The sequence below is a fragment of the Lygodium microphyllum genome, chromosome 12 (genome assembly GCF_053477565.2).
Source record: "Lygodium microphyllum isolate KBCC chromosome 12, Lygodium_microphyllum_v1.1.10, whole genome shotgun sequence".
NCBI lineage: Eukaryota > Viridiplantae > Streptophyta > Polypodiopsida > Schizaeales > Lygodiaceae > Lygodium > Lygodium microphyllum.
This window is the reverse complement of record NC_141146.1, coordinates 69,295,772-69,367,860: the sequence shown is the minus strand read 5'-3', so window position 1 is coordinate 69,367,860 and position 72,089 is coordinate 69,295,772. Positions and strand designations below refer to the sequence as shown.

At 41.5% G+C, this 72,089-nt stretch overlaps 1 protein-coding gene across 2 annotated transcripts in view; it reads right to left on the bottom strand.

Annotated features, from left to right (window-relative positions):
- LOC148027883 (rho GDP-dissociation inhibitor 1-like) overlaps nucleotides 1-459 on the bottom strand; it is a 4,841-nt gene extending 4,382 nt beyond the window's left edge. The window contains exon 1 of one of the 2 annotated variants that reach the window (XR_015692663.1): nucleotides 1-459. This exon is cut by the window's left edge and continues 813 nt beyond it. The gene's annotated coding sequence lies outside the window, so the exon portion shown is untranslated. The other variant, XM_087689587.1, reaches the window with a different exon arrangement.
- Nucleotides 460-72,089: the final 71,630 nt, after the last annotated feature.

Here is a 72,089-nt window from a genome sequence, read left to right as displayed (position 1 = left end):
GGATGCCCTTAGACAGAGGGAAAAAAGGGCAGGGACGATATGGGAAATTGAGCCAGAATTGAAGCGAATGATGAAGATCAGGTGTGGATTGAGAGGACCAAGAAGCCAGGCAGGAAGAAGAAGAAGAAGGTTGAAGGCCAGAGAGAGTGAGAGGAGAGGAGAGGAGAGGAGACAGAAGGCTTCTTCTCTCCTGATGATGAGAAGATCACCAAGGCTTCTCTCATTCATCGATCCGACCCCGACCCCTCACACGGTAATCAATTCAATTCACACCACCAAAGGCCTTGGGAGAGGAGGAATGCTTATAGACCGACCCACATTAAAGACAAAGGGCTAAGCAGACCTTAAACCCTCCTCTAATCACGCCTCCCTCTCCCCTAATCTCTCTCTCTCTCTCTCTCAGAGCCTCTCCTCTCCCACCACCAAGGCATGCCAGTCCCACCTTAGAAGAAAAGGGAGAGAGCATGTATGTAAAAAAAAAAACGCACGGAATGAGAGCAAATACTGATGCAAGATGTGTCAGTTTTTGCATTAATATCCCAAAGTGACATCTGCCCAGACACTTTTCTCCCAATACAAAAAATTTGTGGGTCGACACCCAATGTCCATGCCTTCAGACTTGGGATCACACTTCGCATACCTTACCCCTTATGACCCATACCTTACCCATTTTGAAAGCCTTTTTATCTATGGTCACACTTCATATACCTTACACCTCTTTGTGTCCCATACCTTACCCCTTTGAGATCACAAACCCCCCCCCCCCCCCACACAAAATCCTATTATCATGCCCATTGTCATGCTCTTTGTTTATGGACTTGCCATAAAGAAGAAGTTTAGGATCCCATAAGGACATGTGGGTCCATTTCCCAATTGCTTAACAACCTTCCTCTAATAAGGCACACCTTACATGCACCAATGAGATTCTTTGATATAATTATTCAAGACTTCTCCCAAATTCATTTTACTATAAAAAGACAAGGACTAAAAGGATTTTATTTTACTATAAAACGTTAAGGTCTAAAAGGAAGCCTCAAAAGGATGATGGTGATCCCATTATCCTAGTGATTGGTGTGATTGTTGTTGTTCTTCTTGTTGTTGATGTTGTTATTGCCCCCCCACACCCATGCTTTGAGACAGCCTGTCTCCCTTTGCCTATCCATCTTGAAGTGCCCAAAAATAGCCTAGATCCTCTCCCCAACTTGATGTTTTCTTAAGGACACGTATGAATTGGTTTATATGCTCTTAAAATACAACTCCTTCGAAGCTAGTTGACCTTGGAAGTTGGCTTCCTATCACAACCACCACTACCCACATTCTTATGTTGTAGCTTTTTCTAAAAGGTCATGTTAACTTTAGGCTGCACCTATTCAAAATAAAGGTGGTGTGCATGATGGGATTTTTGCATCCTCTTCCTTTGATTTTTTTCAACCATGGTAATTAGAACATATTTATTGTATTTACATTCCCTGCTCCCAAAAGGCAGGGTGTCACATACCAAAATGGCATCAAACCTTTTCTGCTAGTTTTTCGACAGCAAGTACCTTATAAACAAGACGTCTCTCTCATTATTATTTTATGAATATCCTTATCAGAGTATTGAGCTAACTTTTCGAGCTCACACTCTTGAAATGACTAATCATTGAAATGTTTGAGTTTACTCCCATGTCTCTCATACAAGTGGATTACATCTTTTTAAACAAGTTTGGCTTATCTCCTTCTTAATCTTCAATTTGATTTTCCTCAAACTTTCTTTCTTCCTTTTTTTTTCCCATTTTTGGTTTGGAGGGGGGATAGAGAGGCACACACATGGACAAATAAAGAGAGAGGCGAGAGAGAGAGAGAGAGAGAGAGAGAGAGAGAGAGAGAGAGAGAGAGAGAGAGAGAGAGAGAGAGAGAGAGAGAGAGAGAGAGAGAGAGAGAGAGAGAGAGTGTGTGTGTGTGTGTGTGTTTGTGCGTGCACACACACCTTAAACTCTCATTTCAAGAGGGGAGAGAGAGAGAGAGAGAATGCGTGCTTAAATGTGTGTGTGTGTGTGTGTGTATCTTGATCTCTTGTTTGGGGCAGGAGAGAGAGAGAGAGAGAGAGAGAGAGAGAGTGTGTGTGTGTGTGTGTGTGTGTGTGTGTGTGCGTGTGTGTGCATGAGCACGAGTGAGTGAGTGAGTGTGTGTGTGTGTGCGCGCGCGCACGTGCGCGAGCGCGAGCGCGAGCACGAGCATGAGTGAGTGAGTGAGTGAGTGAGTGAGTGAGTGAGTGAGTGAGTGAGTGAGTGAGTGAGTAGCGTGCGTGCATGCACGCAGTATGGGTAGTAGATGAGTATCATGAGTATAGCCATCCTTGGAAGATAAAACTTAGTCTTTCTCAAAACCCCCCCCCCCCCCCCCCCCCACCCCCTGAATATACAAAGAGACATGATGACTAAAAAGCGAGAGCATGGCACATAATTGGGTACACTTTCCCCCCATGGATTAATAGATCTCTCCTCGAACATGTACTAGCTGGTCTAACTAGCATTGCTAATCACGTGTTGCATGGTTTGCAAACTTACAAAGCTCATGAGGCTTCACCTCATTCATTTTGCGCTTTTGTGAGCAAAGGCTGCTTCCCTTTGCTCAGAAAAGAAGAGATCGCATGCTTCACACATAGAGTATGAGCCACTTCATTGCCTACTAACATGTAAAATGTTAGGAATGTGATTAGGCTATTTATTGAGATTGTTCATTGAGCATGCAGATAATCATATATATATGTGCACACTATACTAAGCAACACCTACATGCAAACATGCATTCACTCATGAGATGTTCCACACACACACACACACACACACACACACACACACACACACACACACACACACACACACACACACACACACACACACACACACACACACACACACACACACACACACACACACACACACACACACACACACACACACACACACACACACACACACACACACACACACACACACACACACACACACACACACACACACACACACACACACACACACACACACACACACACACACACACACACACACACACACACACACACACACACACACACACACAATACTTACTTTGGCAAAGCCAACTAAGATATATCATAGATATTGAACATAGGTTTCATGAGAATCAAACAATTCATACTTTTCTCTTTATGTTCATAAAACCTTCAAACAACACATTCTTTAGTGTCACTTTAGTAGCCCCTTAACATCAACTATGCTTTGTGTGAACATGCATCGTTGCAACCCTAGTTACGCTTAGTAGCTTCACATTTTTGGATAGTGCAAATTCTTCCCTTGTTGGTGAAACATGAAGGTGATGTGCCTTGCATCACACTTCATCTATTGATGCTAAATGTATAAGATTTGGCAACTTGAGTCACCATTTAGTTTCTTAGTGATATACACACATATAGAGGTCATAGCCACATATATATAGGATCGTACACAAACATGCACATACACACCTATCTTAAAATGAACCCAAAAAGAGAACAACAAAACATGACATGTAGAAATCTAATGCATACTCAAACATAGTTTATGTACAATACAAATAATAACACCATAAATAAATGCGAAACTTTTCTATTACAAGTCACCCAAATGTATAGATAGCATCATCATATGGAGTATAAAGCAACATAGGACAAACACCACTAGATATGCATGTGTGCATAGTGCAAAGGTGTCCAAAATTTGAGTTAATATTGAATTGCTTTGTTGATAGACCTAAAACTTGATGGAATCCTAGATGTGGGGAGTGTACATGGGGGCTATCTATGGGGAAGCAATATTGGCTAGGTCCAAGCTACCCAAGGCTTATTTGGTTTGATTGACATCTCATGTCTCTATTTGAGACATATCCATTCCCAATTTGGAGACACCAACTATTCCATCAATATCACCTACAAATCGTTCTTGTCCATCAATTAACATTGGAAGTGAGTCAAGTCCAAGTAGTCCGACGTTCCTTGAGGAAAATTGAGACATGGGACATGAGGGTTAGGACCGATGGCGATGTTATACAATTGGAGTATGGTGGAGGATATCCTCATCTTGTTTAATATCCTACTTTACTACTTCCAACCGTACTATGGTTGATCTTAATTTGGTCTTTTGTAATCATTTGATACATCACTTAGTGCCCATTGGTTACAGCTTTTGCTACCATGACTTCATCTTTATTTGGTGATTAGAAGATGTTGAAGTATATAGTAGTCAAAAACTTCAATGATTGTGTGCGCACACAGAGAGAGAGAGAGAGAGAGAGAGAGAGAGAGAGAGAGAGAGAGAACCTTTCATATTCTTCTTCTTGTTCGTTCCATATAAACTCTACCACTGTCATCATCAAACAAGCCTTTATCCTTGCTCAACGAGGCTACCACATGGTCCAATTACATACACACATACACACACACACAAACACACAAACACACACACAAAGATTGGTCATAGATGTCAAAAAAGACATTCTTTTCATGTGTAATGTGATGCTAGGATGTTATAGCATGTTTGAGAGAGAGAGAGAGAGATGCCATAGATGCCATTGCAAAAAAGAAACAATTGAAGGGAGCAAGCTCAAAGTGAAAGCATGTGAGTGGAAACAGTTTGAGGGTTGAAATAATACAAATTCTGATTGTTTTTTCTATGCATAGCATTTAGAAAACGGCCTATTTGGAAATAAGGGATCTAGTAGCACAAGGTTTGCCTTGGTACTAGATTCTCGCAATGAAGCATATATGTATTAGTTGGAATTCATGAAAAGACTGTTTTCATACCAGCACATAGGTTGATTTCGAAACATAACTATTTGTGCACGATGAGACATCCACTATTGCATTGATCATACATATGGTATCAACTCCTGGAAATGTATAGCAATTGTTTGAATTATAGTTGACCCACGCTTGAGAGGATGAGATTCCCCTTGCCGTAGGTTAGCCATTCATTTCTTGGGGGCAATTATTGGTGAGGAAACATGGTATCTCTTGTATCTTGCTGGAAAAAAAAGAGGGGAGTCTTGTGCGAATGTGTTTATATGTAAAAGCAGTGCATCGAGGGGTTAACCCCCAAGATGTAGGAGAGCTGCAGGGGGGCCACAACAATTAGCCGATGGGGTGCCTCCTATGTCTGTGATACATGGCACTTATTGCCAATATGTGTGGGATACCCCCTTTGAGGTGTTTTGGGGAAGGTGCCATTTGACTCTTATCCAGCTACAAACGCAATATTAGATTTATCTAGTGTGCATTTAGTTATTACAGATGCTCCTGGCCCGTGAGGTCGTGTGGTGGTGGAGTTGTTTGTTGTGTGCATGAGGTCCGGCTAGTGCCATAGCCAGTGCTAGTCTATTTTTGGTCCCATCAGTGGTGTGTCCACCGAGAGCCACCTCAAAGTGGTGGTTTCCGAATCTAGGGTCTCTTGGGACCTACTTGTTAGTTGATGTCCTTTGAAGAGATCCATCAAGCCGAACTCCAAAAACACAAGAGAGCCGAGAGGGCTAGACGGAGGGCCAAAATCAATAGGCGTTATTCTTCTAAAAGTAGTCCTAAACTTATTCAAGGGTGGGGTCTTAGTAACCTTAGTCTGAATCAAAGTCCGTCAGGAGGTGGAAGTTCTAGTACTTCCCCCCTCCCGATTTATCTACCCACTTCAAGTGGTGTGACAGCTTTGCATGTCCCGATTTCATTAGCAAATTCGATCATTGCCATGGCACAACCTATCGCAATCCCTACGAGAACGGTGGATTTGCCAGCCTTAGGTTCCCCCCTACCCATTTTTAATGGGTTAGTGGAAGAGGATGTGGAGCTTCATATAAGGGAGTTCCAAAAGCTGATGTTTAACTGCCGCATCCAAGACAAAGGGCATCTAATGATGCTCTTCAATATGACCCTAAAGGGAAGGGTAGCTATATGGTATCACAGCCTTGACGTCGAAACCATAACCACCGTGGATATATTTTATGAAGCCTTTCGAAGGGAGTTCGCCCCTGAGAGGGGTGGCCAATATTGGTTGCGCGTGTTGAATTTGACACGCCAAGAACGCCATGAAGATATACAAGTGTATGCCAAGAAGATCAAAGAGGTTTTGTGTAAATTGGATGCCTCTATCCCTATCCCACTTGCTGCCCAGTTACAATACTTCTTGCATGGTCTTGATTTTAACATCTAGGTGCAGCTGAGTAGTGTTACCTTGGCGGATATAGACACTGCCATTAGACGAGCGCAAGAAATAGAATCCCGACTACAAGCGCCTATGCTTCTCGAACCAATCCCAATATGGGTCTAGCGTCAGCAAATAATTCACAATTGATCAATGGAAATGGAAGCCAAGGGATAGGGATGGCCAACCCTAACGGGAGAGGGAACGTGATGCCGAATGTGTCTTTATTGCCAGCTCCACCTAGTGTGACTATGCATATGGCTAGTTAGATGCCTCCAAATGTGGGAGGCCAAGCAGCCAACCCTAACGTCATTCTTGTGGGTCAACAACCAATGCAACCAATGCCTAATCAAATTGTGCAGCCAAGGGACCGATGGGTAGATGATCAGGGCTATGAGTCGAGTTTGTCAAATGTCCTTAGCAAAGTTAAGGACATGATGAAGCACTACATAGATATGATCTCTAAACAATATCGGCAAATAGCCATTGACTTTAATTTCTTAAAGAAACAACAAAATCTGATAGGGAGTCGATGCCCCGAAGAGGGTGCACCCTTTAGATTCAGCTGCAAATGGTGTGGTGGGCAACATTATCCACGTAATTGCCCAAATGTCAAGTGCGACATTTGCGGAAAGTCCGATCATTTAGCAGCCACCTGTTGGAGCAAGATTAGTTCCCTCCAGCAAGGCAGTCAACCAGGGCCTGTTATTCATCATGCGCAAGGAAACAATTTTTAGCAGGATGATGGGCCAAAAGAAATACTCCAAAGGGGTAAGGCTACTGTCGAAGAATTGCCAAGCAGTAGTGGGTGAGCCTCATCGAGGCTGTGCAGGTTAATGGCACTGAAGCTTCTAGCCTGTGTGCCGTAACAAGAGGCCAAAGAAATAGAGAAGGTGACAAAGATAATGTAAAACCTGTCGATGGAAACCCTAGGTAGGATGATAAAGGAACGCAAGTTCTAAATCCTGATGAGGAAGGGGGACCTCTGAAGCCCGTAGAGAGTAAGGATGATGCCAAGAGAGATAAAGAGGTGTCAAGAAAGAAGGTGAGAGTTAAAAAAGAGGCAATAAAGTTGGTGCAGCGTCCTAAAGAGCGGATGGTTTGGCACGAGAAGCGAGCTTTAGCAAATTATCACGAATTTGATTTAGCCAGCTCCCTTTGTGATGTTAAACCAGACATGAATCTCTTATAGCTAATCAAACTATCGCCAAGAGTATGCAAAGAATTTAAAAAGAACTTGCGTATGGGTTATATCATAGAACCCTTAGGAATAGCATGGGTAGGGGATGACTGGTTTGAACATGCCGAAAAGCACTGCCCAAGGGTTGCAGCCTATGTTGATGGGATTCTAGTGGATAATGCTATCGTCGACACAAGATCCTCAGTTAATATTATGAGTCGTGAATTGATGGAGAGGTTGGGTCTTGTGGTTCAGAAAGATGCCTCCACAATCCTTAGAATGGCTTATGATAGTTTGAGACAATTGGAGGGCTGCATTACTAAAGTCCACGTGACAGTTGCCAACATAGAATGCCTATTGGACTTTAGGGTAATCCGATTTGCAAGGTGTCCGAGTTATTAAGTATTGCTTGGTCGACCTTGGATTTTGCAAGCAGACTGTCTAGTAAATATACCCACTGGTAGATTGATATTTGGTAGAGGTGCTAGATGTGTGGTAGTCGATGCATATCCTGAATCACCTCAAAGTGAGCGAGCTCCCCTGTCTTCTAAAGAGTTAGAGACAATGGAAGATGTGTCTGCAAGTGAGACATCATCGACCGATAAATCCAAAGAGGGATCTACCACAGAAGACGTCTATCAAGTAACGATGAACGAGCCATTAGAAGCTCAAGATAGAATAAGGTACGTAGATGCTATCAAGCTAGACCTTGGTACACCAGACAATGAGCGGTCAATAAAGCTAGGGTCCATGCTTAGTGCGGAGGAACGGGAGGATTATGTCACTCTGATCCAAGAGTTCCACGATATTTTCACTTGGAGTTATCATGAACTTAGGGGCATTCCACCTAGCCTTGTTGTCTATACAATTCCGTTGAAGGAAAGAAGTCGTCATGTGCGATAGAAAGTCAGGCGCATGCCGTTTGAGTTGTGGGATGATGGGCTGTTCAAGGAGTTACAAAAATTATGGAAAGTCACTACAAGGATTTAAGCCTATAGCGATGGCGGGTAGCGATGCAGGTAGCGGCGTCGCTTTGTGTCGCTATTTGCATCGCAATTTTTTGCGTCGCAAATAGCGACGCCCCACAGGGAAAAAAACAGGCCAAAATCGAGCGCAGGTTTATTTCGCGTTTTTGCGTCTACTGTTTTGAGAGCGAGAGTGAGAGAGAGAGTGACCGTCGTGAGAGAGGGAGAGGAAGAAGGCTTGCCGCAGTCGCTGCCGTCGTTCACGAAGGAGAGGAGGAGCCTTCATCACGAAGAGGAGCCGCCCCACAGTCGCCATATCTCATCGATGAGTCTATTCTCTTCTTCTTTTGCTTGTTTAGGGTTTAATTCTCTTTCTCTTTTGCTTGTTTAGGAGAGGAAATGAGAGAGAAAGAGAGGGAGAGGGAGAGGGAGAGGGAGAGGGAGAGGGAGGGAGAGAAACAGAAAGAGAGAGGGAGAGAAAGAGAAAGAGAAAGAGAAAGAGAAAGAGAGGGAGAGGGAGGGGGAGGAAATGAGAGAGGGAGAGAAAGAGAAAGAGAGGGAGAGGGAGAGGGAGGGAGAGTGCATTCTCTCTCTCCCTCTCCCTTTTGCTTTTGGAGAGTGTTAGGATATATTGTGAGAGGGAGAGGAATAGAGAGAGAAAGAGAGGGAGAGGGAGAGGGAGGGAGGGAGGGAGAGGGAGAGGGAGGAAATGGAAGAGGTTGTGGGCAAAACTCTCTATTCACTTTTTTGAAGTGTTCAAATTAACATAGGATGCATGCATAGATCATTCTTGTGTGTGCAAACTTGAGAGCTCTCTTCTCTCTCCTTGTATCCTATCTTCTTATGCTTCACATTGAGGGTGAGGGTGAGGGAGAGTGAGAGGAGAATTAAGTGAGGAACTAGAAGAGTGAAGCTTCTCTCCTATCTTGCATTATTCTCTTCTTCCCCTTCTTCTTCTACAATTTGGAGGGTGGGAGGTGGAGTTGAGATGAGGTTGGGATATCCCTCTTTCTTTTCTATGCTTCCTCTCTTTGTTGGAGTACTTGAGGAATGGATGGATTGCAAAATGGAGTGGCGTAACCAATTGAGGGAGCCATGCTTGGATTGTGAGGCTGAATTGATTTGAGATGATGATTTGATTGGTTGAGTATATTAGAGTAGATAGAAATCAACAACTCAAATTTTTATAAAAAAAACTCTCTAATCATTTGTAGTAGAGATTCGAATTGCATTGATTGATGATTGCTATGGAGGATTAGTTATGTCCAACGTTTATCAATTACATTAGGAAAGAAATTAGTTATGTCTACTATTATGTCTTATGATTGCTATGGAGGATTAGTTATGTCTAATGTTTATCAATTGTATTAGGAAAAAAATTAGTGAATTTTTTTTGCTTACGACATGAAATTAGTTCTCTAGATAAAACACCCTATGGGTTGCATTCAAATTGAACTCACAATGTAACTCATCCAAATGCAACTCATTGGAGAGTGTTAGGAGCATTTAAATGGAAGGACCTCTTGAGTGACAGCTAGTAGGAAGAGAGGGAGATATTTTCCAAATAAAACATTTAAGGAAGAAAATGAAATGAGAGAGGGAGAGGAAGAGAGAAAACGAAATGAGAGAGGGAGAGGAGAAAGAAAAAATGAGAGAGAGAGGAGAGAGAAAAGGAAATGAGAGAGGGCACTAAGGCTCAATACATAACCTAGAAACATATAAATACCACTGATAACACTATGACAGATATAAGTACTAGATCCAAGACAAAACATCAAACCATCCTACGGTAGGGGTACTGCATCCAATGAGTATCAAGAGAGCATGTACATGTCACAATTAGTCCTATTGTCTCACTATAATATATCTAACAAAAGGCTCCCATCCAATGATAAGAGGCATGAAGTGTCTTAAATTAATGCTTGATGTGAGAAGTGACAGTCAAACTCAATGAGACTAAGCTTCAATCTCAATCCAAGTGCATTCTAGAAGCATGGCCAAGTATATGGCATCAACCATAGACATTAGTGTAGCATGCAAAGTAATCAATAAGCATCAACAAGCAATAAGCATAAAGTTTCTCTGACAAAATAGCATTCAACCCTACTTATTACAGAAGTGAAAACCTCTATAAAATTGAGTAAATGAGTGCTCAAATTAGTCCTATAGCATGCCAAGACATTGACATAGCATCCCAAGTGATCTCACATCAAATAGACATCTCGAGAAGCATAAGTGACCTCCAATAAACAATGAGTGAAGGGTTTTTCCAAATTGTATTACAAGTCATTTAATTGTTTGTGATAGAAAACGAAGAAGGTCCTGTTGTTCAAGATCGCAAGGTGTATCTTAATCAGCGTGTCCCATGTCCTTGCTCTCAATGCAAGTTGGCAATTAGACGAAAACGCCGATTGTCTATAGAACACGTACGACGATTTGGCGAGTTTCAATCTGAGATCATTGATCAGGCGATTGTGGATTTTTAGCAAATGGTAATTTGAAGTTAATATCACTCATGCATTGTACTCACAAGCTAATTGAATACCATACACAATAAGATTAGGTCTTGCTGGCAAATTTTCTATTCATGGAGATGATGTCTCGTCCCAAGGGGGAGTGCACCCTTTGCGGCCAATTAGAAGAGTACGTGGACGTGCGATGGATGGAGTGCAGGAGCCAATCCACCACTCGCAAGGCCAATCTATACCGTCAATGCCAGAGGAGACAGGCAACCTTCCAGGCCTACCTACAATCTTGGAGCCTGCGATGGAGGCAATGATCGATGCATTGATTCCCATGGATGTCGAGACTTCTGATCCGCTTAGAGAGGAAGCATCCATACCATTATATGATGGGTGCCGAGTATCTCGGCTGAAGACACTGCTTGCACTCTTAAGTGTGCAAGCAAAATACGGGTGGAGCGATAGAGTGTGACCGAGTTGTTCAGATACCTTGTACATATGCTTTATTGATTTCTTTTTTCGGCACTATTACTACAAACATTTGTGCTTTTTCAAGGTGTTTTATGATTTTTTTTCAGGTTATTGAAATATCATATATTACCACCTGCAAATACCATGCCTAAGTCTCGTGATGATGCACGACATGTTTTACGGAAGCTTGGCATGGACTACAATAACATCCATGCATGTATCAACGATTGCTGTCTGTTTCGAGGAGAATAAAGACTATGGAGACATGCCCAAAGTGTGGTGCTCACAGGTATCGACAAGACTTGCAAGGGCAAACCATCCCTCAAAAAGTTCTCAGACACTTTCCGCTTATCCCCCACATAAACCACATGTTTCGTACGTCCGGCATGGTGTGCTTGACAACGTGGCATGCGCAGAATAGGTCCACGGATGGAGTTCAACGAATATCAGCAGATTTGTGCGCATGGAGCCACATTGACTCTACCTTCCCAAGCTTTTCCCAAGAGCCAAGGAATCTTCGGCTCGGTCTCGCAATGGATGGCGTGAACCCATTTGGTCTGCGCTCAACTTCTTACAGTGTGTGGCCTATAGTCCTTGTCAACTACAATATCCCTCCATGGCTTTCTACGAAAAAAGGACATCTCATCCTTAGCTTGCTCGTCCCAGGCCGCTACAAAGTAAAAAATATGGACGTGTATCTTCGTCCATTAGTTGATGAGCTTAAGATTTTGTGGGAGGAGGGGGTCACTATGCAAGATATGAGCAAGCGCGATGGTCAGCGGTTAGCCAATATTCGAGCCATTCTCATGTGGAGGATGCATGACTTTCCGGGATTGGGAGAGTGCTCAGGTGAGCAGGCCTCCATTCTCACTGGTAATATATATATTTTATCTCATTCAATCAAGTATTCACTAGGTCGTGGTGTTGGAACAGGTTTGGTTACCTAAGGTTATCATGCATGTCCATTGTGCGGGCCACAATTAGACTGTTGAAGGTCACGAACCATGAAGAAGATGGTATATCAAGGACACACTGCTTTCTTGCCAGAGGATCATGAACTCAGGGAAGGTTTTCTTGGACGACCTCCCACACGTATGAATGCGGTAAGCTGGTACGAGTTGAAAATGGTCCACGCGGAATCATATCCAAATGGAATGCGGTGGTTCTCAGTTTTCTACGAGTTGCCATATTGGACCCACTTACAGGTCAACCACTTGTTGGATCCCATGCATATTTTCAAGAATGTGGGCAGCTTATTATGGGACCACATCACAGGAAAGAGAGACACTATAGGGGCACGAATGGATTTGAAGGAGGTAGGTAAGATGGAGGTGCTTTGGCCGCAGTCGAGTGCTGATGGTTGTGTCCAGCTTCCTTGTGCTTCTTGGGTTTTGTCCACTAAATAAGAGCGCATTGTGAAGCAAGTAATCAAGTCTATCCGCACTCCGACGGGTATGATGCATTCTCTCAGGTCCGCATTTTCTAAAGACGACCAATTATTAGGGCTAAAATTCCATGACTGACATAAGATATGTCAGGTTTGTACTACGAATGGATTGCAATTAGCGTGGGCATTTTGCTATTTGGAATGTAGCCATTATTCATAATGCTTTCTCATTTGTGGCAGTTTGTACTACTGATTGCGATCGTAGGATGTCTTACTCTAGAAGTACACGAGGCCATTTGCAAGTTGTCGACTTTGGTGCAATGGATCTCACAGAAAGAGATTAAGACGTCCTCTATTGAATCTGCAAGACGGGGAGCAGTGGAGACAGTCTGTCTCTTTGAGAAATACCTGCCCACCAGCATGCTTACGATACAAATTCACCTTCTTGTGCATCTTGTGGATGAAGTGGAGATTGTTGGACCTGTCCATACGTGACAGATGCTCTTCTTGGAGCACTTCATGAAAACCCTGAAAGGATTTGTGCGACAACGAGCTCGGCCAAAAGGTAGCATGACCGAAGGTTGGTTGGTGTCTAAGGCACTAGTGCATATTTCACAATGGCTACCAACGGTGGAACTAGACAATGAAATGCTATGGTCACTGAAGGACAATGATAGACTGACTGGAGATGTGGTGGTTGGAAATGGGGTAGAAAAAAGAATGGATGCCTCAATGGAAGAGAAAGTGAATTGCTTTTGTATGTTACACCATGCCTCTATGGAGACGTGGCTCGCCAAGTACCAGATCTCTAGGCAAGATCGAGAGGAAGCGCGAGCTGAATTCCAACGTAGTACGCGTATCGACCGATTCGATATCCTGAAGGCATGGAGGAGATACCGCGGTTTATGTCAACGCGATGGTTGCATGGAGCTTTGACCGCAGCGTCTCGCGAAGGGACAGAGGTCTCAATGGAGGAGTGGGAATTCTCGAGGGGATGTAGTCCAAAGGTGATGAGGGGTTTAGAATCTGTCGTATCTAAATTTTATATGCGACATCTAATTTGAGTGTTTCAATGTACAGTAGAAAATATATAGTGCAGCGTGGTCGCACGGATGACATTTTCGCGTGGAGCGTATTGACAAAATGTGCTCCACAATGGACTGTGGTATCATGGCAAGGTTCGAGCAAGAGAGCCGGCGACGAGCAACGGATCCAAACACGGTTGTGGATGAGATGGAGTATTTTGGGAACTTGCAAAGTATTGTTACGGTGGATTACCGTAGCTTCTCCATGATACTATTTGATGTGCAGTGGTTCAAAGTGATACTTAGAGGAGTTGGAGCAACAGTTCGACGAGGTCCATCTGGGTTTCTCAAAATAGATTCCGAAAAAAATGGACAGATTTGCGCGACACCTTTGTGTTGCCGGCCCATTGTGAACAGGTACATGGACTCATTTGCTTGCTAATTGTATTATGATATGGTTTATGTCACAATGGTTTGAACTCTCTTGTATGTGTTTGTGAACATGTAATCTTCTATTCAAACCCCCAACAATCTCGATGGTAGTATGTTATACCTTCAACTCCCCGAAGTGCGAGAGTATATGATCAAAGCGATGTTCTGAGCATAGATGAAGATAATATGCAAATAGAGGGGTCGATATTGCAAGGGGTGGAGGCTGTCGAAAGCTTGGAGCCAGCATCGGCTAACAATGATGGAAATATAGGAGTCCAAGAATTCTTTGAGAACAAGGCGGACTCATTCTTTTGTGGTGACATGTCTATCGACCTTCCAGTGTATGTGGAGTTGTGGCAGGAGATTAACATGGGGTAGGATACTTCATACTTGGAGTATCCACTTACTCAATTCGTTGACCAATCGCTTATAAGGGTACATAAGATATGCATTTTAAGTGAGATTTTTTTAAAATGATTTATATTACTGTGTTTTGTATGATTTCTCTTGATTATTCTAACATCATTTTTTTTCTGTGCAGGTGATATTTTCAGGATGAGTCGAGGGATGAGCGATGAGGAGTTACAGGACATCTTCACACGCATGTCTCCAGACCAGATCGCCAGATTCAGAGAGATGACAGACCAGGAGCTGTCTCGATCTTTGTCAGGGCGCTTTGCTAGATCTACTTCAACGTGATCAGATGCTTCAGCTTCGAGTAGAGGATCTCGATGCTCACAACTTAGGCCAGAGGGAGGGAGTGCATCGGGATCATGGGGTGTCAAGATTGTGGAAGAGAAGGAAGGAGTCTCACTTGAAGCTTTCTTGCTTGCACAATGGGGGAATACACACAAGGGTGGAGGCTGAAAACAGTTTTCCTCTACTTAGTTGTGTAAGCCAAAAGAACTCAAGTACAAAGAAATAGAAGAACCCTATATATGGGTCTCAAACCAAACTCAACTAACTAAGGTGGCATACTAACTGAGCCACGAACTAGAGTAGATAAGGATAGCTATCATGTAGCTATTATTCATGGGCGGTGTACCAACCGTGTCTGCAACTGACAAGTCGGTGACATAAATACACAATGGTCACCCTGGCGTATCACGAGTGGAGCTCGATATCTCAACATGGGGATACTGTAGAGATATAGAGGTAGTGAGCTCGCGGTCGACATGGGATACAGGTGCGACTCCTCGCTCTTGTGGCTCATGTGGATGTTGTGGAGACAGGACGCGGTGTCTCCGTCTCGTCGTTTAGTTGGAGTTGCATCACTTCCATAATTTGTCACACCTGTGGGAATGTCTACTCCAGTTACTCTGGCTTTTGCGCAGCCGTCAGCAAGGTGGCACCCCTGTGGATGCCACTCTGAGAGAGATTACCCCCGTCGGTACACCAGATGCAGAGGGGTCTCTTGGATATGCCTAGGAGTGTGGACGCAGATGGGAGAGGACCCATCTTAGGCAGACTCCTAGGGGTTATGTATATCTAGTCGATAGTAGGTCAGGAGCCATCATCATGAATGATGAGGGGAGGAGGGTGATGGCTCGCATGAGAGAGTTGTGCCAACAAGTTTTTCGGCACAATGTCTTGGATCATTGGAAGAACATATCGGAGGGGAGTAAGGACTACATAGTAGCAGCCTTGCACGAGGAGTTTCCGGTTCCAGCCACAGTAGATAGATTCTCTACGGGCTGGATGATGGATTGCATGTGTGCATACATGTCACATAGATGATTTGACGCACACAAGGCAATCAAGAGTGGGGCTGCAAAGCCTGAGTGGTTAGATGCAGATGACTGGCGCCGACTGAGAGAGGAGGCTATAGATTCTCCAGGACGTTGGAGTCAGTAGCGCGAGGCGGCGAGGGCACGACTCGAGGCCGGAGTGGTCCATCATCTTGGGAGTGGCGGCCACAGGACATATTTGGAGGACGTTGTAAGTTTTTCTTTTGTTTTGCTTGTTTATTTTTTTGAAATATTATTTATACTAACAATCATGTTTCTAACAGTTAGCATTTTGTTTTCTTTGCAGCACTCCATTACAAATTGTGATTCGACTGGCCTTGAGACTCGATATGCAGAGAGGCACGGTCTCAGAGCATTGATCGACCGATTGTATAGATGCGACGGCCTTATAAGTCACTCATCTTTCTTGTCCATAGTTACCATGAGATATTTGAATGCATTATTGTATGGTGGACAGATGTGTTGTTTCTTTTTCTGCAGAGTCCGTTCGATGCTCCTTTGCGGCGGGACGAGCTTTTGGGGGACGAGGATGCGTAGCTCGCCCTTGGATCCCTGGAGCTTACACACCTTTATTTTTGAGTCGCCTGATCTATATAGACATTTTCTATGTATTAGTGACATCCTGTCATGATTGTACCAATCACTTTTTATGCGATCATGTATTTATTTCATGTATCGGTTTTATGATTTTAGTATACATTGTTTTTGTTTGCAAGCGCATTGTACACAGTAGTGCAGAAACTATTTTGTATGGCTCTCATAAAGCACATAGTGCTATATGTGGTAGGGCAGCTTGTTGCCCTGCCACAAATTTTTTTTCCGATTACCGTCGCTATTAGCGTCACAAATTTTACTGCTCACGTCGCTATTGGCGCTGATAGCGACGCCAATACCGACGCTAATAGCGATGGTTTGCGATGTGCATAGCGACGCCAATAGCGACACTAATTTGTGATGCTGATAGCGACGCCAATACCGACTGTTCTATGGCATCGTTAATAACGATGCTTTTTGTGACAACGGGGGCAAATTTTGTTGTTTGTATTTTCGTCGCTTTAAACGTCGGTATAAGGCCTATATCTTGTAGTGAGTGGGTTTGATCGTCCCTGTGCAGTACACTAAATGGTGTTTACCAGTTGTGATAAGAAGGAAGAAAAATAATCAAATCCGGCTATGTGTGGACTTTCAATAGTTGAACAAGCAAACAGCTAAGGATTACTACCCATTGCCCTTTATCGACCAGATTTTGGATCAATTGACAGGTAGGGAGATATATTCATTCATGGACTATTTTGCAGGCTATAATCAGATGGCGATTGCAAAAGAGAATAAGCTCAAAACGACGTTCATAAAAATCTTCGGGACCTTTGCGTATCATGTGATGACATTTGGTGTATGCAATGTGCCTAGTTCTTGGCAACGAACTGCCGATAAGACCTTTGGTGACATTTCCCTGAGGAGCTGAAGGTATTTATTGATGATTTAGGGGCAGCCACCATGAGAGAAAGGCAGTTGATTATTTTACGAAAATGTTTTGAGCGATGCAGACAATTTTGCATAGCTCTCAATTCAAGGAAGTGCATTTTTGGCGTACCTTATGGGCTCCTAGTGGGCCATGTAGTTAGCTTGGTAGGGATTGCAACGAATCTTGAAAAGATCAAAGCTATAGTCGCCATGAGTCCACCACGCACCCCCAAAGAAGTCCATAGATTTTTGTCATAAGTTGGATATTATCGACGGTTTATAAATGCTTTGGTAGAGAGAACGTTGCCATTGACAAATCTGTTATCCTTCAACTATTTGTTTATGTGGAGTGACCCTTGTAAGGTGGCTTTCGAGGATGTAAAGCAGGAACTCGCAAGAGCACCTATGTTGAAAGCACCGAAGAGGGGCAATTTTTTTTATATCTTTTCAGTAGCTACCATGCATAGCATTAGTTGGTGTTTAGCGTAGATGTGGGAAGAGAAGTGGTATCACCCGATTGCTTTTGCTAGTTGGAAGCTGGGTGTATATTAAATTAATTATGCTTATATGGAAAATTTGTGCCTTGCGATGGTCTTTGTGACAAAAAAGTTCAGGCACTACATCCTTTATGAGAAGTTTGTCCTCTATACGAAGGCGGAAGGGCTACGACTGCTGATGAATAAGCTACAACCACCCAACTGTTTGGCAAAGTGGTTAATCACTTTGCAGTAGTTTGACTATGAGGTTAAGATCAAGCCACCTAGGTTGTAGGGTATCATAGAGTGCCTTGTGGACTTTGGGGAGCCAAAGGAAGCTCTGACTGAAGGCAGTGACTGGGACTCATTGTTCAACATTGACATGGCATCTATTCCCTCTTGGTATGCGGCGATAACACATTATTTCTTGACGGGAGAGACTGGAATTGGTCTATCGAAGTCAGAAAAGTGAAAGATCAAGCAGCATGCTTTAAAATTCATAGTAATCGCAGGCACATTGTATTGGCAAGGGGTAGACAATATCTACCGCCGATGCGTAATGCCTGACGAGGTCCCTTTCATCTTAGAAGAGTGCCATGAATTTGCTTGCAGAGGTCATTTTTCCGGGTGGGTATTGTCGGGCGGCTAATTGTGCAAAAAGTCTTGAGGGTGGGATATTGGTGGTTGGCCATCTTCTAGGACGCATTTGAGTACGTTAAAAAATTTGACATTTGCCAACGACATGATAGCCGAGAGAATAGGAAGCGACCATTCACTCCTATTATGGCAATCCTTCCATTCGAGAAGTGGGGGATCGACTTTGTGGGCCCTATTACTCCGTTGTGCATTGCATATAAAAGATATATTATCATAGCGACTAATTATTTTACTAAGTGGTTGGAAACACGTGCAATATGGAAAGACGATGCAAAGGAAACTACTAGTTTCCTATTAGAGAAAATAGTATGTCGATTTGATCCGCCAAAAGAAATAGTATCGGACCGGGGGATGCATTTTCTGAATAAAGTGATAAAAAGCTTGATTGAGGCTTGGCACATCAAGCACAATAAAACAACCCCCTATAACCCACAAGCCAATGGGCAGGTCAAGAGTACCACCAAGTAGCTTGTGGGCATTCTGTCTAAGGTAGTATCGGAAAAGAAACGAGATTGGGACAAAAAGTTGTACGTGTGGCAGTGTGGGCATACAATATGACGTTCAAACGAGCTACTAATCACACCCCATTCAAGCTAGTATATGGAGAGGAGTGCATCCTACCTCTAGAGATCGAGTTGCCGACCATAAGATTCGTGATCAATCATTCTTTGGGTGACAAGGATGCCCTCTTAGAGCGCTTTATGACTCTGGCACACCTCAATGAGATTAAGTTGCATAGCTTGCTACATTAGGAGGTGACCAAGCATCGGATGAAGCAGCTCCATGACCTAAAAGCAAAGAAATACACTTTTAAGAAAGGACAGCTAGTGTTGTACTATGATGCACGTAGATAATTATTTCCAGGAAAGCTGAAGCCCAAATGGGACGGTCCTTATAGGATTGTCAGGATCGGGAATAATAAATCCACAGCATTATTGGTAGATCTTGAGGGTGTGGAGTTTAAGAATAAGGTTAATCTTAATAATATTAAACCTTATTATTTCTAACTGTGCTAATGACATAAGTGCCTTGTAGGTTTATGCATGTTTGATCAGACATCTGCAAGGAAACATCGATAGAGGTTGATGGGTCGATTGATCCCTTATTTGGAGCACCCATACTTAGAGTAGCGGTATCATCAGGGAAAGCTCATCTGGTGGAGTAAAGGCTATTAAGTGACTAAGCAAGATGACGGGACATTCATTTGGGAGATTAAGGTCTTCTATCATCACTATTTGCAAATTTTGACAAGCGTCCCTGTAGTCTTTAATGATGAGGGTGGGATGGAGCCTAAAGTCCATCCTTTGAACATGTTGAACTTTGATTATCATAACTATGAGTAGAGGATGGCAGATTGTATAAACCCATTTTGGATGTACACACTGTACTTTGATGGGGCGTCCAAGGGTCCTACCAAGAAAGGGAGCATAGGGTTCGTGATTCGAGATCCCCGAGGTAGAGTTGTCATGAATTTAGTTGTTTTTCTCGGGGCTAGATTTACCAACAACATGGCAAAGTACAAAGCTCTTATTATGGGCTTGAATATTGCTAAGAAGGGTGGTGTTCATCAGTTGTTAGTAAACGTGGACTCTCAGTTGGTTTTAAATCAACTCAATGGGACTTACACAGTGTGAAAACCCATCCTCTCTATGTACCATCGTACTGCCATGGCCCTGCTCAACGAATTTCAGAGAGTGTCTTTTCAGCTGGTTCCACGTAATTGGAACTAGTTTGCGGATTCATTGGCAAATTTTGCTTATGAAGAAGACCTTTTCTTCAATTGTGGTCCTAGTTCAAAAATATCCATTGATGATGCGATGGGACCTGATCGATTGTGGGGTGTTCTATCAGAACATGCTCTATACGACAGGCGGTGGTTGATTTGAGTGATGCAGAGGGTGGCCGAGACTCATTTACCTTTATTATCTTGGACCCATTGGTTGATTAGATGACATATAATGCATACACCTCTTGAAATTTATGTAGGAGGGATGGGTCACAATTAAATGCATTTAGTTTAGGGTTTGTGCCCTTGATTTTCCTGGGATGGTGTGTGTTGTTGTCTATCAAGATTATTCCAAGGGGGATATGCATTATAATGTATGATTTCTTCAGGCCAAGAGGGCCAATTTTATTTGCAGTGAAATGCATCATTTCTTAAGGCCAAGAGGGACAATTAATCTGTCTGGTGCGGGTGTGTTTAATGGTTTTCTATTTTAGTGCTGTGCTTGACAGATTCTGTGGCTCTTGGGGGAGCCATTGCGACGATGACGCTTCTTGTGGCCCATCCAAGTGGTATTTATCCTTTATGAGTACCTTTCTCTTTCACTATGTATGTCTGAGTACTTGTGGGGGATCTTTTTCTTTGATGGGGACTGGCAATTTAGGCATGAAGTCCCAGGTTTAGGTTTAGTATATATGATGGTGGTCTGAGTAGTTGTGACCTCCTGTCAAAGCATTGTTAGGCACTGAAAGACTTATCTCTGAAGGTAGTCTTAGTGGCCCTATTCTGCTAGCCTGTTAAGTTGCCATTCTAGGAGTTCGTGTTAGTTGTGAGGCAGATAGATAAGCCTGCCAGAGAAAAAGAATTAATCTATAGAAGAAAAGTTGTGAATATCTGAAAGGAAAAAAACAACTTATGTACAGAGGTGTGTAAAAAGGGGTTCTAACCCCTCTAAACAGAAAAGGAAAGTCAAAATTTTTTTTGAGCAGTTGACCATCGCCTTGCGAAGGCCTGCTAGGTTCTTGGGAACGAGTCATACCTAGGGCCGGACCCGAAGCCGATGCCTTGTCTTCCTAGGGGTGGCATCTAGCTGGAAAAAGAATGTGAAGGAAGGTTGGAGCGAAAATAAAAGTGAGCGAAAGATTGAACAAGAAAAATGAATAGTGTTGCCTTGTGAGCGCTTGGTAGGCTCTTCAGTACACCGAACCTGGACTTGAGGCTAATGCCTTGTTCTCCTTGGTTCACTACGCTCAGATCCCTCCTTTTTACACGCTCGCGTATTTAATAAATAAAAAAGCTACATGGAAAATGTGATAAGAAGAAATCTCTTTCGATCAGGCTATAGAAGACCTTGCCTAGGAGGACCTCCTGGTTGTGTTGTCCTGAGTTAGGTAGGTAGTTCAGACCACACTTAGGCTGACCTTTTGGATAGTTCTTTGTAGCTTGGATATGTTGGAGCAACTAGATAGCGACTAGCTTTAGACTTCTTGATTGATCATGATAGGCCTACTCCTCGTGGACTTCATGCCTGGGTTTTGGTGAGGGGGTAGGGTGAGCATTGTGCTGTGTTTTAATGCGTATCTATTTTGTATCAGCTTGATGCTTCCTTTGGTTGTTTTTGTGCAGATCTGTTCGTGGGATTCGATGGGTTGAGTCGCCCTATCCCGTGGTTGCCAATGAGAGCTAGATTTTGGAGCTTGAAATGTGCCAAAAATTTGCCAAAAATTTCAAAGTTTAAGAGGAAATTGGATCCCATTGAAGGTTGCAGCTGCACGCAGGTCGATTTTGAGCGGCAAGTCGGAGATAGGTTCGAAAAGTTCTCGCGAGATACCCCCTATCGATCACGGATTTTTCATAATTTTTCTATCAGCCGGAATGGGCTGCGGTCATCCAGGCTGTGCGGGACATCGATCCAGATGTGCAAAATCTTTCAGAGCTCAGTTTGGACGCTGGATGGGGAAGATGTGCTAACATTTGGCCAAGCCAATTGAGGAGCCAAGGGGTGCCACCCCTTTGGGGGGGCCTGGCACCCCCAAAATTTGACAATGTGGGGGGGGGGACCATTTCTTTTCGGCCGAAAAAAAAAACGAAAAGGAGGGGGGGGTCGCAGGCGACAGAAATGAAGGGGGGGGCTCATAAGCCATAGATGTGGTTACAAACAACCCCCCTGTTTGATGTCATGGCTGAGATGAAGAATTTTCATGGATCCTATTGCCTATCTTTACTCGTGGAATGGCTACCTGAAGATGAAGAATAGAAACTAGTCTTTCTCTCTCCTAAAAGAGGCAATTCATGTGGAAAGAATCAAGAAGAGAATCGAGTGGTGAATGCTTGTTCGGCATAGTATCGGATCACTCCAGAATCGATGGAGGGCTAGAGTTGGCTATTCAGAGGTGGTCGGGGCCTTGAATGAGGGCTGATCTGCAATCCCGAATTAGATTTTAAAACCCGCAAAGAAGGAAAAAAAATAGTAACTCTATTTTACAAAGAAAAATTGCTTCTTTTTAATATTTGATTGAGCCAATGTTGTTCTTATGGAGTGAAAATTGGTAGACATGCTGGTTATTGTTTGTTCTATGCTCGCATAGTGGAAAAATAAAAAAATATGAAGTCAAAATGCTGGAAATAATTTTTAGAAACCCGTAAAACACGGTTTTTATGAGAAAAATGGGATTTTTGGTGTTTTCGGGTGGGATAAACCAATACACATGGGATAAAATGCCAATAAAATCTATATTTCTACTGTTCAAAGAATTAAGAGCCACAACTCTGAAAATATATCAAAATTTTTATTGAAAAAATAGAGAAAATAGGAATACGCCTTAGAAAAATAAGGAAACATATAATAAGTGTTTGTGAAATTATGGTAGTGGCAGAGCATGAGGTTTGGCCTTAGTTTTCCCTATCTTTTTGTCACAATGAGTGATTTATCACTTTTCATACATTAAACCATGACAAAACAACCTCTATACACCTATGCAACGAAGCAAAACCTAAACGATGAGGGGGAGGAGGATTTTGTGCAATTGTTTGAGGGCTGAAATAATACAAATTCTGTTTTTTTTTCTATGCATAGCATTTAGGAAATGGCCTATTTAGAAATAAGGGATCTAGTAGCACAAGGTTCGCCTTGGTGCTAGATTCTCGCAACGAAGCATATACGTATTAGTTGGAATTCATGAAAAGACTGTTTTCGTACCAGCAGATAGGCTAATTTACAAACATAACTGTTTGTGCATGATGAGACATCCACTATTGCATTGATCATACATATGGTATCAACTCCTGGAAATGCATAGCGATTATTTGAATTATAGTTGACCCATGCTTGAGAGGGTGAGATTCCCCTTGCCGTAGGTTAGCCATTCATTTCTTGGGGGAAATTATTGGTGAGGAAACATGGTATCTCCTGGATTTCGTTGGAAAAAATAGAGGGGAGTCTTGTGTGAATGTGTTTATATGTAAGCAGCGCATCGAGGGGCCAATCCCCAAGATGTAGGAGAGCTGCAGTGGGGCCATGGCAATCGACCGATGGGGTGCCTCCTATGTCTGTGATACATGGCACTTATTGCCAATATGTGTGGGATACCCCCTTTGAGGGATTTTGGGGAAGGTGTTGTTGGACTCTTATCCAGCTACAAATGCAATATTAGATGTATCTAGTGTGCATTTAGCTATTATAGACGCTCTTGGCCCGTGAGGCCATGTGGTGGTGGAGTTGTCTGTTGTGTGCATGAGGTCCGACTAGTGCCATAGCCAGTGTCGGTCCATTTTTGGTGGTCCCATCAAAAGAGAAAAAGAAAAAAGTAACAAAGTACAAATTTACATAATTTCAATAGGATCAAGAAAGACATCATTTTATCCAATGCCCATCAACTTCCTAAGGAAGGAAAAATGCTATGCTAAGAGACTTCCTGAGTTGAGATCTTGACAAGGTCAACATACTTGTCCTCAAGGACCTCACTGATGAAGTAGTAACACACCTCAATGTGTTTTATCTTCGCATGAAAGACCGGATTTTTAGCTAACTGGATAGCACTCATAGAATCCGAATGCAGTATAGGGACCACATCAATAATATCAAGGTTTGTCACCAAAAAGCCTAACCAGAGAGCCTCCTTGCAAGCCTTAGTGGCTGTAACATACTTAGCCTTGGTAGTAGAGAGTGCCATGCATTTTTGCACCATGGACATCCAAGAAATAGAACTTCCAACAAAGGTGAAGACATAGCCATGAGTGGACTTTTTATTGTCTGCATGTCCCGCATAATCAGAGTTAGTGTACCCCATGATTCTTGTATCCTAGCTACCATAACATATGCACATAGCTATTGTGCCCTTCAAGTACTATATGATACCCTTCATGGCATCCTAATGCCATCTGCTAGGTGTAGCTATATAGTGTGCCACAACCCCCACTACAAATGCTATGTCAAGATAAGTGGCCATCATGGCATACATCAAACTATCCACAACGGATGCATAAGAAAAATTGGCTATCTTAGCCTTCTGCTCATCAAATTGCAAACAATCAACTTGACTAACCTGAATCACATGAGAAGGTAGAGGAAAGCCACTAGACTTACCATCCTAGATATGAAATCACTAAAGGACTTTTTGGATATACTTCTTCTATGCTTCTTAGAGTGATCGCGCATGATGCACATCCTAAGAATGTGTGAGGCATGTCCCATTCATCTCAAAGCTCTTCTTGAGTTGAGTTTTCAAGGCAGCTAGCTCATCACCATGAGCTCTCCAACCAATGCTAGTACCAAGTGTAGGGTTATCATTTTGACCACAAGAGAAAAGACTTCATGGAAGTCAATACCATATTCCTATTTGAAACCCTTAGCTACCAATCTTGTCTTACAAGAGGGCTTGGGGCATTTAGGGATACTTTTTAGCTTATACACCCACTTGCATAACAATGCCTTCTTATCACTAGGCAAAGGAACCAAATCCCACTTATGGTTAGTCTGTAAGGAGTCAAAATCCAATTGCATAGCCCTGCCCATGAGTGACTATCATATCTGTGCATGGTCTCATCATAAGAGAGAGGCTCACTTGTATCTGTCACTATAATATAATCCATGAAGGGCGTAAATCGCTCAGGTTGACATCTAGCTCTAGTAGAATGTCTCAAAGTAGGTTGATCCCGCACAATTGGCGGGGCTTGGGCGGTTGGAACATCAGCTTTGCACAGTAGGTTGTATGCGAGCAAGAGGCTCCTCTTGAAAGATCACCTTGTGTACCTCAACCACCTACTCAGGCTTCTTATGCATATTTTCTCATGGAAAATGACATCATAGTATAGATAACCTTGCGAGCCTGTGGGTCCCATAAGTGATAGCCCATCTCACTTGCATCCCCATAACCGAGAAAGATGCATTTCATTAACTTAGAATCCATCCTATTTCACTTGTCCTTGGAAACATGGCAGAATTCCTCACAATCAAATATGCAAATGAGCATATGATGGAGGTTTTCTAGTCCATGCCTAATCTGCAACCTAAAAATCAATATTAGTGCAAGGGGACTAGTTTATCAAATGTACAGTAGTAGTAATTGTCTTAGCCCAAAAATGTTATGGTAAGCATGTCTAGCTAAGCGTACTACTATGGAATCTCTCATGAATTATCTTATTCATGCGTTCATCAATGTCATTCTAGGGAGGGGTGTAGGGGGCGGTCAATTGATGCTTAATACCCCGCTCATTACAAAACTGCTCAAAAACTTTTGAGACATACTCGCCCCCATTATCTGACCTTATGTAGTTCAACCTATATCTAGACTAGTTCTTGACAAGAGCAAGCCAATGTTAAAAGGTAGAAATGACATCCCATTTCTACTTAATAGGGTAAGCCTAGACCTTATATGAGTAATTATCAATAAATGTGACAAAGTACCTCACATAGCGACTAACAAGGCATGAGACCAAATACATTTGAATGAACAAGAGCTAGAGGCTCACCCATGCACTTCATGCCAATTTTTTTATGTATGCTACATGTCTTTCTACCATATAAATAATGATCACAAAACTCAAAACACTTATAGTCTAGGGATGAAAGATACTACAAACTAGTAAGCATTTTCATTCCTTTCGAAGTCATGTGTCCAGGGTAATGATGCCAAAGAGGTACATGTGGAACTACAACTGTTAACCCTCATAAGACCAAGACGAAAAAAATGTTAACCTTCAGAAGAACAAGATGAAAAAAATCCAAAAAATCAGAAGTGAAAGACAATCCCAAAGCAAGAGAAGACAGAGGACAAAGACGCATTCAGGAAAATTTGAAGATATGAAGCGCAAGAAAAGTTTCTAAACGTAAGAGGAAACACACAAGAATAAGCGCACCTTAATATTTTAGGAAGAAGAGTGTCGGATGCATTGTAATTCATTTTGTAGAAGAGTGCTAGGCTCTCTCCCATGCAAGTTCTAAAAGAATGAGAGGCACGGGCTAAGGGCATGCTAATAGGAAAGGAGGAGAAAGAGTGGAGGAATGGACAAAGGTTGCGGACTAAAAATGGGATGGCTGCCCAAGGAGGAGATAGTACATGTATAAAAGTCAAAAAATGAATGGAGAAGCTCATTCTTGATGTGTGGCCAAACTTGCTCTCTTCTTGCTTCTTACTCTTGCTTCATTCTTATGTATAAGAGAGGGAGAGAGGGAGTGTGTGTGCGTGTGTGTGTGAGTGAGGGACCCTGGTGAAGCTCTTCTTCTCCTCTCTTCATCATCATCATCTTCTTCTCTTATTCTTTATTGTATGCATGGCTATGGAGGTCAAAGCTTGGAGCTTGGAGATGGAGCTTGCTTGAGAGCACATCTTGGATCATAGAGCTACTGCGGTGGATTTGGGGGAGGAGGCGATCATATTCAAAGATAAGCTCACTACATTTGTGTGTGGGAGGTATGTATGGCTATGTGAGAGGTAGCCATAGCTCCCAGCTTGAAACATTTGAAGCAATAAGTGGTCCACAGATCTTGGCGGTGTGCTCATGAGAGTGATGAAATTTTAGTTCTATTGCCAAGATAAATGGATTCAAGCTTGAGTGCTTTTGCACTCCAAATCGAGTGACGGAGAATGGTGCTTGGTTTTATGTATAAATATTTAAATTAATGGATGTTTATGAGTTTAGAGTGCACTCGTATTAAAGTAAGGTTAGGAGAGAGTTCGAACCTATTTATTTATTTTGTAGCTGAAGACTGCTAGCTATTCACTTTTGTCGTTTTAATTTTATTATTTTCTAACAATTGTGAATGCTTCAGTTGATGTGTAGATTAGGCAGCAGGGGTGGCGTTGGGAAGCACCAAGCGATGGTGTGTATTCAGATTACCTAGAGGAAGTTATCAGTTTTGAGAGACACACGCCTTATCATTAAAGGCGTGGTGCTAATATTTATTTAGGTGTGCTTATTTATTAAAGCGCTTGACAAACATTTATTATTGTGTATGCACATAGGCACTCGGTTTAAATATTTCATTATTGTACATTGTATTTGGACATAGCTCGATTTTTGGGATGCCCAATCGCTTTATTCTTTATTTGGACAAAAGGAAACACAAAAACCAAAGCATGCTAATTGTAAATTGGGCTATTTTTGAGCTTGGAGATTAATAAATTTATAAATATATGCCTTGTGGAGCACTTACACAAAGCATGGGGGGAGATTGTACCCAATTGGTTTTTTTGTCTCATGTTGTGCAAACTTATCTTCTTGCTTTATGAGTTTTTGTAGAGTTCTTTGTTCTTGGGGACCTTACGGAGTTCAGTAGACATGCATAAAGCATCTGATTTGCACACCAATCACAACCCATGAGGGGCCCAAAATAGACTATTAGGAGTAGTCACAATTTTTGCAAAAGAGTTACAATTGGATGAAATTGATAGGATGTGATTGACTTCATCAGAGAGTGCACCTTGCATCATAGACACTTAAGTGCATGGGAAAACTGGAAAGCTTGATTTTGCATAGCTCACATCAAGTCACATTGCTCAAGTATATAAGTGTGTGTGCATTTGCAAACTAATAAGATTAACAAGGAACACACTAAAGGGGGTTAAGCGAAGGAATAAACCCAACAATAGGAATGTAACCCAAGAAACTAGACGATGATCCAAAGACACCAAGAGACAAAGACCTAGGGAAGACAGAACCATCAAATCACTGAGGAAAGGAAAGACTAGCCAAGATTAGAGACACATCTTTAGCCAACCTAGTCGACCTCATAGAAATACTAGTGGGTCAAGAAACAACAACCATGGCAGGTACCAACTTAAAGGAGAATGACCTCGATCTTGATCTCGACCTTAACATAGTAGGGCACCCAGACAACATCCAGCGACTTATCACATTGTATGACTAGCAGAAAAGGATAGCGCATCATGGAAGACTTGTTGCCGATATCATAGCTGACCTTGAGGAGAAGAGGAGACTAGGAAGGATAGCACTACAATGCATAGCGAGCTATAGCCAAGAGTAAAGGGCTTAGAAATTACACTGAGAGAGAGAGCTCAACAAGGTTCACAAGATCATAGCCATCTCTAGTAGAAACAAAACATGAGGAAATGTCGATAGGGAGAGAGCCTTGAACTTGACCTTACCAATGAGTGAGCTACTCACAAAGCGATTGCTAGACAACACCATCACGGAGCAAAGTGGGGAAGTCTTGCCAACATCATTGCTAGCCAGGCTAGGAGTCACCCAAAATGCCAGGAGCCAAACAAAGATACCCATGGTTGCCAAAAATCTTGATAAATATCAAGCAAGCAATGACCCCTACAGCTTCATTGAGCAGTTTAAGCAAATGTGTGAGGCTAACAACATCATGGACCCCACTCAACGGGCATAAGTGTTTGATCTTGGCCTAGGAGACAAGGGAATGGTTTACCAAACTAGATAATACCAAACACAATAATTTCAATGATCCACAGGATCTCTTCATCAAGAGATTCTCAGAGGTAGGATACTCCTATAACCTTGATGTTAAGCTGATGAATGTCATCCCCCAAAGAGGACATATGAGACTACATCATTCACGTGAGGACTCTCTACAAAAGGATACCTGTAGAGAAAATAAGCGACCCAATGAGAGAGCGGTACCCATAATATTCATTAATAGGATTTGCAATGAAGAACTCTATAAGGCCTTGGTGAGCAACTTGAACCTACAGATGGATGTCCTAGAAAGAGTCATTGAGGTGGCTATATGAATGGATGACTTGCTCAGAGAGAGAAGCTCTATGACTACCTAGCAACGAAAAACACATTTAGAAATGAGGAGAGAATTGAAGCAGTTAGTGAACAATCAGCCCCTAGCGAGCAAGATAAAGGAAAGAGTGTCGACCAGACCCAAGTGATAGCGGATCTAAAATTAGAGCTGACTAGACTACATGAATCATTATGAAGGCTAGTGAGACCTCACATGCAGTGTGTGCATTGTGGAGGGAACCACCTGCCATTTGAATGTCCTCATCCTAGATCTCGGCCTTGTGCCAACTACGAAAGATTTGGGCATGACTCTATGCATTGCCTATTACCAAGATAGTTGCCATACCAACAACCCTATGTTCAACCATATTATGCAAGATTTAGGAAGCCTTACTTTGGAAGAGGAGCCCCTTTGGCTCTCCCTGCACCTAACGATCCAAATCCAACTGCTCTAAGGATTGATATCAACCCGACAAGAATCCCTAGACCGCCAGGACCTATAGTGACCCATCCACCAAGCGATACCCTAGTGCACTTTTTGGAGAAATCACTAGATAAAGACTCATACGTGAATGCAAGATACTGAACCTATCATTAAGGATGAGATTAACAAACTCTCAAACAACCATGAGCATACCAATCTCTCCCAATACTTGAGAGAAGGAGAGGCAAAATCACTGGATGCATAGTAGCATAGGCACAACATGGATGCCATGAATATATGACTTACCCAAGAGAATTGGCATGAAGTTCATGAAGTAGAAGAGGGAAAAACCATTAGCAATTTTCTCACTACACTTACATCAACTCTTGTAACATGGCCACCAAGAGAATTGGTTAAAAAAAACCCTACAATGTGGCAAAAATGTTGAAGTAATGGGTAGAATGAGCTGATAGACAAGACTTGCCCGCTGACATGATGCTGTGACGCACATACCAAGCCTAGCACTGAATCCAATATCTAAGTCCCCATAAGTGAACACCTTTTGGGAAGGCATTGAGATGCATGCATGCTTACATGTCATTGCACTAGGAGATACAACTAGAAGGGGATAGTAAACACAAGAGCAAGAGTTAGTATACTTGGCCATGCAGTCCTACAAGCTTGGGAAAACCTATCAATGGAAACTACACACTTTAATGTCACTCTAGCAAACAAGATGAAGGTTAGACCCTTTAGAGTTTTGAAGGATTGGCCTTTAAAGATAGCAAGAATTCAATTCTCCATGAACTTCATAGTCATGAAGGGAGTGGATTATGATATCTTGCTAGGTAGACCTTGGATGAGGAATGCCTGAGTGATAGAAGATTGGGGTAATGGCTTGATATTATTAGGGAATAGATCAGAAGTAGTCCGAGGACACTTGGAAAATGTTAGAATATCAAGCTCATTTTGTGTGTGTTGACCGACATGAGCTGGACACAGCCAGTCTAGCCATAGTAGTTAGATACATTAAATAAGTCGGTGCTTTTGGTGTGAATGGTCTTATGACCTTAGGTTGTACTTTCACTATTGAGTGTGGTATGAATAATGGAGTGTGAGAGAGGAAGCAAGCTGCTTCACTTTGTCTGACATCTGTCTGCCATCTATCTGCCTCTTTGAATTTGAACACGGTATCAGAGCCATGAATGGGCAAAGACTGGGTGCCTGGGAGTGTGGCATTGGACTTGCAGGAGCTGAAGTCAGAGAAAAGGTCATTCTTCTTCAAACAGGCTGAAGCCATTGGACAATGGAAGGTATGCAGTGTATAGTGGTATGCTTAATGATCAATGGCAGTGTCAAAGGCTTGTTTGTAGCCTTGAGAGGGATGTATTGAGCACCTTAGAGTGCTTCATTGCCCTGGTTAATAAAATCGTGAGCTGTGCTGCCCCTCCTACCAGTCTGCGCTGTTGCGCCTGGTTCATATTCATGTCCTACAGCTACTAAATGAGGCATTAAGCATCTTGTACATGCTCTATGAAGTGTATGCTGACCCTGGGGTGTGACCTTGAAGGTCTGACATGTCAATGGAAGCTTGGGTGATGAGGCATGGGCTGTTATGCAGGTATACAGGTCAGAAACTGAGTGTACACTACTGAATACAGTGATTTACATCACTGTTTTGATCCTGAAGAGCACTTGAAGCTCCCTAATAGGCTGGGAAGATTGCATTGCAAACAACACAAGTCAAGAAGTCATATGTACTTGATGTGAAGTACTTGAGCTGAATTTTCTCAGTAAAATATTCAAATCCGAGAACTGTTTCACTGCTGAAAACTGTCATGTACTGTCAGTGACAAGCATTGGATACTACTGATGCAATACAGGTCATTTTTAGAGCTCTATCACCTGTGAGAGCTGTCATATATATGCTGGATGTATGGAGGCTTGAAACATTCAATGAGCATCATTGAAAACTGAAGTCTGGAGCTGAAGTAAATGCAGACATATTGTCTTGGTCAAGTACAAATGGTTCATGAGGTTTTATGCTTTGGTCAGTGAAAATAGGTTGTCTATGTATAACCAGATGCTCATGTATTGACCTTGTCATTACGAAGTAAATGTATGACATGTTTGGGAGACAATTTGGGGCTGATTGGAACTTGATATGCTGAACTTTGGTTGATTGTAACCTGCAATTGAATTTGCTGACACTTGTATGTGCTGGTTATGCACTATTCTGTGACTCTATGCTCATGTCATGACTACCAAGTGTACTAGCAGCTATCTGGGAGTTTTTGGGACATGTGTGACATGATTACCACTTAGTTTTGGACTTAAAAGTGCTGCTGATAATTTACAGTTTACAGTTTTCAGACTGCATATATGTACCCTGGCAGTGAGGTTGCAGGAGTTCAAATCGAAGTGAATACATAAGTACTTGCATTGACTGGTTCACTCACAGGTTAAGCCACTTGGTGTGAGATGTTTTGGATTGTTAGTGGGCTGAAATACCCTGGTTTTTTACTGTAATTAATTGCAAAAAACTGTCATAAACAGTTCTGGGCTGAAGTTGAATTGTTAAGAAGATCTTGGTTTGCAGGTAGTCAGGCAAGGTCTACAACATGGCAAATGCTGATAGAACTGATAATGTAACCCAGATTGTGGGATAAAAGCTGGATAGCAACAATTATGCAATATGGAAGTTCCGCATGGAGAACTTTCTGATAGGCAAAGGATACTGGGACTTAGTGAAAGGTGTTGAGGCTGAACCTGAAGTTCCAGATAGGAATCCTACAGTTGATCAAAGACGAGCGCATCGAGCTTGGACGGAAAGAGCTCGCAGAGTTTTACATTGGCTGTCATTGTGTATCTCGGATGCTATGGTGATGCAGATCATGAACTGTAAATCCCCAGCAGATGCATGGAATATATTGGTCAAATACTATGGCACAACAACAAGTGCAAGGAAGATACAACTGAAGCAGAAATTCAATAACATGGAGAGGAAGAATAGATCCATACAAGATTATGTCACAGAGGTTAAGACCATAGCAGATCAGCTGGCATCTGTTGGCTCACAGGTAGAAGATGAGGATATGGTTGCAGTGACCTTAAATGGCTTGGGGTTGGAGTACAAGACTTTTGACACTTCAGTATCTGTGCGGGTTGAGATGCCTGATTTTAATGAGCTAGTTGCATTATTGATTCATGAAGAGGTGAAGCTTGGCTTAGCTATAGGGTCAAGTAGCTCAAAGAATAAGGATGCAGTTTCTTATTCGAATCAGCGTGGTCGTGGTAGCCGTGGTAGAGGCTATGGATCTGGCAGAGGAGGCCAGCAGAATGCACCCTATAGTAATAGCAATCAGTAGTCATCAAATGCAAGAGGTAGTGGCAACTTTCGAGGCAGGGGGAGATCTAACTCCCATGGCAGAGGCTCATGGTAGTAGCAGCGTCAGTCAGACAATCCAAATAAAGATAAGGATTGTCACTACTGCGGAAAGTATGGGCATATTGCAAAGGATTGCTGGAAGAAGCAGGGAAATCAGAAGGGCAAGCAGCATGGACATTATGCTACATCCAGTCAGGCAGATGACTCTGATGATAGACTGTTTGCCATGCAATATGTCAAAGATAAGGCTGCTGAAAAATCATCTGATGATGCAGTGTGGTACATTGACTTGGGGGCGTCGAATCACATGACCCCTCATGGTGATTGGTTCACGGATATGGTGGCTGAAAAGCATGGCTATGTATGCACAGGTGATGACACGCAGCATAGCATTGAGCATAAAGGCAAAGTGCCTCTGGTTGTACATGATGGCAGGAAGAAGAATCTTCATGATGTTTTGCATGTCCCTTCGATTACGAAGAACCTATTGTCTGTGGCCAGATGATAGAGCAGAACTTGCAGGTTCGCTTCAATAAGCATGGCTGCTTTATTGAAGAGTTTAGCAATGGATGCAAGTTGATCGCGAAAGGCCACAGAAATGGAAGAATGTTCACTCTTGATGCTACACTGCCAGAGCTGAACTCCGCTATGTTTGCCCAGGGTTCTGGCACTATCAGGGACTTAGAGATTTGGCACAAGAGAGTGGGGCATGTCAATTTGCAGAGGTTGCAGACTATGCAGAAGAAGCAGTTGGTAATAGGGTTACCTAGATTCCAATATTCAGATATTGGTCATGTATGCGAGGCTTGCCAGTTTGGTAAGCAGTCATGATTGCCATTTGTCAGGCATGTAAGACAGAGTACACGACCACTGCAGTTAGTGCACTCTGATGTTTGGGGACCAGCACATAATGCATCTATGGGGGGTTCTAGATACTATGTATCTTTCATTGATGACTACAGTCGATATACCTGGCTTTACATATTGAAAACAAAAGATGAGGTCTTTGCTGTTTTTCAGCAATTTAAAGCACAGGTTGAGAAGGAATTTGAGTGTTACATCTCTTGCTTGAGATCTGATAGCGGTGGGGAGTATGTCTCCAATGAATTTGCTGATTTTTTGGCTGAAAATGGCATTCGTAGGCAACTAACCTGCAGCTACACTCCGCAGCAAAACGGAGTAGCTGAAAGGAAGAACAGGGTTCTGATGGAAGCTGCTAGGGCCATGATGAATGAGAAGCATATGCCGCTTTACTATTGGGTAGAGGCTGTTGTGACAGCCGCATATATTCTAAATAGGACTCCCATTGCAAGCATTCATGATATGACACCGTTTGAGAAGTTGTATGGCTATAAGCCAGATGTAAGTCACATGAAAGTCTTTGGCTGTCTCGCTTATGTGCATATTCCAAATGAGAAAAGGAAGAAGTTGGATCCCAAAGCACATAAGTGTGTTTTCATTGGATATTCGCAGGAGAAGAAGGCATACAAATGCTATGATCCCTCTACCAGGGAGACTTTGGTAAGCAGGGATGTTATCTTTGATGAGATGGGTTCTTGGTATGTATCACCAGTTGCAGTGCCATCTGATATGCCTTCCACTCATGTCTCTACAGTTGATTTGTAGCAGAGCACTGCTATGACAGGACCTATCAGTCAGACAGTATCCCCATGGACAGGGAGATTGAGGAGCTCACCGTCCAATGACACGGGTATGTCAGTGAGGGGGAGACATGATGTCTTGGATAGCAAAGGAAAAGAGAAAGTTATTGAGGATGCATCTGGTATGATGACACCTGGTAGAATGACTTCGGGCTATGAGTCTAGTGATACTTTAGACAGCGAACTTGGTATTTCGACTGTCTATATGCCTGGCACAAGGCAAAACATGTATATTCCGCCTCATGAGAGAGGTGAATCAAGTAGTGCACCACAGCCTAGACGATCGCAGAGGGTCAGATACCCTGTTGACAGGTTGACGTACTCTGGTTATTTTGCAAAGCATTATGCATACATGACAAAAGTGATGGAGATCAAAGAACCAGGTACTTATGCTGAAGCAGCAAAGGATGAAAATTGGTGCATGGCTATGTACGAAGAGATGAAAGCCTTGGCTGAAAATTAGACTTGGGATTTGGTACCACTGCCTGAAGGGAAAAAGCCTGTTGGCTACAAATGGGTTTATAAAATCAAATGTAAGTCTGATGGCAGTGTGGAAAGGTACAAAGCAAGGCTGGTCGCTAAAGGATATGCTCAGCAGTATGGCTTGGATTATGATGAAACATTCAGCCCGGTTGCAAAAATGGCAACCATACGAACTGTTATTGCCTTGGCTGCTGCAAAAGGCTAGAAATTGCAGCAGATGGATGTTAAGAATGCATTCCTCAACGGTGATTTAGCAGAGGATGTATACATGGTTCAGCCAGAAGGGTATGAGCACCCTGAATTTTAGCATTATGTGTGCAGGCTGAAAAAGGCATTGTATGGGCTGAAGCAGGCTTCGAGAGCCTGGCATGCTAGGATCAGCAGTTACTTGCAGAGTCTTGGATTTGTTGTCGGCAGGGTTGATCACAGCATGTTTACAAAGAAGACTGACAGTGGCTTGGTAGTGCTGGTCATATATGTTGATGACCTGATAATCACTAGAGATGATGACATGGGAATTCGGCATGCTATGAAGATGCTGAAATCTGAATTTGACATGAAAGATCTGGGAGATCTGAAGTATTTCTTGGGTATTGAGGTTGTACAAGATGAAAATGGCTTATGGCTGATGCAGAAGCACTATGCCATGGAAATGCTTAAGAAGTATGGCATGGCTGAATGCAAACCACTGGATACACCTCTGGGCCAGAATGTAAAGCTAGACATGAACACTGGGGCTGAAGTAGAAGATGTGACTATGTACAGGCAGATGGTCGGGAGTCTGATTTACTTGACCATCACTAGGCCTGACTTGAGCTATACAGTAGGGCTGATAAGCCAGTTTATGTAGAAGCCGAGAAAGCCGCACTTGGATGCAGTTAGACGCATTATGAGATATGTTAAGTCCACTGTAGAGTATGGGTTGTTCTATGTCAGAGATAAGCCCTTGATATTGACTCGATACACGGATGCAGATTGGGCAGGTTGCTCATATGATCGTCGATCTACGAGTGGATATGCATTTGGATTTGGTAGCGGCATGATTAGCTGGAGCAGCAAGAAGCAACCTACGGTTGCTTTATCAAGTACTGAGGCAGAGTACAGGGGTGCTGCTTTGGTAGCATGTGAGATTGCTTGGCTGCTCAAGCTTATGGCTGATTTGGACATACAGGTAGATGCTCCAGTGAAGTTACTATGTGACAATCTGAGTAGTGTACTCCTGGCTATGAATCCGGTCTATCATGCCAGGACAAAGCACATTGAGGTACACTACCATTTCATCAAGAGATGGTTCTTGCAGGAAGAGTTGATCTTATGCATGTGAAGACTGATGAGTAGGTAGCAGATATCTTTACCAAGTCCTTGGGTAAAGATAAGTTCTATGGTTTTAGACAGCTACTTGGAGTGCATATGCTGTCTTGAGCTTGAGGGGGAGTGTTAGAATATCAAGCTCATTTTGTGTGTGTTGACCGACATGAGCTAGACACAGCCAGTCTAGCCATAGTAGTTAGATACATTAAATAAGTCGGTGCTTTTGGTGTGAATGGTCTTATGACCTTAGGTTGTACTTTCACTATTGAGTGTGGTATGAATAATGGAGTGTGAGAGAGAGGAAGCAAGCTACTTCACTCTGTCTGACATCTATCTGCCATCTATCTGCCTCTTTGAATTTGAACAGAAAACCCCACCGATGGACCTAGTTGCAATCTCTACCATGCTAAAGGGTAACTCAAAGGTAAGAAGCAATTATGGATCCCTAACTAAATACATTCATTGTCCTGAGAATGAGCGTGACTAGATGGATATATTGGCAACCATTGATGTACCATTCTTGAATGATGAGGATGAATATAGCAAGTTATTGACTCAGCTAGCAAACCCAAAAAGCCACAACTTCTAGCCTATCCACAATGCCCCCATGCATGATGGCTAGGAGTTCCATTAGCTGACTGACACCAATCACCTATCATGTCCCAACTAACAAATTGGAACTCCATAGAATCCTTGAGAGTACTTGACAAGTGAACTAACTAGCAACCCAGCTATAAACCTAAGGCCTCTTCAAGATCTCATGAAAAGCAAGGAGTGGTGATGGACTAAGGTGCACAACTTAAACATGTCATACAACTAGGCTCTCATTACAAGTGAGAAAAAAATTGAGAACAAGAACCTTGAAAATAGCACACAGTTTGAGTATGAGGATTTCGATGATGAGTACAAAGATTGTTGTTCCATTAGTGATGAGGAAAGCGAAGAGGAAGTGGAGACCATAGAATATGACACATACATAAGAGTAATCGAGCAAATTAGAGAAGGCTCTAAACCCCGAGGGGTTAACACTTTTAGAGTGAAAAAAGGAGTTGCTAAGGTAGATTATGATATCGAACTTGTCTAAAATACCTAGAGGTAGTAGATTACGAGCAAGCGGGATTAGTCCAGCCTAGGACCACATCATTATTTGATGTGGAGTCAGTCTCAAAACTATGACCTTGAGAGGAGACATCCTATTCTAGTGAAGAGTGTGAGTATAACTTTGAGTCAAAGGTAAGCTTTGATAGAGTGACCTTGAGATGCCTTGACCACCTAGGACCAAATGCACCAAGGGGGACCTCCCAGTCCACCTAAGGTGCAATAGGCTAAAGGACAAGAGAAGGAAATAGTTGAAGTCTATAGAAGTTGACTAATTGAAGAAACCCTAGGATTTACCCAAGCACTTCATGAAATTTAAGAAGAGTGATCAAAAAGCGGTGTTAGTAGGAGCCAAGAGGAAAGGGTAGATAAGTGACCCCATCACATGATCAGCAAGAATTAAGGAAGTCAACTTAGCAAGGGAAGGGGATAAGCCTCGACCCATGTACATAGCAGATGACCTAATTAAGGAGAAAGAGATTAATATCATAAACCTCTTAAGAGAATTATTTGATATGTTTGCATGGTCCTTAGATAAGTTGAAAAGAATTGCTACTGCCATGTCTCCTTCAATGTGATTTCAACACCTTTACCTTTCAAGAAATTTATAATCCTAAACTTCCATATAGGATAATTATTCTTATCAAGATTCTCACTGATAATCTGGTTGAAGTTGTTAGACATTTTGACAAAATAGACAATCTTGCAAAAAACTGCAATCTGCAAGAAAGCTGATACCAAGTACACCACAACTAAGTACCCAACCTTTTTCATTGACTACACAATAATAATCTCAATTTGCAATCTATGTGTAGATGCCTTCTACTTCTTCAACCTATGTGAAACCTTATAGATTCAAAATTTGTAACTTATACACATGTAAATGACCAACACGGCGTTGAAATTGCAATATATTCAAAAATTGCTATTGGGATCACTTGCAGGTCTAGAATAAAGGTTGAAATGATCTTAGAAAAAGAATGGAAAGATTTGAGGGTGCATGAACTATAAAAAGGTCAATGCAGCTACAAAGAGAGACAACTATCCATTTCTCAAGCTATAACCAAGTGTAAGTCCATCTAAACGATAGACACAAGACGTCATTTGCCACTAAATGGGGGTTGTTTAACCATATAATCATGCCATTTGGGCTGACATTTGTACCAAACTATGTATTGATTGCTAGACCCTTGTACAAATTGATGATAGTATTCGAGTGGATCAAAGAATGTCAACAAGCATATGATAGGCTTAAATAGGCTCTAACTTCAGCTCCTACCTTAAGAGCCCTAGATTGGTTCATTATCTTCTATGTGCACATTGATGCATCAAAGTTTACCGTGGGGCAGTGTTATGCCAACCTAGTGACTATAACCTTGATTATTCAGTGAGTTTTGCTAGTAGACAACTCACTAGTACCGAAATGAACTGTTCCACAATAGAGAGGGAAGGGTTAGCCATGGTTTTTTTAATATTTCCACTTGAAATATTAATTGATCTTAAAAACCCTGCACATCTCGTGCAAAAGCAATGCAAAATAATCTCCCGCGTTGATTAATGTTGGTGGCTAAGTGTTCCCTCCGCGCGCAATGTTAAGTTCCAGCTCTGTGACGTGCAAAAGAGGCCGTGGCTTGAAGACCGCAAGTTCGCATGGGAACACCTCTCCAAAAGGGAAAAAGGGGATAATTGTTAAAATTAGGGTAAATTTTTATTATTATTTACCCCCTCCCCTTAGCCGATGCATGGCAGGGGAGAGGAGTGTGAGAGGGAGTGGAGCTAAGTGGAGGGGAGAGGAGCATGGGAGGGGAGCATGCCACTAGCCATGTGTGTGGCTATCTCCCCCCCTCTACCTATAAGACCTGCCCCCTAGAGCTTGGGAGGGAGGCAAGAAGAAAGGGAGAGAGAGAGGCTGTCGTGCTGCCCGCTTGTGGAACCAAGCCGTTGCCATCCACCTCCATGCCGCCTGCTGCTGCCATGCTGGCCTACTGTTGCCTGCGCCATCCCATTCCCCCCATCATCATTATCATCACCATCTTTGTCATCGGCATCCTCATCCACCCAATTAACTTCTTCTCTCTCCACATAAGCTTCTATTTAGAAGCTTAGAAGCTTCTTTAGAAGCTTAGAAGCTTCTTTAGAAGCTTTCAAACAAGGCTTCCTTAAACCCTTTTCACCCATACCATCTCGGTTTGCCTAAAACTGTATCTGCTAGGGTCGTGTCCATCGCAGAATAGAAGATCCCGGGCAAAGAGGATTCGATACGTGAAAGTAACCCAAGGGAAAGTTGCTGAACAAAGTATCTACGTTGTCTATGGCTCCCAAGAAAATGGCAAGAGGCGCACATGCAGGAGCTTCTACTCCGAGTTCGTGTGTGGATAACACCCCGAACCTCAATGCCTAGGTTCTTAGAAATTGATTTCGCATGGAAATAATGCATTTAAGCATGTCTTTAATACACGTAGGCGAGTTAAATATATTTGGAAATTTTAAACGCAATTATCCATTCGTTTACAAAGTTAGTGCATGCCATGCCTTTGAAAATTGCTTGCACTTCCAAGTTGCAATCCTAATCGCATATTGCATAAAAGATGGATTTGTTTAAATGCATCCTTGATTGCCCACGAGAAAGAAAAGCGCATAATACATTTAGGTAATAATTTTCTAGTTGTGGATTCGTATGAGATAAGTTGTCGCCCATTGGATGTTGTCCAAGTAGTTGCATTGCATGAAAGTACCATGCATATTGCATGCGATGTGAATTACATCCTAGGTTGGGTTAAATGCTGTAGGACGGATTAAGTCAATAATAGTCCTATGATATTCACTCATGCATGAACTTCTTTTATCGAAGTTGTTTTAGAAAAAGATGCATTTCATATTAAAGCTTGAATTCAATGCATTAAGGGAAGGGTTATGAGCATATTTCTTATTGAAATTCAACGTAGGGTTTATACAAGTTAGCCCTAAATTGTCAATCTTTATAGTTTAGGCAAAGAAAAGAAATGGTCATTGTAAATCTCATAGTTGTGTAGAAGGAAAAATTCCATGAACTGCATATTTGCATGGAATGTTGCATTTTGAAATTATTTGCATCTTTTTAGGAAAAAGTATTAGCATCTTAAGGAAAGATCACTTTTTGTCGCAAGACAATTAGTTCGATTAGGTAATTCGCTTGCAATGGTGTAACTCAAATGATGATTACCTCAATGCGCTAGGTAGAGTTTAGTACACTAAAAATTCTGCCTAGTATCACACCTGGGATGCCAAGTCAAGACTTCCAATCCCAAAGATCCTACCCACATTCATAGAATGCTAGGGTTAATTGAATGCCTATGCAAGAACGATCTAGGGTTTCTACCCTAAGGATCAATTAGCCAAAGACTAGACCTCCGTATGGATTTAGAAACCCTAGGGCCGTCGGCCTATTAAGATTAGGGTTGGGTTGGGTCAAGAGGACTCCCAAACCCTACATCTTGACCAACGTAACCTTGACCAAGGAATACCATGCGATGGGAGAAACGATCCCACAAGTTAGGTGTGACACTTATCTCATGCAAAAAGTTGCAATGTCGCATGGCTTTGTGTTTAAATCACAAGATAGATTTGCCACTCCTTGGAACAAGGTTGGTAGGTTCTAAGTACAAGTTTTATTTGCAAGAGGATGAGTAGTCATCCTGCTACATCACCCTTCTATGAGGTTGAGTTGCCAAGTTAGGGTAACTATGGATTGCCTAGCAATTGACCTTAATATAAGAACCTAAGGTGTTTGTTAATTTGGGTTAACAGGGTATAAACCCTAGCCCAAGGAAGGAGGGTAAACTAGCAACACAGCTTATGAAACCCTTAGAGGATCTTGCCAAGTCGCAATTGATCCCAGATCGAATGCTGGATGCATTTGGAGAGAAGGAATTCACTCCTTAGTAGTTGCCCAAATAAACGACCACTGGATTGATTGTATTTGTACAGTTAGGAGCACTATTTGTACTTCTTTGCTCAAGGAATCTAATGCTGGAAAATAATTAATGCTTTAGGTTGAAAGCCTGGAGGGAGAGGCAGCATTAGTTACCCTTGACTGTCTGCTTGACCCTATCCAAGGGGGTTGTTAGCCGTGCCAGCTACATGGACCGAACCCGCCGCGAGAGGTCTCTCCGTGGGTGCTACTTGGGGCAGGAGGACGCTTGGGTGCCAGGGGGGCTTTTGCCTTAAATCCCTTGCCTCCGTGTCTTGCACAAGAGGTCGACATGACTCGGGATTGGATCTTGAGGCCCGCATACTAGTCAATAGGCAGAAACTTGGAATAGTGATCCCTGAGGATTACTGAAATAGCCTTTTGGCGGATTATGGAATACAGATTATGGATTAGCCTTCGGGCGGATTATGGAATAGCCTTCCGGATGGATTATATGATGTATTCCAAAGACTGATAAATAAGATCAATTGTGAAAAGGAACTTGTTTGACACTGTTTTTCTATGTCAGTGTTTAATTTACGTGAAGGAACCGGTGATTAATTGACTAATTAAGGAAGTTATTTTTGCTTGTCAAACTAAATGTGCTAGGTAATTAGATAACTAAAGCAACCCTGAGGAAAGTGTGATGGATATGACCATGGGTCCGTCCTACGGAAGGGTGGTCTCGGTTGGTCGGGAACTTTTCTCGAAGGAAATTCACAGCAAGGAATGATGACCTACAATCTAGGATACTAGAGTCCCGATTTATGCTGTTTGAGGTGAACGGAATAGGACTATGCCTTACGGGCAAAGAGGTCGAGCTTTGCATCCCTCTCGTTTCCCATTCTCCTTGAACCAAGTGTAGCATGAATCCGCTTCAACCCTGACGTTTTTGCGTAAAGTAGTTCGCCTGGGGTTTGACGCTAGCTACCGTTCTAGGAATTTGACCACTAGGAAAACCTTGATTCAGGTCGGTCCTAAGTGGGAATGGCCGGAATGCGTCCGTTTCGTGGCAGACTTGGGAAGACCTAGATTTCTTTCTGGACTCTCTTCCCGATGGGCTGCTAAGACGTGTCCTACGAGTGAACAAGTGGACACATTACAGTTTTTGCCATAAACAAGTTTAGACACTATCTTCTAGCAACACCCTTTACCTTATTTGTCGATCATCAGGCATTGATGTATCTAGTGAACAAACCCTACGCAATATGATGCATTGCTCGATGGTTACTTTTGCTTTTGGAATTCGACTTCTCTATGGTAATACACAAGGGTAAGCAGCACTATATGACAGTTCATATGTCTCACATACCCATAGGTGAAGTAGCTAGATAGGGCATCATTGATGACCTACCAGATGCACATCTTTTTAGAATATCTAGCGAGCAATGAGCAATACTTGTTTAGAGCAGACCTCGTGCCGTATTGGGCAGATGATATCGTCTACATCTTGGAGAATGGATTGCCTAAATGACCCATAGAAAAAGCTTGGTTAAAAGGACTAATCTTGAAGATCTAGCCCTATCAGTTGATTGCAGGTCAATTATATCGGTTAGGACAGGATGGAATCTTAAGGAGATGTGTCTGCAAAATTGAAGTGCATGATGTGCTCATGGAAGCACATGGCGGGATTGTTGGAGGACATTTAAGTGGAGACACCACATCATGCAAGGTGCTTTAGTCGCAATTATGGTGGCCCACACCATGTCACGATGCAACTAAGTTTGTGAAGTATTGTGATGAGTGCCAATGGACCAAAGTCCCAATTAAAAAGGACAAAATGAAGTTGACCCCAATGATTGCATGCCAACCATTTGAGAAATTGAAAATTGACTTCACTGTTCCAATCAACCCTATAGCATAGTACTCACAAGCCAAGCACATCATTGTTGCAATAGACTATCCCACCAAGTGAGTAGAAGCTCAAAAAATGCACAAAAATGATGCTAGGACTATAGTCAAGATCCTTTGGGAGCAAGTAATCTCATCGTTTGGTTGTTCCATAGAGTTGGTTATGACTGAGGCACACATTTCATCAATGAAGTGATTGCTCACTTGTTATCTATCTTCTTGATAATCCACAGGAAGTCCTCACCATATTATTCTCAAGCTAATGGTCAAGCTAAGTCCACAAACAAGATCTTGGTGAATGTCCTAACAAAGATAGTCTCTGCTTCATAGAGTGTCTGGGACAACAAGCTCATGGCAGCTTTATGGGCATATAGGATGGCCTACAAAACAGTCATAGGATAGACCACATTCAAATTGACCTACAAGACCAAAGTGATTCTACCAATAGAATTCTTTATTCCAAGCTTGAGAATAGCAGTCCAGGAGAGATGGGAGGGCAAGAAAGCATGAACAAATCGATTGATACATCTAGAATGCCTATCTAAGACTCCTCTCATTGCAACCCATGCCCTAATCTGTGAGAAGGCATGACGCAAGAGTTGGTTTGACAAGCACGTCAAACAATGAGACTTCAAGCAAGGAGACCTAGTCTTGTTGTAATTTGTTAAGGGACATAAGTAGAAGATGAAATTCAAGGGATTGGGACCTTTCAAGACTCGCAATATCAGTAGAACAGGCAATGTCAAACTTGAAACCCTAAAGGAGGAGGGCATGGGATTTTTCAAAGGAAGTTGCATAACAAAGTATTACCCTCTCTCACATCCACTCCATGAACCTCCAATGATGGAACCACCAATGAATGTGAGCATTGCAACTATCATTGAACTAGAGGAGGAGGATGAAGAAGCAATAGCACCTGCCTACCTGTGTATAATAATGACCACTTTCAGAAGGCATACACCTTTGATGCACTAATTCATGAGGGAGCTCACTCTGACATCTTAACTTATGATCAACGGACTACTATGGGTCAACCCCAATTGCAACCAACCAATGCAAAACTTAGCACATTTGGGGGGCAGACCTACCCACTCTTGGTGAAATGCAAACTAATGGTTTCTATCGGGACTGAGAGCCTACCCATCATCTTTTATGTGCTACCTAACAAACAAAGGACTACTATGGATCAACCCCAATTGCAACCAACCAATGCAAAACTTAGCCCATTTGGGGGGCAGACCTACCCACTCTTGGGGAGATGCAAACTAATGGTTTCCATCAAGACTGAGATCCTACCCATCATCTTTTATGTGCTACCTAACAAACAAAGTATTGGTAAGGAATCACTTTTAGGTCATGTATTCAAGAAACAAGCTCACTATTGACGACTACGACTCACAATGCATCCATCTTGCCATAGGCAATGTTAGAATAGTAATGGCTTTCAGCAAGGGCACCACAGACATTGAATAGTAATGGCTTTTAGCAAGGGCACCACAGACATTGAAGAGCCTGTGGTGCTATTGATAGGCAATGTTAGAATAGTAATGGCTTTTAGCAAGGGCACCGCAGACATTGAAGAGCCTGTGGTGCTATTGATAGTTAAACCTAGTGTCAATACTAAGGAGTGGAATAGTGCATCACAACGTACGCCCATTGTGAAGTCCCACCACAGTCTAGAAACCACACCCAAAGCTACAGAGACACTCTAGTGGGACCCCAAGCATAGACAATAGCCTCAATCATTTAGAACTCATAGTCTTCATGCCCCACATTCTAGAATTAAATGGAAGATTTTGTGCTCCTATGGTTCAGAGGTGACTAGATTGCCCTGGGTTCCAAAAGCCATGTTGTGTGCCCAAGGCTACTATGAAGGTAACACCTTGGTGTGAGTGCCCAAGATCACATGTGGCATGTATGATCCTCAATCTCATACTCCAAAAAATAAGGCTCAAAGATGTAAATAAAAAAAGAGAAGGAGAAAAACCAACAGGAAGGATGCTCAATCCATGAGTGCTCCAATGGTCTACTCACCAAAAGCCAAAAGCTCAACCAAGCATCAATGAGCAACCAATCCTTAATGAGCTCTCACTTAATAATTTTGATGTGATCACCATTGCAAAATCTGATGAGAAAGTGTCAACCAAACTCCAAACTTCTCAAACCATGCTCACCAAAACCAATGAGAATCTCGAAGTGGAAATAACACTTACCAACTTGTCCAGTCCAACTAGACCAAAGCCACTAGCCTGCAGGCCTTAAGCCATCATAGCAATGACGATCCATTCTTGAAGTGCCTTTCAATGTGGCCATGGACACAAGGGATGACTTAGAAATGTGCATTCAACGATTGGACTCAACTTTCACCTTGTTTGCTAGAAGTTACAAACCCTTGGACTTAGGCCTACTTGACGAACCCATAGCAACAAATGAGGTATGTTCCTTGCCGTGTTCTTGGGAAGAATATGAATTCATCTATGTTAAGGCCTCCACCATTGTAGAATAGATGATTGCTAATGAAATCTCATGAGAGAAATCCTTAAGCCAACAATTAATTACATCCTTCAAGAAAAGCAAAATTCCTATGCCACCATAGGAACTTGCTAAGCTCTACCAACTAATTGAAGTTGAGTCCAATTTCTTATGTAAGTGGTATACTCTACGCATTCAATGGGCACAAGAGAGCTATCAAATCATGACCAATGTAGAGCAATGGCATGCCATCAAGACCTCTGAGTAAGACCAAACATATGTGGCCCTAACTTCATTTAGGGTATTAGCCATGACAATAAATCGGTCATTAGCCAACAATATCATGCTACATCCATACTTGGATATGATACTAATGAAGGAGGAACTCCACATTGCAAGCCGAATCAACTCGGGTGACCTCTTGATCAATGTATTGACTTATGTCACACAAGTTGGCATTTGTCCATAGGATATAGATTGTCATGAGATATTATAATATAACCCAAAGTTTTATGACTAGCTCTTGAAATAGTAAGGAACACCAAGGATGCAATGAAGGCCCTTTAACCTTTACTTTCACAATCCTTGGAAGGATTTTCATCATTTTCAAGGGGGAGGGAGTAAAGTAGAAGGCGAATAAAAAATTAGGAATTGAACTTCAAAAGAAAAGGATAAATGGAAATTTCTTCTTCTTTTAGTAAATATACTCCATGAAATTCTTGTGTGAAATGTATAGATCGATTGATGCAAAAATTCTCATTTCGTGATTTATACCTTTCATCATCTGATAATGTTCTTTCTAGTCACTTTACCTTCTATGCAATAAATATCCTTTAAAGAGAACTTATTTTTGGTTGTTGTGTGGGGATAAGAATCCAAATAGTGGGGCAACATGACCTGTACTAAGTGAAGGAGCCCTACTTTTACAAAAACTAAAAGGCCAGCAATAGCTGATGTTGAGTTACGCCAAGGGCTGAAGCTATCCCACTTGGAAGTATCAACTACTTTAGTGCCCTCATCAGCCATGTGCAACATAAAAGAGAACGATGATTTGGTAAAAGAAATTTAGAGTTAACTTGATAAGATAATCGAAGAAAAAAAGGCATTGCCGAGCTAAAAGAAGAAAAACATGCCTTCACAACCTACCACCTAGAAAAAACAAGGCAGATGACCATAGTAACTAGGGAGGTGATGGCATTAAAAGAAGCTTTAAAGGTAAGGTGGGGTGAAGAATAAATAAACAGGACAAGCAACACCTCTTTAGAAAGAGATCGATAGATTGAAGCAAGAAAGAGAGCATCTATCAAAAGAACTACAAGAAGCAAAGGCACAAAGTGAGCAGGAAGCAAGAAGAAGGATGGCGGAATTGCATGACCAAATCCATGCAGCTCTCCATGAGTAGGCAATCCTACAGGAACAAGTAGAGTGCTGAAACCAAGAAAAAGAACAAATGAATGTATTATGGTGAGAGCAAGATTAGGTGATTGCCACCCTAGCCCAATACTAGAATTAAGGTTTAAAGCAGATGAAAGAGAAGGTGGAAGAATGGGTAGTCAAGAATGAGGATAGAATTAAAAGACTTAGCTTACCGAGACTGGTCCATTTAGAGGAGCGAATGTGTCATGGCAGAAAGCAAAGCTATAGCAGTAGAGGTAGGGATGCTAGAGTAGCAAAAAGCCTTTTTAAACATAGTAGTAAATGTAACCCAATCAAGAGAGGAAGAGACAATTGAGAAAGTCAAAAGGAAATTAGAGTTGGCAAGTAGAGTGCTTTAACATGGACTCCATGCCAAGGTGCCCAAACCAAGCACCAGCTTAGGAGTGTAGGAACAAAGAGCCCATTTGATCACAGCTATATTAACTAGGCAAGAACTTGAATTGCTAGGGTTTGGGGAGTTGGAGCAACAAGCACAGCCTCTTCCTAAAGAGCTGATCCATGAAGAGGGGTTGGAATTTGAGCATTGATGATGTGGAGGGAGAGACTCTACATGAACCGAGTCCCTCTCTGCAAATACAAACACAATCAAAAGAGCAAAGAGAGGAAGCCATACCCCCTAAAAGAATGGTAGAAATGAGGCACAATGCGAAGGGAGTAGGTAGAGCTAGGACAAAGGAAGATTCAAGCCAAGCTACTAGAAGTTCCATATATGGCCATCCCTCAAGGAGAGGAGTGTGGTCTAGTGAAATGGGGCCAGGAACTGGCAGTATGGGAGCAATGGAAAAATCACAACCACCCCTTCAAATTCACCTTCACCTTCCCTCAAACATTGGACATGTTATTATCTCCAAGGGTGTTGGAGGATGTGATAGAGCTCTCGAAGAGGCTAGGGAAGATATAGCTAGAGGAGAGAATGAGACACCACACAAGGTGGCAATAAGAGCCTATGGATTATTGGGAAGACAAGGTCATAGAGATGCCCAGGAAAGTGTAAGGGTATGAGGCACAACCTAAGTGATGCATAAATATCTAGGACTCTAACTTAGATACCTTGATGGCATTCTGTGGCACACTCTCGTATGAGAGGAATGATCCTACCTACATGCTTTACTCGTAGAGAATTAGTGTTGACTTCAATAGGGAGGTGCATGGTAGGATGACTTTCCTAAGATCTATAGTGTGAATGCCATGTGTGTCAAAGAATGCTTAATATTGACTGAAAGGGACCTCCGCCCATCCATAGTAAGCTTCCTCAGAGAATTCTCCTCATGTCCCTAGACCATACTTTCATTCCCGCTTGTACTTTCTCTGTCTTTTGCAAATACTACTAAAACAAAAGCCTATTGCAGAGAAAGAGCGGTTATCACCCCTCTTTTTTTATATTAATTTGTTGCCTGCATTTTGTATGAGTGTATTAGAAGATATGAGTGATAGTAGGCTCATTAGATGCAATCACCCATTTTTGTCCACCACACCCCTCAATGTAAGAGTTAACTTGAAAAGCTTAAAATGCTTGAAACAATAAGTGGTTTGTAGATCTTGGCAATGTGCTTACATGTCGATAGTAGCCATAGCCAAAACATGGTCAATTAACTTGAATACAAGTAAAGGATAGAGGGTACTAGACTTAGCACCACATACAATAATAGGATTCCCACAAAAAATCATCCACTAAAAGAGACAACATAGCCAGTGTCATCCAAGGTGCCAACAAAGATAAGGCTCTTCATGAGAGCTATTACATGATGTACATGATGAAGAGTGAACATGCTGCTTGAACCAAAAATGCAGTTGGACATTACCAATGCCAACAATCTCCAGTGCCATGTCATTACTGAAATGAATAGATCCAGTCATAATGCAATAGGCATGAAATCACTCTCTAGGAGGGGTCACATGAAAGGAATCCCCTAAATCTATCAATCAACACTGACTATATCTTGACAAAGTATCAATCATTTGTGAAGCATAGTTGCCAAGATAAGATCATGAGATATATCAGATTGCACCACATGAATCTCCTCAAACTTGACATTAGACTTGCTAGACACAATACCGTGATAATCATTCTTGTCTTACACTTTACCCTTTCCCTTTTCCTTGCACTTGTCTTTGCAAATTTTACAACATTATGGTGGAATATGACGTGCTTTTCTACAATAATGATAAATAAGACCAAACTTATGGCCACAAGACTTACTATGAGACTATCTACATATCCTAGACTAAGACCTATTAGAGTCTCTACCATGGCCATTTCCATCATTCCGGCCTCTCACAATCAATGCATGGGACGTACAGGAAGGATCCACATTCTTTCTATTCACATCTTCTATCAAGAGGGCACTCTCAATATATCTTGCAATTTTAGCCCATCCTTAGCACACATAGAGCCATACAAAAGTATCCCACAACTCAAGTAGAGTACCAAGTAGAAATAAAGGATGCAAAGTATCCTTGAGCTCAATCTCTTGCAAAGCTAAATGGCTGATGTTGGAGTGAAACTCATTCAATTATGTAGACATAGAAGTCCCTTCCTTCATGTGAAGGTCCATCAATTGTTTTAGCCAATACATTTGAGATGCAAGGCTTTGCTTGTCATAAAGATTCTTAATATGTGTCTAAATCTCATATGCATTCTGATTTTGAGTTACAACATTATAGTGAACCTACTAAAAGAGTGATAAAAATATTATGGACTTGCATAGCTAATCCAATTCATCCCAATCCTCAGTCACAATGTTTTTGGGTTTGGCAAATTCTACACGAAAACTTGCCATATCTGGGTCTTTCAATAGTTGTAATTGGTCCCATCTAGTTTCTCAATATTGACGATGGCACTATTGTGAGAATCACTAGCCATAATGAGACCAAGCAAGTACAAAGAAGGATAAGATAGGTTGTTGTAATACCCTACAAATCAGTCCCAAAACCACTGTTAAATCAAGGAGAGACAAGAGATATTTCCAAAGTAATAAGTTGTCCACAAATTTTAAGCAAAAGACTATCAAGTCCAGGTGATTGCCCTCAAATAGAATGCATAAAATGGAAATAATAGCATGCTGTAATAAAATGATTATGCTAGCTATAGCTGAATTAATCGAGCCTCAATAGTTGATCATAATTGATCCATTGTAGCTAATTCAACATGAATGGTTATTATTTGAGATTGAATCTATGCAAGTGCTAGCTTCCTACTGCTATGCTAATTATGAGCTAAAAGCTCTAGAGTACTCTGTTGAGAATCTGCCAATCACACCCTATGTATGCCCCTTTGTATGGAACAACTAGGCTAGGAAGGCGCAGTTCATTCTAGGAAGAGAGACAGATCCCATAGGCACAGTGATGAAATGTGCTACCAAGCAATCCTATATAATGATGTACTTGACTATCACTTTCATATGATGATAATGCAATAGTACTTGTCTCTTTGTGTCAAGTCCCTGTGTCATTGTCAGTCCTACACAAGATTGTGTTTATGAGTTCAAGTCTCAATCTTGAAACCTAATTCACTTGTGTAACAGTTGTCTTCTTTGTCAATGTCAACATGAGTAGTAGCTTCATCTTCCATCCTCCATAGCTTTCGCCTCTGCCATGCTCTAGATCCCGCATTTCTCACATGGTATCAGAGCCTAGTTGGGCATGGCATTGCTTCTCCAGCCTCTCTTGATTCCTCTCAACCTCTATCCAGCTCACATCCAACTCAGTGTGAGTGTATGACCCCAATCTCTCACTTGAACCCCATAGCCACTGTTTGGCAGCCATAGCCAGACAGAACCTACTACTCTTTGAGCTTCCTGATCTCCTTCTACAAGCCATATCTTAAGTTGATTTCTTCTATGAATATCTCCCCTAGGTCAGGGCGCTACTCCTCATCACGACAAACACCAACATTGCTCATCATCGAGCCCAACATTGCGGAAATTCAAGCTCGCTGTTCAAATCTGCGCTGTTTCTTGTCGTACTGCTGGATCTCCATGCACAAGCTGCGATTCACTCTGCAACCATAGGGCTTTGTAAGCCCATGACCTAAGCTATCTCCAGCTCGAGTTTGATACCGGATGATCGTGTTTGTGGGCTGATGTAGCAGAAAACTCAGTCAGGCTGAAAACCCTAACTGTGGGACTCCATAGCTTTTTCCATTCAAGCTTTCATTTCACTTGATTTTCCTCATTGGCTTGAGTCAAGCTAAACCCTGCCACTTTGATTCACTGATTTGATTAGTCTCCAACAACATTTGTCCATCAAATCAAGGAGGGGAGATCTCTGAAGCACTTAAAGACCCATTGAAGATTTGAAGACCTCTCATAGACTTGAGATCCAAAGCTTCAACTTCACTTCAAGTTCCAATTTTCTCAAGTTAACCAAGTCAGTGCCACACATCAAGGAGGGGACTCAAACAACGGGTTCGGCAAGCAAAGGATCGGCATCAAGAATCACCATCTTCAACTCTAGTATCCCTTGATACTTAAGAGTGTTGATTTAACACTATCTTCACTTGTGTTTTTTGACACATTGAAGATCAACTTGGTTGCCACTTACTCACAAAATTGAAGCAGATTCTTGGTCATATCTATGATAACCAAGAAGATTTCTATGTGGATACACTTTATGAAAAGTAACATGACTTATCTACACTACATAGAAGATTTTTGTGATCTACTTAGACATGGAGTTGCTCATACTAAAGTGCAATCAATGATTCCATCTAAAGTTTTTGAAGACACTCCAGTTACCTTGGCCATCATGAAGAATGAGATGTCTTTGCTTGAGGGGGACAAATACATGGACATGAAGACTAAAGTTTCAAGCAAAGTCAAAGAAGAACCAGACCAAGAAGACCATAAGATCAAAGAGCAAAGGAAAAAGGACAATAAGAAGATCAGCCATGAAGACCAAAAGACCACATAATTCAAAGCTGAAGAACCAAAGATGAAAGACAAGAAGATTTTCCAAGTTGACAAAGAGAAATCGTATGCTGAAAAAGACCACAAGGGCCTATCGGTCCTTGTCTCTCATTTTCTATTTTAAAAGCATTGTACCTGCCTTAATGTTCCTTTCATAAGCTTGAAAAAAAACTCCTCATGTAGTCTTGTACTACAGCCTCTGTACACTTTGTGAGGCCCCTGTTACAGCCTCTAGATGTCCACCATGTTTATGGCACCCACACTTAGCCTTTTCTGCGACAGCCTCTGGTGTTTTGCCATGTTTGTGGTATGCCCACACTTTGCAGGTACTGCTCTCACTAAAGCTTCTACACAATTTGTACTTTCAGGTTGTGATTGAGGAGGGGTGTTCAGAATTTGCCAATCACACCCTATGTATGCCCCTTTGTATGGAACAACTAGGCTAGGAAGGTGCAGTTCATTCTAGGAAGAGAGACAGATCCCATAGGCACAGTGATGAAATGTGCTACCAAGCAATCCTATATAATGATGTACTTGACTATCACTTTCATATGATGATAATGCAATAGTACTTGTCTCTTTGTGTCAAGTCCTTGTGTCATTGTCAGTCCTACACAAGATTGTGTTTATGAGTTCAAGTGTCAATCTTGAAACCTAATTCACTTGTGTAACAGTTGTCTTCTTTGTCAATGTCAACATGAGTAGTAGCTTCATCTTCCATCCTCCATAGCTTCCGCCTTTGCCATGCTCTAGATCCCACATTTCTCACATACTCATGTAGCCCTGCACATACTACTAAAGGCATTAGTTGTTGTCCTATTGGATGATTGTAGTAGGACTATGAGAATAACTATATTATGAGGGGAAAGCTTCAAGGATTAATGGCTAAATATTGATTAGCTAATTCCTAGCTATACTTGCATGCAGATTGCGAGATGAGCCCTTCATCAGCCTTGAGCTTACTGAAACGTTACGATATTAATAATCTAAGCCACACATAAAATAAAGCAACCAAATGGCTACTAGGGTGGGAAATTTAGCTTTCTTTGAGGTAGCACATTTCTCTAGCCCCTAGGTAGCTAGGCAATGATGATGGAACTATAAGCACTAGCATGACCAGCAGGGGCACTATTATGACCACTAGGGCTAGAAGCTTTGAATTGTGGAAACTCAAAGTGGAATCAAAGATTGAAGTGTGCACAAGAGGGAGAGAAGAGCTCACAAGTAAAGAACAAGTTTTGCTTATTCAGTTACTCATGAAAGTACAACTTGGGTCACTCTCACTCACCGGTTGATATAGACCCATGGGATATTTATATAGCCCCAGCTAGCTAGGGTTAGGGTTTCCCGTTCCCCTCAGGACCATTCACACTTAGCTACCCTTATCCCCTCCAGCATAAGGAGAGTTCACATGCTTACATTCTCAACACCTCCTTCAATGCCAGGTGGCATTCGATAAAGCATGATAGGATGATCCGCCCTAATCCATAATGAGATGCCTTTATAAATTAGGCTACAAAAGATGGTTATAGGTAGAGAGTTTACAAGACTCAAAAGAGTCGGCGGTCTTTAGTGGATAGGGAGGCAAAGTTAGCCTCCAATTCCTTAGGTGGTTCTGGAACATTGGGACACTTATTGGTGATATGCCCATTCTTTTTGCATTTATTGCACTTCATTTTTCGGGGTACTTCTTCCAGCAATTACTTACAATATGCCATTTTTAATGATAGAAGGAGCACTTTGTAGAAACTGTATGGACACTTGCTCACGGGAAGTAAATGCTGAAGTGCCTTTGTTATGGTTCCTCTTCTCTTCATCTAGGTATGACTAGATGGTACTTGGCAAAGTTGGATTCGGGATATTAGTAAGGGTAGTAACAAGGGTTGGAAAGATCTTCTTTACAGACTTCAGAAGGATGGCAATGGCATCTTCATAATGAATAGGTGCTTGAACAGAGGCCCGCTGTGCCATGGACCCCTTCATATGTGAAATAAAATTACTTAGATCTTCTCCTTGTTTATACTCCAAGCTAAAAAGTTCAATCTTTAGAAAAATCTTGGAGTTCTTCCCTGTAGCGCCATAGAGCTTTTCAAGCTTATTCTCATTGTTGGTAGTGGAGATTTGGTCAATATGATGAATTAGGGATTCATCCAAATGAAGCATGATGATGACCTGAGCTCTTTCATCATCTTCTACATCAAGGGGATTTGATGGATCAATAACTTTGGTCCTTTTTATGAATGGCCAGTAGCTGTGTTCCATCATTTTATATTTTACTAGGATTTGCCAGGGATGGAAATCTTTTCCATTAAACTTGCGGATTTGAGGCCTTACATTTGGATAGGCCATGGCCATAATAGGAAGGTCTTACCTATTGCCCTAGGCAATGGCAGTGTCTAGTCCTTTACAGGTGGCCAAGTACGAACCAAATAATACCTACAAATGATAACCAACTTTAAAGCTGTAAGGATGAAAAAGGTTGGAAATCATACATATGCAATATCTCAAGGTAAGATTTTGGCGGTCATGTCCTTTGGACCACCCTTGATTTAAGTTTTACTATTTTCTTAGGTTTCAATGAGGTGAACTTTGATTGGACTTCTAGCTCCTCCCCACATTGTGGTTTAGTGTACGAACATTTGGTTGAGCAAGGTTGATTAATGACTTCGACACTTGGTGAAGAGTCCAAGTAGATCTCAATCGCATCAATATTCATGTTTCGACATAAGGTAGTAGTATTATTGTCACTAAATGCCTTTTCAATGCTTAGAAGCACTCATCTCAAGATTGAGATGTTTAGGTATTTCCCTTGTCAAGCTTGGTGAAATACTTGACTTATTATACCGATGTTGAGAGCAGGCTTCTTGGTAAGCTTTTGATGTCCTCTGAGTATTGAAGCTATTTAGAAATCAAGAATACACTTTATAGCATGTGCTTCAGTGATTAAAATTGTTGTTAATGATTCTCAGGTTGAAAAAAGTGGAAAATAGGAAGCTTGAAGATTCTTGGCTATGGCTGCTAGAAAACCCATAGTTAGGGTTTTGGTCATAGCAGTCTCAGTAGAAGAGGAATTAGTGCAATCCCTCTTAGGTGAAGATGTTCCACTATAGGGAATACAATATCCCTATGATAGTTGGGAAGATTGCACCGCCTGCAAGTCACACCATGCTCTGGGACTTCACATTGCCAAAACTACACCAATTTCTGGGAACAGAGCAATGCTACCCTCCATGTCACCTAATCCCCACCTTTAATGTGCCACACTGAAGTGCCCTGACCTAGAGAGAAGATCTCTAAAAGGAATCATGAGTTGAAATGCTCTCCTTTGCTCTCCTTAGGTCCTCCAACAGAGGTGGGTTAAGCTGGCTATGGTGGAAAATAAGGTAAATGAGAGGGCAAAAGTTCTTCTTGTGCACTTAGGTGTGTAAAGAGGCTAAGGGAAGCTGAAGGATCAGAGATGGATCTAATACCATGTGGAAACTCGGAGTGGAAGCAATGATTGAAGTGTGCACAAGAGGGAGAGAAGAGCTCACTAGTACAAGAACAAGTCTTGCTTATTTAGTTGCTCATGAAAGTACAACTTGGCTCGCTCTCACTCACCAGTTGATGTAGACCCATGGGCTGTTTATATAGCCCAGTTGGCTAGGGTTAGGGTTTCCCCTTCCCTTCAGGACCATTCACACTCAACTACCCTTATCCCCTATAGCATAAGGAGACTTCACATGCTTACATTCTCAACATGAATTGTAAGTGGCAACCTCTTTGTTGGCATCAACAATCCCCCTTGAGGTTTTTCCTAAGGGGATATAATACCCAAAATTGTGAGCATGTTGCTATCATCCATCCATAGAATTTGTTCCCTGTGAGTCCTATCAATTGCAAGGACATAGCAGAAGATTATAAGATACAAGACCATGGGAAAGCAAAGGCATAATAGATTCAAACTTGTGTGCATTGTGTCATATATAATTAGGTGTCTTACAAATTATTGCATGATATAAAGAGGAGAAATTGTAGTATGGCATGGTGTTTGAGTGAGAAACTTGGTGATATAGCTAGACACTTGAGCCCATAAGGTTAGAATGGTACCATAATGTATAAATGGGTGATATAGCTAGACATTGGGTCCCTAGCTTAAAATGCTAGCATAATGTCCATGATAGGTGATATATCTAGAAATTAAAGACCCTAGGTTAGACTTATATCATAATGTTACATAACACACAGAGGACGCATATGGTATGATATTGTGACTGAGTGAGAAACTTGGTGATATAGCTAGACATTGGAGCACCTAGGCTAGAATATTGCTAGCATAACATGCATGAGAGGTGATATACGATAACATTGGAGGCTCCATGATAGAATGCAAGCATAATGTACATGATTTGGCAATTAGGACACTCAGGATGCTAGGAAAAGGCACATGATTTTGGTAATTTGAGACATTAGAGGCCTAAAAAGGATGCCAAAATACATGGGATCCATAGATATGGAATGCAATTAAATAATTAATAAAATTGGAATAAAAGTAAAATGCAATTGATAACAAATATTGATAGTATTGATTCACTCCAATCAATAATTGTAACTAAATTCATTATAAACAATGATAATGATAATCAAGAAAGACCACACTATTACATGTGAGTCATATCTAGGATTAGTTGAGATATTTTCTTGTAGTTTTTTAACCATTGTCATCATGTAGTAGAGAGAAGATGTGTTTGCAAATGCAAATACAATCACAACAAGCTCCTTCACAAGCTACATTCATAAAATTATACCACCGACACCTAAGACTCGTACTTTGTAACTTCAAGATAAGAAACTTTGCATGATATTTTGATGTGGCATTGGCTCATATCACAAAGTCCATGACCACATTTAAGGTATTGAAGTTTTTATTGAGACAACTATATGATGGTGTAAAAATTGCTAGGTCAAAATACATTTGTAAAAGAACTCACAAAATCCAAGCTCTCATATGTATGTCAACCATGGGGCATATGATAAAGCTAATGATAGTCAATTACTTCTACAATAGCTTTGTGGCATCTTTCCTTGCTTTTATTGATGATGCTATTGAACATAGATCAATATTGTACACCATCCCTTAGATTCTATGTAATCCTATATATCACATATTACCATTACATTTTACACCCTATGGCATTTGCTACCATCATTATTCTTACACCATACCTTTCAACCTCATACCTTTAAGTATGTATGTTAAATGAGTGAACATGTGACCTTGTTGAGAAACACGCACCTAGAACTAGATCAACTATGGTGGATGCAAGTCAAACACATGATACATTTTCAGAATAAGGAATTGTAACTCAAGTGAATTAGGTTCCAAGATAGATTAGCTTGGACTCATAAACACAATCTTGAGTGACTCAATTGATAGTACTATTACATTGAAATGAGTGTCAAGTACATGCCTTTATAGCTTTTTGGATAGTACCACTTTTTCTCTCTGTGCTTATGGGCAGCACGGGGGATTCACTAGTATTAATAAGGAGACGTCACTTGCGTGCAAGAAATATATGAAAACCCCTTATCTATCCCCTATTTATGGGACCTTACCTTATAAAATGTACCTTCCTTCCCTTAAATAACCCCCCTCCCTTACACTCACATGGTACCATATGGTAAACCCTAGTGGACCCCCCGAGGCTTATGGGATTTTAGACATCTCTTCCTAGAGCATACATCATTGTCTCTCTCTCATACAAAGCCAATTATGGGCAATCCTCTTTTGGGCATACACCCAGCCTCTACGGGCATTCATATTAAGCATCATTTGCTACTCTCAACACCCCCCTCAAATGATGAGTCTCTACCCTTGCTGGCTTTTACTCCCCCTGCATGTAAACATGGACCATGAGACTAGCTCTTTGGCAGCCTAGTCAAGTTAAGACTTGAAACTTTACATCTTGGTAGGGTTTTTACATCCACTATGGGAAACAAGATCCACTATGGGAAATTCTTTGTTGTTAGTAGTAGCGGAAAGTATATTCTTTATCTTCTGTGTGCTTCTTTGGCACCCTTCGATGATGTCTTTGATCTTCTTGGTCTTTGTTTTATTTTTTTCATGCTCTTCATTATCTTGTGCTCTAGTCTTCTTTGTGAGGTCCTTTTGGACTTCTTGTCTTCATGCTCTTTTCCTTTGTTGTTCTTCTTATCCCTTTTGTTGGTGCATGGTACTTGCCTTTTGCTCCAGTCTTCTTGACACAATCTTGTTGCTTCATTGATGGGTTCATGGCTTTTTCTTGACAAGATCTCTTTTGACATACATGACATGTATTTTGGGATACATGGACTTAGAATACATTAGTATTGGATTTTCTATCTAGGTTGGACACTTGTGCATAAAACATCTCCCTTTTAAAGGCACGGGAAGGTCTTACCATTGAGGTAGTGTCTAGTCCCTTATAATGAGATTGAGGCTTACAAACGGTTTGATAAGAACTGGTTTGTAGTGTGAAAAGAGATTGATTAGGGTTTTTTTCAAAAAACTAGAGTTTAGACTTTAGGAGAAAATAGACTTAGAAAAAAAATGAAATGAGGATAATGTTGAGCAGGGCGACAAATATGGTGAGCTTCAGCAGTAGTGGTGGTGTTCCTATTGCAGGTCGTGGTTTTGGAGGTATTGCCTCTCGCAACACTTCAACAACAGGTAGCTAGTTTTGGAGCTTTTCTTCTACCACTCCACCACCCAAAGCAGCCAGCAAACCTATTACTCGCTTGCAGCCTGAGTCACCTAGTGGGCAGTTTCTCAGAGATATATTGTAGAGATTTCATTGTAAAGGAGGAGTTTTATAGCCTGCCAAATCAAAACTAGGAAGCGATCCCTTGGATGCCAACATGAGTTTCCTGTTTGGAAGCAAGATGACCCCTGTAGAGCTTTTGTGAGAGAATAAGCACATGCTTGATTAGTCTATTCATGAAATAGAACATGAGAGGCAAGGCTTGCATGTGTAGGAAAAGAAATTGATTATTGAGATAAAGACGATGGAAAAACAAAACAAGATGGGTGCAGTTAGAGTGATGGAAAAAGAGTTAATTAGAATGAGACACCAAATAAGATAGCGTGCATGTAGTAATAGTGTGGCTAAGAAGTAAGAAGACAAGAAAATGTAAGGTTTTGGATGCACCTGCATGTTCTCTTTCTCCTCCTCCTCCTCCTACTTCTTTATTTCTATATTTCCTTTCTTGCCTCTCTTCTTTCTCACTTTTTTGGCTTTGTCAGAGATAGAAGTAGACTCCCTATTTGAGGGATAAGAAAAGCCTCAACGTTTATAGATAAGAAAAACCTCTACTTATTGGGCCAAGCTATCCCCCTTGCCTACCACCCTTGCTTAGCACCTCCAATGCGAACCTCGAATTAAGTTTCTTGAGCATCATCTCGAGCAGCACCTCCTTCCTTGAGCTCCTTCACCTCGTACAAGTCAATGGATGTGTGGAAAAGAAATTGAGATGGAAATAGGATTTTGATGGCATGTACAAGGTGAAAAATTGAAATAGGAAGGATTTAAAGTATGCAGGGAAGAAGTAAGATGCGCCCACTAGCTATCTAGCTCAGCCACGGCTCTAATACCATGTTGAGAGACACAGACCTAGAACTAGATCGGCTATGGTGGACGCAAGTCAAACACAAAATACATTATCAAAATAAGGAATTCTAACTCAAGTGAAATAGGTTCCAAGATAGATTAGCTTGGACTCATAAACACAATCTTGAGTGACTCAATTGATAGTACCATTACATTGAAATGAGTGTCAAGTACATGCCTTTATAGCTTTTTGGATAGTACCACTTTTCCTCTCTGTGATTATGAGATTTTAGACATCTCTTCCTAGAGCATACATAATTGTCTCTCTCTCATACAAAGCCACTTATGGGCAAGCCTCTTTTGGGCATACATCCAATTTTAGTATCTAGTTTAAGTAACTCTTCATTGGATTCATTTTCGATATCAACTATGCTATTCGCAACATCAACAGAAGCCTTTGCAATGATTGCTAAACACTACTCCTTGTTGAGATTAAAGAGCCCTTGGCTATCTAATAGTAGTATGTCTTCCTTGTCTCTAATAGGAAAAAGTTGGAAGAGAAGGAACAATATAGCAAGAAGGGGAGTCAAACAAAATATCTACATTTGCATGGCTTTCTTCAAGAATGGTCTCAACTTTGAATTGGGTGACAAGCATACTATTGTATATAGGGTTACCTATACAAGATGATCATGTATTCTTGAAGTACCTGATGAATGATGCTTCATCTTGTATTTTTCATAGAACTCTGACAGTGGAGTTTGAGCCTCATCTATCCTAGCATTCTCATGTGAATTAGGTGTACCTTGCATGCTTATAATATTGCAAAGTGCTCTAAACATATCAGTGCAAACTTGAATAGCACTGATTTCTACTTGAGCATCATCCACCATAAAAGCATTTGGTTCCCACGAATGGTTATAGTCTAAGAATCGATTTCTTAATGCAGCTAGCCATGATGTAACTGATGTGGTACAAGAAGAGGATGTAATGGTCCATGCCACACAGGCACTCCATTATGAAAGTGATCAAACACAAGAAGTGTATACAAATGGAACTGCATAGAGAAGCTTAAAAATTAAAACTTAGGGATAACATAATTACAAAATTAAAGCTAAGAAAGAATAAGAGACATAGTACCTTATAGTTATTAGTGCCAAATGTCGCATCCATTGCTAACAAGCTATTATGACCATGCTTATTGAGCGTTTGAAGTTGCCATGTTGTTTGGATACCAAGTATAAAAGGATTATCTCCATCACCATAAGGTTGATAAAAGAAGATACTACCAAGATGGGCTAAAGCCTAGTTATGGGCACCTTTTGTAGGCAAGAATAGGAGATGTGACTCAAGAGACTAGATTAATTTGTGCTTTAAATATCCGTTATGTGGCCTTGTGATTGGACAATTCTTGGTCACCATTTTTTTCCCTCACACAAGAGTGGATTAAGTAACAATTTCTTACTTGAAAGCTTGAAAATTCAATTCTAATAGCATTGCTCCCTCTATTTTGGATAGTGTGCATTTTGTTGGGAGCTCCAAAATGGTGATGGATGCATGATATATCACATATCTTCATGTTAAAAAAGAGTAGTAGTGTGTAATATGACATTTATGTAGTGAACTATAATGTCGATGTCATTTAGAGAAAATATCCAAGGTTATTTCAAAAATCTCAAAAAATCAGTTTCAATTGCAAAATCACAAAATCAAAAGCTCGCAAAAATAATGCACTCGCAATCCCCACAAGAATTTCAAGAGGCCTCCTTAAAATTGGATGTAATGGATATCTTAGTTAATTAACACGGGGTAATTATCAAATATGGATGTTTGTCAATAGTCCTCATCTTGGCTTAAAGAGTGGGGATGAGACTCTAGTAATCCCTTAGCAAATATGCATGTTTGACAATGGTCCTCATCTTGGCTCAACAAAAAGCGTAGGGATGAAACCCTAATAATCCCCTAGAAGAATATGTTCCCTTAGTAAACCCCTTAATAGTCCGCTACAAGAAGCTTAGAGGGACCTTCCCTGGTTGAAACAATGGGATCTGATGAACATATTTAATAACCTAACTCATGGAATAATTTGGAAAATTATGTTTAGGAAAAGTGTGCACATTTATTAGTCACATCACACATATATATTATAATGTAGAAGACCCTTCCCTAAACTATAACAATTTGATATGTTGAGCATTTTAATAGTTTAACAGACCTCTCAAAATTCTAAAAGAAGTGATATATTTGTCACATTAGTGTGTATATCATCTCACACATATGGGCTACTATATTATGCATAGTCAAACTTTTTTTACTTGGTAGGCTTAATATATCATGATTCACATCTAAGCTTATGCTTACTAACTTTCATATCGGCTACAACACAATTGAGATAGTTATAAGAGTACTATGGTACTCTACCAATTTTTAGTAACATGTAAGCTTGTGCTTACTTTCATATAATGATTTTATTAACCTTTAGTAACAATGGAGTAATTAGCCATTGATTAGCACACATTGGATTCAGTAGCTATGCATGTTTGTTCAACAACATGCCACCATCGAAGTTTGTGGTCCTTACTCTCAACCAACCCATTTGAGCTCTCGAAGTGAGGGAAGCTTCCATGGCCAACCCCCAACCTCCACCCCTCATAACATGAGCATGTTTACTACTCGCCACCCACATGATAAGATATCCTTTGATTTCCTTTTTAATATGCTAATCCATGATCATTTCATAATCAGTCCTTACTATGCTCAATGATTATGACAAAGTCTTTGCATGTGACTGCTAGATGTGCTGATAGCTTCTCCCACTCTAAGATTCCTCCTTCCAAGCCATGTAACTGTGTAACTTGTAGTGCTCCTATAATAAATTTGATCTCCTCCTACCTATGTAATAGTATTGTAGTGCCTCTTTGTCTTCACACTCCTACATAATGGAGCAGGTAATGTAGCACTAATACCCCTTCATTAGGCATCCTTAGGCTCATAACAATCAAAAGTGCTTTTTGCACAGTAAAAGGAATGTCTGATAACTTGACTAAAGTACCTGCCCCTTCTTATGCATGATCTCCCCCATTCTTGTGAATCCATATGCACATTACCCAACAAATTGCGTAGCCCCCAAAGGAAAAAGCTTGTCACAAAGCCATTCAACCTTTTATTCCTACACTATCCTAGGCTCATAGTAATCTTCTAATAACAATAGAAAAGTGCTTACAATCTACATCAGAACCAACTATAAGTGGTGAGCAACACATGGATGTCAATAAGGTAATATACTATACAAATGGAGAGGAATAGCAACCAAGGGTTAATCATTGTCAACATTTGCAATGCAAGTTGCTACTTTTGGTTCTTACTGATTCTAGTGCATGTTCAGATTGCATGTATTAGATCTCCCCTTTATGTCTATCGTGGAGTATTCTATTGGAAAAATTGTATTGTAAGTGCTCACTCAGTAATGAAATATTTGTATTATTTTTTAAATCATTGAGCTCTCATTCCATACTTTATTGTGGCATTCTGTTTGTTGGTTATTTTGGTTTTATTATGATGAAATTAAACCAATATCCTTAGCATGTTTCATGGTGTGGTGAATGAGAAATATTGCATTGTCACACACACACACACACACACACACACACACACACACACACACACACACACACACACACACACACACACACACACACACACACACACACACACACACACACACACACACGTGTTAGATATGCTCAATGCCCCACCCTCATAAGGTGCCACCAATGATCTATGGTGCTCAAAGTTGTAAGGTCCCCATTATGAGGAGAAGCCATATGTGAGCCCAGATATTGGTTGAATCCTGACTTGTATGCTAGACGAGGTCTATGTATCATATGTGAGCCCGTATATTGGTTGTGAGCACTGACTTGTATGTTAGATGAGGTCTATGTGACTAGATGGCAAAAAGGTGACCGTTGTGGCTCTAATATTTGGGTTACACGGAGTAGTTAAGTTGGTAGCAACTCAAGGCACATTGCATCGAGTTGTGTGGTAAGGGAGTTATCAAGGGCCCTAGCCAACGGTAAAGGGAATATTACCTAGCCAACTAGTGGAGGTGGACATGGAAGGTCAACAGACAGAGGTGCATATGGAAGGTCATCCATCATTACACCCTTGATAGGCTATAAAAGCTAAACCCCTTCACAGCCATCAATCATCTATCTTTCACCAAGTCAAAGTTGTTCCAGCTAGCCTTAAGCTCTTCACCTATCTTTTGTCTAGATTCCCATCTAAGCTTCACATTGGAAGCACATGGATGGATAGAGCCATCTTTGTATCAATTATTTGGAGCTAATGATTTTTTTAATTCTCATCTTATGTGTTGTGTACTTTCTATCTCTTTCTTAGATTCTGTTTGTTGTGCTGTTGTGTAATTTTTACATGGTATAAGAGCCCAAGGGGCTCTAGGGATCAAAGAGTGTGCAAGAGGCAAAGGCTTCAATAGCAAAGAGGAATGATGTCATCTTTCGGAAGCGGTTCTGGCGCATCAAAAGCGGTGCAAGAGGTGGTGCTGCTGTACTGGGGCTGTTCAAACATCGAGGATTCGTCCACCAATATTTAGTGAAGGCAAGTTAGATGGTACAAACTACACCTTGTGGAAGTTCAAATTTACAACTATCCTTGAGTCTTATGAGCTTTTGGAGACTGTGCTAGGGACTGTGACACAGAATCACAGCCTACCCCCCCGACCCATCAAATTCTAGTGCGATGATTCTTTCGAATGTAGATCTTCTACGAGCTTGGAAATGAAGGAATGCAGATGCATGTGTGCCTTAGTTACAAGTTGTTTTGACAGTGTTCTGACTTTGATTCAGCATAGAACTAAAGCATCAGAGGCTTAAAAAAATGACTGAGGAGTTAGTATGAAATGCAAAACCAAACAAGGATTCAAAACTTGGAGAATCAACTAGCAGCGGAGAAGTTTGTTGAAGGAGAGACGACTAAAGCATTCATCACTCGGATTAAGAATCTACATGACTAGATGGCTAGCGCTAGGATACAAAAGACTAGCAAGGAGCTAGCTTGGAGGTGTCTTTGGATTTGTCTACAAAAGTTTGTTGACTAATAACTGCCCTTAATACTCAGGTGAGATCTCAAGCTTTGAATTTTGAGGAGTTTTGTGCATTATTGATGGAGGAGGAGTTGAGGCTGAAAGCACGAGAGAAGGAAGCAACAATGGAGATGTTGCATTCTCTTCCAATGCAAAAGGCAAAGGTGGTTCCTCCACAAAAAATGATGGTGACAAAAAGAAGAAGGGCGGTAAGAAGAAGTTTCAAGGAGAGTGCTTCTACTGCAAGAAGAAAGGACATGCAATCACAGATTGTCATGTCAAGAAGGCAGATGAAAAGAATGGTACCCTTAAAAGTAAAGGGAAAGAGATAGCCAATATGGTTGAAGTAGAGTTGGAGTTATTCATGGCTACCATTAAGAAAGTATGCTCCTCGATGTAAGAAGAATCTACTACTAACTCATGGGTATTGGATAGTGGGGTCTCCCATCACATGGCCAACAAGAAAGGTCTCTACAGTTCTATGCAGCCTCTACAAGAATCCATCACTGTGACAATTGGAAATGATGTAAAATGCCCTGCTTGCGGGCACATGTACTATTTCTTTTGTTGTTGCAAATGGTAAAGTCAAAAAGCTTTCAAATGTGTTGTATGTTCCCAAAATTAGGAGAAATCTATTATCAGTTGCTACCATAACTTATCTTGGTCATGAAGTGAGGTTCAAAAATACAAGTGTAGAAATTCTTGACAATGTTGGCAAAGTTGTTGGCAAAGGAGAAAGAAGGAACAACCTGTATGAGCTGAGTGCTCTTACAACCACTGCTAGAGTGGGCACAAGTAAGATTTGGCATGAAAGGTTTGGACACATCAGATTTGCAATGTTGAAGGAGATGCACAAGTAAGGTATGGTTGCTCACCTACTTGCAGTGATTGAATTGAAGGAACCATGTGAAGCTTGTATGATGGGCAAGCAACAGAGAAAGGCATTTCCACAGGAAAGCAAGAATAGAGCACAAGCTCCTCTAGAGTTGGTGCATGCTGACTTGCACGGCAGTAAGATGCCTACACAGGCCTTGGGGGGATCTTCTTATTTTATGTTGATTGTCAATGACTACAGTAGGAAGATGTGGGTGTACTTCCTTCATGATAAGGCTCAAGCTTTTAGTAAGTTTAAAGAATGGCTAAAAATTGTTGAGAATGAAATAGGGAAAAGTGTGAAGAAATTTAGAACAGATGGTGGTGGTGAGTTTAACTCAAAGGAGTTTGAAGAATTTTGCAAGAGCAAAGGGATCAAGCGTCAATTGATGATGTCTCACTCACCTTAGCAAAAGGGTGTTGTGGAACATAGAAATCGCACCATTGTGGAGATGGCAAGATGCATGCTAAAGGGCAAGGGATTGCCTAACCATTTTTGGGCTGAAGCTATTAATGCTGTAGTCTACATTTTAAATCGGAGCTACACAAAGGATCTCAAGGGAAAAACACCTCATGAGGCTTACACTGGTAAGTGTTACGATTCAGAGACAAAGACAAGAGTGAAGAGATGAGTGCTCTCTACTTCTTCCATTATATCATAGACCACACACATAACATAAGTGTATACAATAGTACTAAGGTCCGTAGGACCATTCACACTAGGTCTAAGACCACCGACTTATTTAATGTCCTACACTTGCTGATACAGCTGGACAAATCTAATGTCAGTCATACATACTGACAGGAGAATAATGGAAGCTTGATTTTCTAACACTCCCCCTCAAGCTCAAATCATCTGATGAACTCCAAGTAGCTGTTTGAAATTACTAAACTTATCTTTACCCAAAGACTTGGTAAAGATATCTACAACCTCTTCATCAGTCTTCACATGCATAAGATCTACTCTCCCTACAAGAACCATCTCTCTGATAAAATGCTAGTGTACCTCTATGTGTTTTGTCGTGGCATGGTATACTGGATTCATTGCCAAGAGTAAACTACTGAGATTGTCGCATAATAAGGTCACTGGAGCATCCACCTGAATATCCAAATCAGCCATAAGCTTGAGCAGCCATGAAATCTCCCATGCTGCCAATGCAGCACCCCTGTACTCTACCTCAGTGTACTAGACAATGCAACCGTTGGTTGCTTCTTGCTACTCCAGCCGATCATGCCACTTCCAAAGCCAAAAGCATAACCACTCGTAGATCTGTGATCATATGAGCATCCTGCCCAATCCGCATCTATGTATCCAACCAGTTTCAAGGGCTTATCTCTCATATAGAACAACCCATAATCTACAGTGGATTTAACATATCTCATAATCCGCCTAACAACATCCAAATGTGGCTTCCTAGGCTTCTACATAAACTGACTTATGAGCCCAACTGCATAACTCAAATCTGGCCTACTGATGCTCAAGTAGATCAGACTTCCAACCATCTGCATGTACATAGTCACATCCTGAATTTCAGCTTCAGTGCTAATGTCCAGCTTGACATTTTGATCAAGGGGTGTATCCAATGGTTTGCATTCAGCCATGCCATACTTTTTCAGCATTTCCATGGAATAATGTTTCTGCATCAGCCATAAACCATTTTCAGCCTTGATTACCTCAATACCCAAAAAACACTTCAATTCACCTAGATCTTTCATGTCAAATTCAGATTTTAGCATCTTCATTACATGCTGTATGTCCAAGTCATCATCACTAGTGATTATCAAATCATCAACATATATGACTAGCACTACCAAGCCACTGTCAATCTTCTTTGTAAATAGGCTGCGATCAGCCTTACCAATAGTAAATCCCAACCTCTGCAAGTAGTTACTGATCCTAGCATGCCAAGCTCTCGGAGCCTGCTTCAACCCGTACAATGCCTTTTTCAACCTACATACATAATGCTGAAAATCAGGGTGAACATACCCTTCCGGTTGAATCATATAGACATCCTATGCTAAGTCACCATTAAGAAAGGCATTCTTCACGTCCATTTGCTGTAATTTCGAGCCTCTAGCAGCAGCCAAAGCAATCACAGTGCGTATGGTTGCCATCTTGGCAACAGGGCTAAATGTTTCCTCATAATCGAGTCCATACTGTTGGGCATACCCATTAGCAACCAGCCTGGCTTTGTACCTTTCCACATTGCCATCCGACTTGCATTTGACTTTGTAAACCCATTTGCAGTCAATGGTCTTTTTTCCTTCAGGTAGTGGCACAAGATCCCATGTCTTATTTTCAGCCAAGGCATTCATTTCTTCATCCATAGCTGCACACCAGTTCTCATCTTCCACTGCTTCAGCATATGTACATGGTTCTTTGATCTCCATCACTTTTGTCATGTAAACATAATGCTTTGCAGAGTAGCCACTGTATGTCAACCTGCCAATAGGATATCTGACCCTCTCTAAGCGTCTAGGCTGTGGTGCATTGCTCGATTCCCCTCTCTCATGAGGCAGAATGTACCTACTCTGCCTTGCGCCAGGCGCATAGACAGTCAGAATACCAAGTTCACTGTCTAAAGTGTCAGCAGACTCATATCCAGAAGTCATTCTACCAGGTGTCATCATACCAGATGCATTCTCAGTAACTTTCTCTTTTCCTTTGCTATCCAAGACATCATGTCTCCCCCTCACTGACATACTGGTGTCAGTGGATGGTGAGCTCCTCAATCTCCCTGTCCATGGGCATACTGTCTGACTACTAGGTCCTGTCATAGCAGTGCTCTACTACAAATCAACTGTAGATACATGAGTGGAAGGCATATTCGATGGCACTGTAGCCGGTGATACATACCAAGAACCCATCTCATAAAAAATAACATCCTTGCTCACCAAAGTAGCCCTGGTAGAGGGATCATAGCATTTGTATGCTTTCTTCTCCTGCGAATATCCAATGAAAACACACTTATGCACTTTTGGATCCAACTTCTTCCTTTTTTCATCTGGAATATGCACATAAGCAAGATAGCCAAAGACTTTCATGTGACTTACATCCGGCTTATAGCCATACAGCTTTTCAAACGGTATCATCTCATGAATACCTGTAGTGGGAGTCCGATTCAAGATATACATGGCTGTCATAACAGCCTCAGCCCAATAATAGAGTGGCATCTTCTTCTCATTCATCATGGTGCGAGTAGCTTCCATCAAGACCCTATTCTTTCTTTTAGCTACCCCATTCTGCTGAGGAGTGTAGCTGCAGGTAAGCTGCTTGCGTATGCCATTTTCAGACAGAAAGTTATCAAACTCATTTGACACATAATCCCCACTGCTATCTGATCTCAAGCAAGAAATATAGCAGTCAAATTCCTTTTCAACCTGCTTTTTAAATTGTTGAAAAATAGCAAACACCTCATCCTTTGTCTTTAGAATGTAAACCCAAGTATAGCTATTGTAATCATCAATGAATGTCACATAATACTTTGAGCCTCCCATGGATGCATTATGGGCTGGCCCCCAAACATCAGAGTGCACTAACTGCAATGGACATGCACTCTGCCTTACATGCTTGACAAATGGCAACCTTGACTACTTACAAACTGGCAAGCATCGCATACATGACCAATATCTGAATATTGGAACTTGGGTAAACCTATAATAAGATGCTTTTTTTGCATAATTTGTAGCCTTTGCAAATTCACATGCCCCACTCTCTTGTGACAAATTTCCAAATCTCTGATATTGCCAGAACCATGGGCAAACATAGCTAAATTCAGCTCTGACAAGGTAGCATCAAGAGTAAACATTCTGCCATTCCTGTGACCACGAGCTATCAACTTGCATCCATTTCCAAACTCTTCAATAAAGCAGCCATGCTTATTGAATCTAACCTGCAAGTTTTGCTCCGAACATACAGTAAGTTCTTCGTAATCGAAGGAACATGCAATACATCATGCAAATTTTTCTTTCTGCCATCATGAACCACAAGAGGAACTTTGCCTTTATGCTCAATGCTATGCTGCGTGTCATCACCTGTACAGACATAGCCATGTTTTTCAGCCACCATATCAGTAAACCAATCACCGTGAGGGGTCATGTGGTTCAATGCCCCTGAATCAATGTACCAAACTGCATCATCAGTGCATTTTTTAACAACCCTGTCTTTTACATACCGCATGGTAAACAATCTATCTCCTGAAGTATCATTTGCCTAACTAGATGTAGCAAAGTGTCCATGTTGTTTGCCTTTCTGATTGCCCTGCTTCTTCCAGCAGTCCTTGGCAATATGCCCATACCTCTCACAGTAGTGACAATCCTTATCCCTATTGGGATTGTCAGATGGACGTTGTTGCTGCTAGGAGCCTCTACCTCTAGGGCTAGATCTCCCCCTGCCTCTAAAGTTTCCACCACCTCTTACATTCGATACCTGTTGGTTGTTATTTCCATAGGATGCATTCTGCTAGCCTCCTCTACCAGATCCATAGCCTCTACCTTGGCTGCGACGACCGCGCTGATTGGAATAAAAAACTGCATCCTTATTTTTAGAATTGCTTGACCCTGTAGCGAAGCCAAGTTTGACCTCCTCATGTATAAGTAATGCAACTAGCTCATTAAAATCAGGCATTTCATCCCTCACAGACATAGAAGTGTCAAAAGACTTATACTCAGGCCCTAAGCCATTCAAAGTCACAGCAACCATGTCTTCATCTTAAACTTGTGAACCAACAGATGCCAGCTGATCTGCAATGGTCTTAACCTCCGTGACATAATTCTGTATAGATCTGCTCTTTCTCGCCATGTTGTTAAACTTCTGCTTCAACTATATCTTCCTAGCACTTGTGGTTGTGCCATAGTACTTGACCAAAATGTCCCATGCATTCTTAGGAGATCTGTAGTTCATTATCTGCATTACCATGGCATCTAAGATACATAAAGAGAGCCAGTGCAAGACTCTATGAGCTCTTTCTGTCCAAGCTCGGTGTAATCGTCTCTGATAAACCGTAGGTCGATCTGGGAGCTCAGGTTCAGCTTCCGCTCCAGTCACCAACTCCCAGTAGCCTTTCCCTATTAAGAAGTTCTCCATGCGGAACTTCCATATGGCATAATTGTTCTGTCAAGCTTTTCCCCCACTATCTGGGTTATGTTGTCAGTCCTCTCTGCATTAGCCATATTGTACCGAACAATATTTAGTCATTGCTTGACTTCGTGCAAGCCAACAAGTTTGACTGACCAAGTTCGACCAAGTTCAATCCTCAACTATTTATGACAAATTTTTGCAATTAATTGCAGTAAAAAACCAAGATATTTCAGCCCAATGATAGCTCAAAATAATCCACAGACAAGTGGTCTAACCCGTAGGTATAAATGCCAATACATATGCTATGTAGTTGCTTCAGCTTAAACTCCTGCAACCTCACTGCCAGGGTAAATAGATACAGTCTGAAAACTGTAAACTGTGAGTAACCAACAGCAATTTCAAGGCCAAAATCAATGTGTATACATGTTGTACATGTTCCAAACCCTCCAAAATATTTGCTAGTACATGTGGCAGTCTAGACATAAGCATATGGTTACAAAACAATGCATAACCAGCAAGTACGGTTGTCAAATAACTTGTTCATAGATTGCAGTTAGAAAATACTCAGTGAAGTCAAGCCTTTTTTAGCTCCAAAATAGTTCAAAAACATGCCATACATCCACTTTAAAGTATCAAGGTCACTGCATGATCATATGGGCACCCATAGACAAGATGTCTTCAATAGCCAGTGGCATACATTGCATTTACAGTTTATACCAGCTAAGACAATGTAAATGCATTCAATTTCAACTTCATATTTCAGTTTTTAATCATGCTCAATGCCCGATTCAATGCTTCAAGTATTCCCAGATATATTCCCAATAGCATACATTTATTAGAGATCAACAATGTCATAGTATGCTTCAGTAGAAGATGATGCTTGTTGCCTGCATTCAATGACATTTTTCAATTTGTCAATGGCTTCTAGATCAGAATATTTTAGTCATAATAAACCAGCTCCAACACATGAGAACATGTACATATGGCCTCCAATCAAATGTCCAAGTCTTGTTGATGCTTTTGGGCATGACCAGGAGCTTCTGTAGCTCAATGATGATCAAATGCAAGCTATCCTTTCACTTTTCCAATAGTTTAGGACTA